Source organism: Dermochelys coriacea, chromosome 23, assembly GCF_009764565.3.
Source record: "Dermochelys coriacea isolate rDerCor1 chromosome 23, rDerCor1.pri.v4, whole genome shotgun sequence".
NCBI classification, from domain to species: domain Eukaryota; kingdom Metazoa; phylum Chordata; order Testudines; family Dermochelyidae; genus Dermochelys; species Dermochelys coriacea.
In genome coordinates, this window is record NC_050090.1 from 1,408,598 (window position 1) to 1,478,454 (window position 69,857).

At 52.3% G+C, this 69,857-nt stretch overlaps 3 protein-coding genes and 1 pseudogene across 3 annotated transcripts; 1 reads left to right on the forward strand and 3 right to left on the reverse strand.

Annotated features, from left to right (window-relative positions):
• Window positions 1–4,001: 4,001 nt before the first annotated feature.
• LOC119847154 (cytochrome P450 2F3-like) lies at window positions 4,002–23,134 on the forward strand. Its single transcript, XM_038381662.2, is given in 10 exon segments — window positions 4,002–4,181; window positions 6,122–6,254; window positions 6,257–6,283; window positions 7,073–7,207; window positions 7,760–7,920; window positions 8,944–9,120; window positions 10,670–10,811; window positions 11,331–11,518; window positions 22,448–22,589; window positions 22,882–23,134. Coding segments are annotated over 10 exon segments (1,467 nt in total). The 3' UTR covers window positions 23,064–23,134.
• Window positions 23,135–35,690: 12,556 nt separating this feature from the next.
• On the reverse strand, window positions 35,691–45,224 carry LOC119847020 (cytochrome P450 2A13-like). Its single transcript, XM_038381375.2, has 9 exons — window positions 44,839–45,224; window positions 44,233–44,395; window positions 41,656–41,805; window positions 40,864–41,024; window positions 40,079–40,255; window positions 39,418–39,559; window positions 38,844–39,031; window positions 37,742–37,883; window positions 35,691–36,012 (listed from the first exon to the last, which is right to left on the reverse strand). The coding sequence occupies exons 1-9, from the start codon at window positions 45,016–45,018 to the stop codon at window positions 35,831–35,833; spliced, it is 1,485 nt and encodes a 494-aa protein (XP_038237303.1). The 5' UTR covers window positions 45,019–45,224; the 3' UTR covers window positions 35,691–35,830.
• An 819-nt stretch (window positions 45,225–46,043) lies between these two features.
• Window positions 46,044–56,147, reverse strand: LOC119847021 (cytochrome P450 2A13-like). The gene is made up of 9 exons (XM_038381376.2): window positions 55,881–56,147; window positions 55,096–55,258; window positions 54,177–54,326; window positions 52,701–52,861; window positions 51,684–51,860; window positions 51,137–51,278; window positions 50,547–50,734; window positions 49,448–49,589; window positions 46,044–47,594 (listed from the first exon to the last, which is right to left on the reverse strand). Exons 1-9 carry the CDS (start codon window positions 56,058–56,060, stop codon window positions 47,413–47,415), a joined length of 1,485 nt encoding a protein of 494 aa, XP_038237304.1. The 5' UTR covers window positions 56,061–56,147; the 3' UTR covers window positions 46,044–47,412.
• A 13,047-nt stretch (window positions 56,148–69,194) lies between these two features.
• Window positions 69,195–69,857, reverse strand: part of LOC119847327 — a 14,535-nt pseudogene continuing 13,872 nt past the window's right edge.

Consider the following 69,857-nt stretch of genomic DNA (forward strand, 5'->3'; position numbering starts at 1 on the left):
CCCAGGGCCCTGGGGGAGTCTGATCTCGGGGGCAGGGGGCGCTTGTTGGAAGCAGGGCAGGGAATTTGCACCCCTGAGCATCTGGATTTCGCAGGTGGTGCAGGCAGGCAGAATGGAGGCCAGGCTGAGATTAGCAGCATGCGGTCGTGTGTGTGTGTGTGTGTGTGTGTGTGTGTGTGTGTTTGGGGGGGCAGAGTTAACCCCTCGGTAACTTGAGCTCCCCTGGAAAATCCAGCATGGGAATGACTCTCCATCACCTGCCACTGCCCCTTAGCACCAGGCCTCAGAACTGCAGGTTGATCCAGGGCAGATTAGCAGTTGTGGTCGGGGCGTTGGGCCCCTGACTGCACCTAATGGCCCTGGGCTGGGTAATGAAAGTGACAGATGCCTGCAGGTGGGGTGCCGGTGGAGGGTGAGTTGGATGCCCAAATTGCTGGGTTCTTTGGCTTCAGGATCCTGAGGAACAGGTAAGGCTGGGACATGTTTCGCAGGCCCACTGTTTGAGGTAGTGGGGATTCTCCCTTTTTATTAGCACTAGAGGGGCTATGAAACATACCACTGAATTTTAAAAAAATCAACCTCAGCATTGCTATGATGCCTCCGTTTCAGCAGTGACTAGTTACTAGGCTATGATCAAGGTCCTATAAACTCATGAGTGGTGCAGAGAAAGTGAATAAGGAAAAGTTATTTACTTGTTCCCATAAGATAAGAACTGGGGGCCACCAAATGAAATTAGTGGGCAGCAGGTTTAAAACAAATACAAGGAAGTTCCTCTTCACACAGTGCACAGTTAACCTGTGGAACTCCTTGCCTGAGGAGGTTGTGAAGGCCAAGACTATAACAGAGTTCATAAAAGAACTAGATAAGTTCATGGAGGTTAAGTCCATTCATGGCTATTAGCCGGGATGGGTAAGGAACAGTGTCCCTCGCCTCTGTTTGTCAGAGGGTGGAGATGGATGGCAGGAGAGAGATCAATGATCATTCCCGGTTCTGTTCACTCCCTCTGGGGCACCTGGTGTTGGCTACTGGGCTGGATGGACCTTTGGTCTGACCCGATCTGGTCTTCCTTATGTTCTTAACAGTTGTGTTAAGGAAAAGTTAGCATATGTGACTCCATTTTGGTTTGGGCCCACCATTGTCTAAAAGCAAGCACACCATGCACCAGGAGGAGTGTTCCTTAGATACTGCATTCCTGTGAAAACGCTCCCCCTTGTCTGTTGTCTGTTCCTACCTCCCTGCCTCCTGGCCTTTTGATGTGGGCCTCCCATCCTGATAAGAAAAGTTACTGGTGCATTGCTTCAGGGCCATGGTGTGTAGTTAAAGTAATAGTTTAGCAGGGGGAATGTACCTAGCAGGGATGGGTGGAAGGTAAGAAAGGGGTTTGTCTATTGCCTAAGGTTTCCAATGCACGAGGGCAACATGCTGTGCTAAAAGGTCTATAATCTTTGTAAAACCTGCATTCGGGGTCCCCTCCTGACTAGCAGGGGGACACCACGCTCGAGTGTAATAAACTTAGTATCTTTGGGAACTCTGCAATTGTGGACTTTGTTCGTGTGCCTCAGCCTAGACTCGAACTGTGCGTGACCTCGCAGGTATAATTCGCAACATTTGTCAATCCAGAGCATTTCTGCGACTCAAGCAATGGTTAATTATTAGCTACTTATGGCTTCACCACCCCGCGGATTAAGCCAAGTATTATCTCTGCAGCGCAGATACAGCCAGGGGCTGATCCCCGGACCCCACCTAGCAGGGCCGTTAGGATTTATGGGGCCCTACAGCAGTATTCGCAAAAAGAAAAGGAGGACTTGTGGCACCTTAGAGACTAACAAATTTATTTGAGCATAAACTTTCGTGAGCTACATTGCTCACAAAAGCTTATGCTCAAATAAATTTGTTAGTCTCTAAGGTGCCACAAGTCCTCCTTTTCTTTTTGCGAATACAGACTAACACGGCTGCTACTCTACAGCAGTATTATCCCCTGATCCCCTGGGAGTAGGAGTCACCAGGCTGCAGTAGCCAGCTGTGGGAGCCTGCAGGAAGGGTCCAAACAGGGGTAGGAAGAGCCGGGAGGGTGGACACTGAGATCCAGGGGTGCCCCAAATTTTCAGGTGCCCTACCCAGCCATATTCTGCGTATGCCTAGGGACGGCCCTGCCACCTACCTGCGTCCACCAGCCCCGTTGACTTTAGTGTGGTGGCATTATCCTGCTGGCTGCCTGGGCATCGGGAGGGGCGGTTAGAGGCTAGAAGTGAGTGAAAGTCTCTGGTTCTGTTCAATAACATCATCCATGGTGTGGATAATGGCACACAGAGTTCATAGTGACAGTTTGTGGATGTTACCAAGTTGGGAGGGGTTGCAAGTGCTTTGGAGGATCGGATTAAAATTCAAACGGATCTGGACAAACTGGAGAAACGGTCTGAAGTAAACAGGATGAAAATCAATAAGGACAAATGCAAAGTACTCCACTTAGGAAGGACCAATCAGTTGCACACACACAAACTGGGAAACGACTGCCTAGGAAGGAGTCCTGCGGAAAGGGATCTGGGGGTCAGAGTGGACCCCAAGCTAAATATGAGTCAACCGTGTAACGCTGTTGCAAAAAAAGCAAACATCCTTCTGGGCTGTCTTTGCAGGAGTGTTGCAAGCCAGACAGGAGAAGTAATTCTGCTCTACTCCACTCCGATTAGGCCTCAACTGGAGGATTGTGTCCAGTTCTGGGTGCTGCATTTCAAGAAGGATGTGGACAAATTGGAGAGAACCCAGAGAAGAGCAAGAAAATGATGAAAGGTCTGGAAAACCTGACCTGTGAGGGAAGATTGAAAAAACTGGGTGTGTTTAGCCTGGAGAAGACTGAGGGGGGGACACGAGAACAGTTCTCAAGTACATAAAAGGCTGGTACAAGGAGGAGGGAGGTAAATTGTTCTCGTTAACCTCCGAGGACAGGCCAAGAAGCACTGGGCTTAAACTGCAGCACTGGTGGCTTAGGTTGGACATTAGGAAAAGCTCCCTGTCTGCCAGGCTGGTTAAGACCTGGAATAAATTGCCCAGAGATTGTGGAATCTCCGTCACTGGCAGGTCAGACAAACACCTGTCAGAGATGGTCTAGGTCACCTGCTCTCAACCTTTTCAGACTCCTGTCCTCCTTTCCGGAGTCCGATTTGTCTTGCGTACCCCCAAGTTTACCTCTCCTAAAAACTACGTGCTTACAAAACCAGACGTGACAATGCACATAGTGTCCCAGCGCACTGTTACTGACACGGCCGACTTTCTCACTGTTCCCATGTCATTATAACTCCATTGGAGCACTGACATTTCCGTGGATAGCACATAGAGCAGTATAAACCAGTCATTGTCTGGATGACAGTTTAATGTGTACTGACTTTGCTAGTGTTTTGTATGTAGCCTGTTGTAAAAACAGGCCAATATCTAGCTAAGTGGATGTACCTGCTGGAAGACCTCTGTGTGCCCCAGGGGTACACGAACCGCTGGGCTAGGTAATACTGAGTCCTGCCTCCGCACAGGGGACTGGACTAGGTGACCCCTTGAGGGCCCTTCCAGTCCCTGGGCTCTACACCTGCCTCTGGGAGGAAGTGTGGCTGAGCGGCTAGCCCGAGGAGCCGGACTCCTGGGTTCTCCTCCTGGCTCTTAGAGGCGGGGGCGTACGTGTTGAAGAACTTACAAGCGGGTACCACACCCTGGGTTCAGCGTGGACCTGCAAAATCCCCATTCCACCATGTTCAGCCTCCTTGCCAGAGCGCACCTGGGAAAGAGACACTCACTCAGCTTGACCGCAGCTGGCACAAAGCCCTGGGCCCTGCCCGCCTGGGGAGTCAATTGGCTCCGAAACCTGCCCCTTTACCACCCAAAGAGTCAGTCATCAGGGCACCAGAAAAGTCATTCAGTACCAGTGCAGCCAGGAGCAGCCCTGCTCACCCGGCGCTTGGCTTTGCCTGGGTTCTCCGCTTCACTTCGCCCCGTGGTGCTGTGCCTGAGTGAGCGTCATGGAGATCAACACTGCCAGGCTGCTTTTGATGCTCATCGTCCTCTCCTGCCTGGCTGTCTACCTCCACGGGAAGGGCCCGCAGAAGAGGGGGTGTTTGCCCCCAGGCCCGCGCCCGCTGCCCCTGCTGGGGAACTTACTGCAGCTCGATACCAAGGACATGGTCAAGTCTCTTCTCACAGTAGGGAGGAGTTTGGGGGCTGGTGTGGGAACAGGCTGGGAATCCCTGCAGCAGGCTGGGGAATTTCTGGGTCCCTGTTGTTGTCGCTGGGGGGAGGGGGCAGGGGCGGGGCAGGAAGGCTAATTTGACCCAGGCAGGTCCCCGGCCCTGCTAGCAGAAGGGGGGACAGCGCAGCTAGTGAAGCCTCAGATTTAACGTATCCAGGGCCTTATCCCACATTGTTCACGCACTGTGATTTATGTACTTGTGCAAACACCAGCACTCAACACCCCGTGCAAACACCAGCACTAGTACTGGGCACTCAACCCCCGTCTCCCTTTGTATGTGTCTGACAGTAACACCTGGAGACCCCGGTCTGGATTGGGGCCCCCATGTGTTGGGTGCTGCAGCTTTCCCTCAGGTCACACAAGGAATCAGTGACAGGGACTGAAGAACCCAGGCGTCCTGACTCCCAGTCCTTGTTGTTCAAACTCATTCACTCCCCTGCTAGAGCTGGGGATAGAACCCAGGGGTCCTGGCTCCCAGCAGGTACTGAAGTGCAGGGTTGCCTAATGAAGAATGTGGAGCATCCAGCTACACTGGGCAGAGGCTGGACGAAAGCGAGAGGTCGAGCTGCTCCGCAGGAAGGTTTCAGTGAGGCCACCTAGGGCGCAGCTCCCTGCTGATGCCCTATTCATGTCCACGCTGACACACAGGGGGCAAATGACTCTCTGCAAAGTCCTTACCATTAATAGCTGGGTACACAGGAGAAAGTGGGGGGCAGCCCGGCTAGTGACTCGTCTTAGTGCCATGTTGGAGCCACTCAAGTTTATAAAACATTCCAAGGTAGCAGCTTGCCGCCACCTGGGATCAGAGCAGCTCAAAGCGCTTTTACAGATGGGGAAACTGAGGCACAGGTGCAGCAGTGACCTGCCCCAGGTCATGCAGGGGGCTGGTGGAAGAGTCCAGAATGGAACCCAGGAGTCCTGATGCCCAGTTATCCCCCCCACGACCCCCATGCTAACTAGAAATGGCCGAAACTTGGAATTTCTAGTTCATAGGAAGTTTTGATATTTTGGTTTTGTTCCAAATTTTAATTAAAAAAAAATGTCGGAGAAAGGGCAATTCCCAAAAACATTTGTTTTGGAAACACGGTTTTGGCTTGGTTTGGTTTATTTTGCTGCCCATTTAAAATCGAGATGGGCTGTTTCTGCTGAAAGTTCGTAGCCAGGACGCACTCTGGGGCCGTTCTGGGCATGTGCGAGCCAGGAGGGCAGACTAGATGGCCACTTCTTGCCTTAGCATCTCTAAAACGATGACACCCAACCTAGGACCGGCAGCTCATGAAGTGGACGTGATTTTTGTCAGTTTCAGCCTGACCCCACTGAATAGCAACGGTGAAACTGACGACAGCCATGTCCCTTTCACTGCGCAGGGCCAGGGCCTGCAGCTTCTCCGCCAGGGGGACTGCCCCAGGCCGGGGACCCCAGGGCTTCCAGGGTCTTGGGCCAGCTGGCTTCCTGGGCTGCTCGGCTGGTGGGGCAGCTGGCTCAGTGGGTTGCAGAGATGGGGCAGTCTGGGGGGGAGTCCTGCCCCAGAGCTGGGGAGCCTGGAAGCTCAGCCCTGGCCTCGCTGTCCGCTAGGAAACTGGGCGGATTTAGTCAGAAACATCTCACAGGTTGGCATTTTCCATTGAAACCCTGTTTGTTGGAAACTCCCTGAGAGGCTTGAGTGTTAACAGCCACTAGGTCACATGCAGTCCGGACTCCTGGGTTCTCTCCCCAGCTTTGATGGGGGCGTGGGGGCTGGTGGCTAGAGCAGGGAGAGCTGGGAGCCAGGACTCCTGGGTTCTCTCCCCGGCTCTGGAAGAGAAGTGGGGACTAGTGGCTGGAGTGAGGCGGTGTGATTATATTCGGCTCGGGGTCCCATATTTTGACCCTTGGGTCTCTCTGTGTTTGCAGCTGAGCGAATGCTACAGGCCCGTCTATACCCTCAACCTGGGCCCCCAGCCCTCCGTGGTGCTGTGTGGCTACCAGGCGGTGAAGGAGGCCCTGGTGGACCAGGCCGAGGAGTTTAGCGGGTGTGGAGATCTGCCGTGGTCTTCCGCTTCACCCAAGGAAATGGTAAGGAATCCCTCCCATTCCCCTTCCCGGCTTTCAGCCGCTCAACCCTCCTACAGACATGGGGAAGTGGGGCAGGACCCACAGAGGAGCCTAGCGGCTTAGGCACTGGACTGGGAGCCAAGACACCCGAGTTCTCCAATAACCTGCTGGGTGACTCCCCCCGGCGCCCCAGCCAGTCATTTCCCGGCTCTCTGCCTCAGTTTCCCCTCCCACCCTTTGTCTGTTTAAATTGTAAGAAGCTCTCATGGGATCTGGGTTAAATTCCCAGCTCTGCCACCCACCTCCTGTGCAGCTGTGGGCAAGTCCCTGCATCTTGCAGGGCCTCAGTTTTCCCACCTGTAAAATGGGGATAATCATCCACACCCCCCCCCCCGAGTGCTTTAGATCAAGAGTCAGTGTCACAGGCCATCTCTGGGTGTCCTGGATTCCTAGTTTCCCTCAGTGTGTGTGTGTGTGTGTGTGTGTGAGAGAGAGAGACACCAATTTAAGGGGGAGTAGGAGATAGTGGTTAAAACAGTGGGGGCTGGGAACCAGGACACCTGGGTTCTCTCCCTGGCTCTGGGAGGTGAGTGGGGGCTAGTGGTCAGAGCAGGGGATTGGGAGCCAGGATCCTGGGTTCTGTTCCTGGCCCTGAGAGGGCAGTGAGGGCAGGTCCCTTGGTTGCCGATGAGTGGGGGTCGGATCTTGTTAGTCGTTCCACGCGTGGGGCTGGTGTCGGTGGGGGGAGCCCAGCTGATTTCAGGGGAGCTGGGCTCTCTGGTGCCCTTCCTTCCCTGCCCCCTGCCCCAGGCGTCGCCCTGAGCAACGGGCAGAAGTGGAAAGTCCTGCGGAGATTCGCCCTGCGGACGCTGCGGAACTTCGGCATGGGGAAGCGGAGCCAGGAGGAGGCGCGGTGCCTGGGGCAGGAGCTCGCCCAAACGCAGTGTGGGCCGCCCGGGTGACACCAGGCTGCTGCCCTCAGCCGGGACGCAGCTTCCCCCAGCCGCAATTCCTGCAAAAGGTATTCGTGCAGCTCTGCAGCCTTCTGCAGCGAGGTCCCTGCTGAGGGCCCAGGGGGCAGCGCCCCCGAGCAGTGTGCTGGGGCTTCGGGGCCAGTGCCGACTGCCCGGGAGAGCGCCCCCTGCTGAGCTCCCCGCCCCGCTCCCTGCCCCACAGCGCCCCCTAGTGACCCCCTGGGGCCAGCCCTGCCTGCTGATTCCCCCGCCCCACTCCATGCCCCACAGCACCCCCCCAATGCCAGGCTGGGGCATTGGGGTCAGCACAGAGAGACGAGAGCGCCCCCTGCTGCGCAGCGACCCCTAGCGCTGTACTGACACCAAGGGGAACCCCTCCCCCTTCTACTGAGTCTCCCCCCTCCCCGCAGTTTCCCAGCCCAGCAATGACCGAGCCAGACACTGCTTAGCTTGGGCCCCCCGCTTGCCACCGTTCCTCGGGGTGACTTCCTGCTGCTCACAGCCAATTCCCTCCCCTCACTAGCCGCGCCCTTCGACCCCACCTTCCTCGTCAGCCGGGCCGTCTCCAGCATCATCTGCTCCATCGTCTTTGGGGACCGCTTCGACTACCAGGACGGGAGCTTTCTCACCTTGGTCGGCCTCATCAACCAGAACTTCCAGTTGCTCAGCTCCCCGTGGGGCCAGGTGGGTGCTGCCTGGGGGGGGGCTGCGCCTGGTGGGGTCTCCTTGCATCTGTGGGTGGGGTCGCCCTGAGTGTCCCCCTGGGTGGACATGGAGAGCAATTGGTCTCTGGCCCTTTGGTCCCCACTCAGCCGTCTCTTCGCTCGACCAAAGCCTCTGGCCGGCCGGAGGAGTGATGCACACCCCCCCGGTGCATGTCCTGTATGGGTCGTCATGGCAACGGATGCACGCCCATGCACGGTTGGTGTCGGCAACACACACGGACACGGTCGTGCCCTGCACAGCGCATCACAGTAACGTGCCGGGCATGGGCACAATTCATGATGGTGGCCTGGCTTGCGCCCGCGGTAATGGACTGAGCGACCTGCCCGCACTGCTTTGGTCGTTAGGGTGACGTGCATACGCGGCCCTGCTGGCCCGTTCATGACGGGAACGCACACAGCGCCAGGCCGGTCATTATGGTAATGAACGTATGGCATTCACTATGGTAGTGCACGTGCACTGCTGCCCTGTTTGTTACGGTAATGCACATGCACTGCTGCTCTGTTCACTAATTTTTTGCATGCACAGAGCTCACCATGGTAATGCATGCACACTGCTACTCTGTGCATTATGGTAACGTGCACAGAGCTCAGCTCACCATGGTAATGCACGTGCTTTGCTGTCCCGTGCGTTACAGTAATGTGCACAGAGCTCACTATGGTATTGCATGCACTGAGCTCACCACGGTAATGCACATGCTCTGCTTCCCTGTTTGTTATGGTAATGCACGCACAGAGCTCACCATGGTAATGCGCACACACTGCTGACCCATGCTTTATGGTAACACATGCACAGAGTTCACTACGGTAATGCATGCTCAGCGCTCACGATGGTAATGCACGTGCTCTGCACGCAGAGTTCATCATGGTAATGCACACCTAGAGCTCACGATGGTAATGTGTGTGCACTGCTGTCCTGTGTGTTATGGTAACACATGCACCAAGCTCACACGCTCCGTGGGGTGACTCGTGTCCCTTTCCCCAGATGTACAACCTCTTCCCCGGCCCCATGTCCTATCTGCGGGGCCCTCACAACAAGATCTTCGAGAACTTCGAGCAGCTGCGGCTCTTCATGCTGGAGCGGGTGAAGATGCACCAGGAATCCTTTGACCCCAACTGCCCCCATGACTTCATCGACTGCTTCCTCCTCAAGATGGAGCAGGTGAAAGGATTCTGGGCACGGGGTGGGGGGCAGGACATGGCGGTGGGCCGACTGACCCCTTTAAAACTGCGTCTGCTTCAATAAGAGAGGCAGTGTGTCCTAGTGGCTGGAGCACTGGGCCGAGCCCCAGGAGACCTGGGTTCTGTTCCTGGCTTGGCTATTGGGTGACTGCCCTGTGCCTCAGTTTCCCATCTGTGAAATGGGGATAGTGGGCCTTCTTAGGCCTGGACAGACGGTGAGCTCTTTGGGGCAGGGACTGTCCCTTGGCTTGGCATTGCCTGGCACAAGGGGGGGCCCTGATTTTGGTTGGAGAAGGGGATTCTGGGTGCCACAGGGATTCGTGGTCTTGTGTCCTTACAGTGCCTGGCCCGGGGCTGGGGTGGTGCTGCCATAATGCTCCTAATAGCTATAACAATGAACAGCACACAGCGCAGTGTGGGGCAAGCCCATGGCTGGGGTTCCTTGGTGTTCCTGTAATACAGGCATTGTTTGGGGGTTGGCTGAAACATTGTTGCTATGGGCTGGGTGTATCCTGTCCCCCCTCAGCCCTCCCGGCTCCTTCGCCTTTAAAGTGGCTTAAAAAAGCCTCAAGCACCTCGCCCAAAACCTGTCCCCTGCCTCTGACCTCGGCTGGCACTTTGCCTGCAGGAGCCGACTGGCTTTGTTGGGGGTTGATGTTCGAAGGGACAGGCTCCTGGCCTGGCTCCGCAGAGCCACATGCCACGCAGGCCAGTGGCCCGCGACCAGCCCCGAGTCGCTCCCCGCACTTGTAGGGAGGGGAGTTTGTCTGGAGACCCTCCCTGCTGCATCACCAGCTGTACAGGTTTCTGCCTGCTTGGAGATAATCTCCGGGGCCTCGTCTGAATCTGTCATGGGAGGCCGAGCTGTAACCCAAGCTCTGGTGAATCACATTCTCACAGCCCTGCCCTCGATGTGGGGCGTTGCTGGAGAATTGCGGTTTGAGGAGCGCTTTGCAAACATGAACAGCTTAATTCTCATGGCTCTCCACCCTGGGAGGCAGGACAGTTTAGAGTGGGGGAAACTGAGGCATGGGAGGGACAGGGAAGTGACTTGCCCAAAGTCAGTCAGCAGGTCAGGAATGGAACCCAGGAGTCCTGACTCCGTCCCCCTCCAGCACCCTAACCACTAGACCCCCTCCCAGGGCTGCAGATAGAACCCAGAAGTCCTGAAGGCCAGCTTTGTGCTTTAGCCACTAGGCCCCATCCTTTCCCCCAGCCCCCATGCAAATGAGAAGTGCCTCTGCCAAATATTTCAGGGGTCCTGAAAGTCCAGCATTACTGGGCCCCCTGGCTGTTCAGAGAGGCTGTCACCAGCCGGGGGTCTTTGAACCGGGGAGGTGCAGGGCTAGCGGCATCTGGCTCCGCTCCTTGAGCTAAGGGATTAGCCCCCTCGGCTGGCAGCAACAATAGACCCAGAAACTGAATCAGTGGAGCAGCCACTAAGGGGAGAGGGTGGGACATACCCGAGCGCTGTGGGTTCGAATTCTGGGCAGCCCCCACTGAGGAGGTGTGGATGCCTCCCCCTGTAGGAAAACCAGGACCCACTGAGCTACTTCCATATGGAGACCCTGGCGATGACCACACACAACCTGTTCTTCGGGGGTACAGAGACCGTCAGCACCACCCTGCACTACGGTTTCCTCCTCCTCATGAAGTACCCGGAGACACAGGGTGAGCAGTGGGGGCAGGGGGGACTCAGTTATTCCTAATGCAGGGCTCCCTCTGGGCCGGGCCCTCCAGCGACTGGAGGATGGTTAGCCCCCCATGCAGAGGGGGAACTGAGGTGGGGGGGGGTGTCGAGTGACTGTCCAAAGGTCACACAGGGAGCCTGTGTCCGAGTTGGGAACGGAAGCCAGGTTTCACCTCGATTCCATTGCAGTCAAGGGTGACTCTGGATTGGCCCCAGGGGAGCTGAGATCAGAATCTGGCCCCAACCTCACTGGAGTCAGGGGTGACGCTGGATTGACCCCGGGAGGCTGAGATCAGGATCCGGCCCTGCCCCCCTTGCAGTCAGGGATGATCCAAGCCACTGTCTATATTTTAAAAGGGCGGGTGTAGAAATCGCCAGCCAGGTCTCAGAAGTAACCAGCTCCAGACCGAGCGTGTCCATGCTGCCTGTGTGACCAGCCAGGATGTCAGGCTGCCCCACCCAACCAGAAACCGCTTCCCATCCCGCTTGTTTCTCCGCAGCCAAAGTCCACGCTGAGATTGACCAGGTGATCGGGCGGCACCGCAGCCCATCGGTAGACGACCGGGCGCGCATGCCCTACACTGACGCCATGATCCACGAGGTGCAGCGCTTCGACGACGTGATCCCCATGGGGCTCCTGCACATGGTGACCCGGGACACCCGGTTCAGGGGTTTCCTGCTGCCAGAGGTAATGGGATTTCCCTCCTCCTCACGTTCGAGCAAGAAAACATGGCTCTGTCCCCCCGGGCTGGAGTCTTCCCTCTTGTCAGCTTCCAAAGGGTGTGCGGAGAGGGAACGGCTGGAACCGTGGCTGGATAGACTGGCAGATGGGTGGGTTGATGGATGGACGGATGGCCAGAGAGAGGGGTGTGCGTTGGGATGGATAGATAGGATAGACAGGTGGGTAGATAGATAAGTAGACTAATAGATAGCATGGCTGGGTAGGTGAAGGGATGGAAAGAAAGATTTTTGGAGAGGCTGAGGGACACGTGAGTAGGTGGGTAGACAGACAAGAGATGGACAGACGGATGGATGGACAATCCAGCTGGATGGACAGGGTGGAAAGACAGAAAATGATCCAGGTGGCTAGAGGGTGGATCATTGGATAAATGGACAGACAGACTGAGAGGACGGATGGACAGACACTGGGAGCCGGTCCCCAGAATACAGGGAACATGAAAGGGGTCTTAAAGGCACCTGAACCACAAGTGCAGGGAGAGGGTAACCGAGACTTGAGGTGCGATGGATCCTGAAATGCCTCTCACCCCTGTGCACGGCCCGGACGCGTCACTGTGTTTCTTTCCCCAGGGAAGAGGATCTGCCTGGGCGAGGGCCTGGCCCGCATGGAGCTCTGCCTCTTCTTCACTGCCGTCCTGCAGCGCTTCGCCCTCACACCCCTCACCTGCCCAGAGGAAATCGACACCTCGCCCTTGATGAGCGGCCTGGGGAACGTGCCATGTCCCTACGAGTTCCGGGCTGTCCCTCGCTGAGTGAGCCGCTGCCCCATCCCACCTGGCTCCCCCTTTCACAGCCTCGTGTCTCGCAGCCTTTGAACGCGTGAGATGAGCTCACAGGCCTCATTGCTTGCAGTGTCTACTCAGGACGGTGGTCTTCTCTCTTTTTAAAGTCCTGAGCTCCGGATTTGTGAGTTTGGTTCAAGTTTTCATTAAACTCAAATACAAATAAAAATTGTCCAGCTCTGGGGGTGATAGAGAAAAGTTTAGAAACTTGACTCGAGTAAAGAAACCAGAAGCAAATAAAACGAACCCAAATCTTGGCCAATCCCGTGATTTTTTTTTTGAGTCTTGATGTGCTGAAGGCTTGGGGCTGGCCGGGTTGCTGCTATTAAAGTGAAGAGCCACCGGGCATTGGTGGGGCAGAGCTGGGAAAGCTACCTCCTGTTCTGTTGTCTGCATTTTGAGCGCAGAGAAAAGCTGCAACAACAATTGGCGGGTTGGAAAACAGCTTTGCTTGGAGAGGCTCACGTATCTCGCTCTGTTTAGTTCATCAGAATGATTGATCGGTGTCTTGCCACCAGCTTATAAATACTTTCACGGGGCCTAACAGACCCGTTACGCTAGAGGAGAAAGGCAGAACCAACTCCTGGAAGTTAAAGCCAGACAAATTCCAATTAGAAAAAAGGCACAAATTTAGGGCACAAACTCCCTGGGGAAGTGGTGGATTCTCCACGGTTGACAACTTTTACATCGAGATGGGATGTTTTTTCTGAAGGATCTGCTCTAGGAATTATTTTGGGGCCATTCTCTGACCAGATCATTTAATTAGACACAAGTTAGTGGGCTCCGTGAAGGTCAAATGAATTGATCATAATAGTCATTATTGGCCTTAAAATCTATGAAGCCAAGTTTTCCTGGGACAATCCCGGTTTTCCATAGGATGTCCTAAGAATTTCTTTCAGGCCACCTGAAAAGTCCAAGTTTTCCAATTCGTCCATCCACAATGTTTGGCCTTTTTAATAACTACAAAAAATTCCTCTTGCTGCATGGGGGAGAATTTGCAAATAGTTTTACCAGAAACGAAGGTGCATTCAGGGTAACGACCAGTGTTTGGAGCGAAGACAGAATCCAAGTGCATCTCTTAGAGGCTCATTTGGTGGTTGTTTCTGGCTATGTCTGAAATTCCCAAGCTTCATAGCGCATGGCCCAGGAGGGCAGCAAACCTCTCCAGTGTCTTTCACCACGAGACACGGCAGCCAGAAGGACGGTGGCAAAAACAAACATTTCTCCTGCTCTGGTTGTTCTCAAAAGGGCAGAATTTGGCCCAATGTAGCTATCGCAAAGCCAGGCTGTTTATATTTCCTCCGTGTCTTTATTTCTGCTTGAAAGGCCACCTGAGCAAACTCACCAGGCCTCCTTGGAAGGAAAAGGTTTAAATTCCTCCCACCCTGCCAACATGCCCACGGATAAGCTGATGAAAGGGATTGTGTCTTTAACACCTTCCCTCTTGCGGTGAATTAATCTCAGGAGCGCTTAGATTGTTGAAAGGCTGTTTTTGGGATGATGGACGTTTTCATCTCCCACTGAGCTACACAGCTGCCACGGAGAGCTGGTGCCAGATGGATTTTCATAGGGTGGACGTGCTGCACTTTCCAAAACGTCCCTTTTCTTGGGCGCTGGTGCTTCATTACTTACTCTGAAAAATGTAGACTTCAGAGGTTAAGGGTCCCTTCTTTGGGACTCTGGTTCACACCCGCTCAGTGTCGGCAATTCTGGGGGGTTTCATGGGGAGCTGTGTGCCGTCTTAATCCCCAGCCGCCTGAGTCATGGGATTCTGTGAGCTCAGCTTTTGTTTTGGTTTGGGTTTTTTTAAGCACGTTTCTAGTCTTCACGGTGGCAGAGAAAAATGTGACTGCAAAACCAGAAGCCAAAATATATTCTATACACAAAGCTCATAATTTCTGTTAAGCCAACCTTGCTGTGTGTTTGTTTGTTTGTGTGGTACCAGCGTCATGCTGTTTGGACCCTTTGCGTTCAGCACGACTGGAAAAAAAGTGAATGACAGGTGGGGCGTTGCTCCCAGGAGCTATCTGAGCCTGACCTCAACTCAACCTCTTTCCTAGGTTCTAGTTTTTTTAAGCTTCTTTGGGACCTGTATGACATTTCTGTTCATGCAGCACCTAGCGCAGCGGAGTCCGACTGGGTTGGCTTGTCGGTGTTTGCACACTATAAATGTTCAACAATAATCTACAGACCTAGCATTTATATAGTGCATTTGATCAACACACTTTACAATGGAGGTCAATAGCATTATCCCTGTTTAATAGATGGGGAAACAGAGGCAAAGAAGTGGGGGGAGAGAAGCGACTGCCCACAGTCACCCAGGAAGCCAGGGGAAGAACTGGGGCTAAAACCCAGGTCTCTTGAATCCCACGTCAATGCTTTATCCACTAGGCAATGCTGCCGCCCAGAACAAAACATGTGCTCCATGTGTAGGATATAAATAATTAGCTCCGATAGTGCAAAGAGACAATTATATAAGTGATCTTGTAATTACACACCGATGTGTCATTAAGCTGTTGCGTGACCCCTCTGACACAGCCAAAATACCGATGTACACCTGGCCCTTTTCAAATATTACTCAACGTCATGGCTGACTCCCTGTTAAAACCACTTGAGTCTATTTGCCTCTTTCACTCCTTTGTCCTGCTGGCTGGTTAGTGTGGGCTGTGGGTGAACGTTATGTAAGCTGTGTCCTGTGTTCCTAGTTAAATAAAACTAGTTTTATAATGTCAGGTAGTTTATTTTCTCCTTCCCCTGTGCTGCAGAATTGCAGGCTCATTGATTTAAGGGGTGGTGGTGGTGGGGAACAGGACAGGTCACCATGGGGGCAAATATAACCAGTCGGCTTCTGCAATGTGGTAGATTGAATCATGCACCTACTAGTGATGCTGGTAGAGTGGTCCCATGTTTTAAAAAACAGGGTTCATTCCCTGTAGAGTTAACCTAGTTGATTAATGAAGATGTGCTATGGGAGGAGAAGCCAGAGGATGTTACTGAGTCAGATAGGCTAATATTTGTGAATCACAATAGCAGACGAATGACATATTTCTTTATACTCATTGTAAAGTTAACTTGTGGAACTCATGGCCACAGGATAGTGTTGAGGTAAACAGGTGACATTATTGGACGCTGTGCTCTTCTAGACCATTGCTGGAATAATAATAATAATCTAGTTCTTTTCATCCATAGCTCTCAATGTCTTTTACAAAGGAGGCTGAAATCAGTAGCGCCATTGTCCATATGGGGGAACTGAGTCACAGAACAGTGAAACGATTTGTCCCAGACAGCAGAGCCAGGACTAGAATCCATGTCTGTAGAATAACATGGTACTTTTTAAAAAGGAAGGCTAATGACAGATGTTCTTGTTGACAGGACAGTCCAACTCCTCTATTAAAAACAAATCTGGCCGATCTCCTGGCCTCATTAATACCTGGTGGGGCTGAAGCTGGGATTGATGTGCCCAGACTATGTGGGGAGAATTGGGCAGGATGTAATTTTCTCCTCCACGAATATTTCTGTTTGAAATCTCCCTGTCTCTTTTTATCCCAGCTCCAGGAGCCTCATCAAAACCAGCCTGTGGGCTCAGCAGCAGATCAAGGCAAAACCATCCCAGCTAATCGCTTTGACATTGTCTCTTAACAGTTCTCAAGTGCTGTCTCTCTGGAGCCATGGTGCTGTATTGAGTTAACCCAATCCATGCATTCAGTGAGCAACCTAATCATCCGGCCAAGGGTCAGGGTTCATAAATTATTACACAGCAGCCCCAAATCTGCCACACCACACTGCGGGGCTCAGGGTGGAGTCTGGGTTCCTGAGACCCCTCCACATTGGGCCCAATATTGAATGCTGGAGTCAATTTTTGCTCAGCCATTATGTTGCTGAGGCAGAGCTTGGTGAAGTCAATGGGAAGTCTGTGGGGAGTCAAAAGGAAATCAATGAGGAGTCAACAAGAAGTCAAAGGGGCCAAGGGGAAGTCAATGGGGTGTCAACAGGAAGTCAATGTAGCCAATGGGAAGTCAATAAGGAGCCAAGAAGAAGTCAATGGGGAGTCAACAAGAAATCAATGAGGAGTCAACAGGAAGTGAATGGGACATCGGTGGGATATCAACAGGAAGTCAGTGTAGCCAATGGGAAGTCTATAAGGAGCCAACAAGAAGTTAATGGCCTAGGGAAGGACTCAGCGTGGGCTGATGGGTTTTTATATGGTGGGTGTCCATGGGCTGGGGCATTATTCACCAATAAGGAATTCCGCCACACGAGCAATGTATTCACTATGGGAGGACCAACTACCACCAACTCCTTCGGTGCATCACTGGTTTGGTCTGTGCCTTAGTTTCCCCAACCCTAAGCAATGGGAAGCCAATGGGGAGTCAACAAGAAGTCAATGGGGCATCAACAGGAAGTGAATGAGACATCAATGGGATGTCGACAGGAAGTGAATCAGGAAGCCAATGGGAAGTCCGCCTGGAACTCAGTGAGACCTAGGTTGGGTAATGGCCACAATATACAGCACAATGAGACCTCAGTCTTAGCTGGGTCCTCCAGGCACTACTGTAATACATATAATAGCAGTAATGTAATTAATACGGCTCTCATTCTTGAACAACGTTTCCCTACTGAATCACTGTCAGGGAGTGAATTGGCATTGCTGACACTGGCAGGAGACGCCTGCTCCAGCCGAGACAGTAATATAAAGGGATCCAGCGGGTGAAGCTGTAACCACAAGAGTCTGGGCGAGCGGCACAGCGGTTAATTATTACGTGTCCAGCCACTGTGCAGATCAGGCAGCTCAACTGGCCGGAGTGGCCGAGCCCCATTCCACCATGGAGCTCTCTGGAGTCCTCTCTCTGCTCCTGGGGGTCTGCGTCTAATGCCTCCTGTTTGTTGTTTTGTGGAGAAAGGCACTAGCAAGGAGAAAGCTCGCCCCGGGTCCCACACCGCTTCCCTTCATCGGGAACATCCTGCAGCTGGACCTCTCCCTGGCTCTGGGCGGGGAGTGGGGATCTAGAGGTTAGAGCCAAGAGTCAGAACTCTGATTTCAGTTGGGGTCTGGGCAGCGCCTGGCATGATGGATCCCCAGTCTGTGATGGGGCTGCTAGGTGCTACTGTAATACACCTAATAATAATGATTAATCTTTGGGCCATAAGCCAACTGGATAGTAACCATGGGGTTACTATGCATCCGATGAAGTGAGCTGTAGCTCACGAAAGCTTATGCTCTAATAAATTTGTTAGTCTCTAAGGTGCCACATGTACTCCTTTTCTTTTAACCATGGGGTGGAAGAAGAAACGTCTGCAAGTTATTCCTGAATTGCCCACGAGGGCACCTTCCACTCTTCCACCTTCCTCTAGCCCAGAGATGCTCGGACCTCCATGGCTCAGGAGTCAAATCAGCGATCAACTTACCTAAGAAGGTCACAGCCGTGTGAATTAAGTGCACTCTCGAATCAGATTTCAACAGCCTGACAGGCAAAAGGCTTCGTTTATAGCTCTATATATTATTCTTGCAGAAAATGAGTTAAGAACTTCATGCAAGTTCATCACATAATTGGTGACTAACATAGTAAAGGTCTCCTGATTGGTTAGTAACGTAGATCGGTTACTAATCCACTCACGCTGCGTGTTAATGTCACGGGCTGCAAAGAGACACATTATGGTGCCACTTGTGGCCTGCACACCTGGGTCGGGGTCTCGCAGCTCTACGGCAGCTGGTGAAGGCTGTGGGGGAGGAATTTCGGGGCTGGGTGGGCCCTGAGCTTCCCAGGCTAGTCCATTGCCCTGGCTCCTGGGGCTCCCCTGCCCTCTCCACGGTGCTGAAAGCCCCAGCACCATTTGCAGCATGAATCCGCTTTCCCTGGGCCCTGTGGAGCTCTCTCCCCTTCCCTCCAGGCTGGCCCTTTGACCCCACCTGCCTGCTGGGCTCCGCTGTCTCCAGCATCATCTGCTCTCTCGTCTTCGGCAGCCGCTTTGACTACAAGGACCGGGAGTTCCTCACCCTACTGAGCTCCGGCTGGGGCCAGATGCGGGCGCCGGGCTGGGACCGAATGAAAGTCACCCTCGTGATGGATGGACAGAGAGCTGGAGGGGTCTGGGCAGGGATAGATGGATGGACAGATAGAGGGGTGTGTAAGAGGGTGGATGGATGGATGGATGGATGGATGGATGGGGGGGAAGGCGGGAGGGGCAGATGGATGGAGGGGTGTGTGGGGGAAGGCGGGAGGGGCGGATGGATGGAGGGGTGGTGCGGGGAGGCGGGATGGATGAATAGACACACAGGCAGATTCTCTTTGTTCTGGACTTGGACACGTGACCTCCCGTTTCGGTGTCTGGACCCACTGAGATCCCGGCTGCTCCTGGCTATTTTGCTGGCCACCCCCTGGGTGCTGGGCGTGTGCAGTCACCAGCTCCCTTCATGCCCGTCTCTTGCAGCTCTACAACGCATTCCCGACCCTCCTGGCCACTCTGCCCGGGTGGCACAATGCCATGTTCCACAGCGCTGACGCCCTCAAGCGAAACGAAGCGGCACCAGGACTTGCTGGATCCCAGCTCTCCCGACAGCTACATCGACTGCTTCCTGCTCCAGATGGCCCAGGTAATGGAGCGGCCACCGGGATGGCCCTGGGCAAGGGGCAGGAGATCTGAGTTCTGTGCCCCACTCTCACAGGTCCCCCTGGGTGACCCCGGGGAAATCCCAGCACGACGGGGCCCTAATCTTGGCCGGAGTCTCTACAGCGCCTGGCATGACGGGGCCCTGATCTTTTCGTTGGATGATGCTGTTTTGTATTGTAAGCCCTGGTTCCTGTCAGTCCCTCTTGCTTCTGATGGAGCCTCTATTCTTCCTTAAATCAACCGTCTTGTGTTTTATTGTAAGTGCTCCCCATGTGGCCTGTTTTCCAGGTGCTTTAAGGGAAAAGTGGTGAACGGTTGCTGCTTTGGGGCTGCGATTTCCATGAGAAGCCGGTGTCAGGGGCTGGCTAGCACAGAGGCCTCGGGGCTTGGGGGCCACCTCTTGTTAACCTGCCTGGCAAAGGCAGGGCTGGCCCAGCCTAGAGGAGAGGCTTTGGATGGACCCCAGGCTGGTGCTGTTTGGGCGCTCATGCCTAACTGGCACCAGCAAGTTCCCCGTCACTCGAGTCTGGGGGGTCACAGTCCTGGGTACCCCAAGAACCGTCCCAGTCTCTGTTTAGCCCTGTGCTCCTCACTCACCGCCCCAGGAAAAGCAGAACCCCGACACTGAGTTCACCACCGAGAACTTGGTCATGACGACGCTGGAGTTGTTCTTCGCCGGGGGGACGGAGACGGTCAGCACCAGCCTGAGATATGGGATCCTGCTTCTCATGAAGTATCTTGAGATAAAAGGTAGGGCGGGGGGAGGTGCTAAGGTGCTGGCCTGGGACTTGGGGGCTCTGGGTTCAAGTCTTGGCCTTGCTCGGTGCCTCGGTTTCCCCATCTGTAACACAGAGATCACACTTCTCCCCCGTGCTGCGAAGGGGAAACCCATGGGTGTTACTGAAAGGGCTCAGGTATGACAAGAATACGGGGCATGGGCCCCAGCTGGTGTGATTCGGTGCTGCAGTAAGTGATGCCAGCTGAGAGCAGGCTGTGATGGGGTGACCTGTCCCTTTCAGGGTAGCGGTATCCAGGGGTTAGTTCTCTGTTGTGTGCTGGGGCTCTTTAAGAGTTCAGGGGGCTGTGATAGACAAAGGACGACAGGAGAAAGGCTCCCGTTGGGTCAGCGTATCCCAAGACAGGACTGGAGACAGAATCTGCAGGGTTGGCAACACACAGCTGCCCCATGACAGGAGGAGCAGGGCGCTTCCGCGGAGACCGAAAACGCCGGTGGGAGCCAGAGCAGCCCCGGGTGCCACTGGAGAAGACCCTGGTGCAAGTTGTCTGGAGAGCGGGAGCTGCCCTGGGGGAGAGCAGAGATGTGCCCCTGGGAGCAGAGTGCTCGGTGCCGCTCCAGAACCCAGGGCAAGGTGAAGAGCAAGAGACGCATGACGACACGGCGGCCCTAGGGATGAGCTGGAGAGGAGGCAGCTAGGTTACTGGGGCCACGGCTCGGCGGGACACCTGAGGCACGGGGGCCGGCTGAGGCCAAGGGATGTTGTGACGGTGGTTGCAGAAGCACCTGGTCCCCGAGAACCAGTGGGTGGAAAAGTGAGGGGAACAGGACCGCTGTCGCTGAGCGCAGAGCCAGCCGGGACTGCGGCCACAATGGAGAGGACGGGGTCTCCTGCCATGAAGAAGAGAAACGAGACTCTCCCATTCAGAGAGCAGGAGCAGCACAAACAGGACAAACCTGGGGGTCACGGTGAGCTAGGATGACCAGACAGCAAGTGTGAGAAATTGGGACAGGGGGTGGAGGGTACATGTACGTACTGGGGTGGGGTGCGGGGGGCAGCCCTAATGAATCTTAAACAGGGTCCCAGGCCTGTTTCAACAGGGTGAAAGGGCCAGACTGTCTAGTGGCCCCACAGATTTCTGGCCCCATGGAGGCCAGTGGAGCAATGCCAGATTACACCCCCTGGGAACTTGGACCAACGGTACCCATCCGAACCTGCAATGCTACCTGCACAAATACAGTGGAGATAGGTTGGGTGTGTTTCCCTCTCCCTCACACCAGTTTGAATCTGGAGTCCATTTGCTGGTAGCAATAGTAGGCTGTTATCTTCTACGTCACTGGGGTTTTGTCAGTGTGGGAGCTTGTGCGAGTGGAGGATCCAGGCCGTCGTTCCCACCACCCCCGCCTTTGGGCTCAGTCTTGTTCCTCTCAGTGCAGAGAAAGTTCACAAGGAGATTGACCGGGTGATCGGGCGGTCCCGCCTGCTGGTGACTCAGGACCGGAGCCGCATGCCCTACATCGACGCCGTGATCCACAAGGTGCACAGATTCGCTGACGTCATCCCCATGAGCCTCCCGCACGTCACGACCCAGGACATCCCGTTCAGAGGATACGTGATCCCCAAGGTCGGGCTCCCTGTGCCAGGGCAAGGGCAGGACCAAGGTGCTGGGGAATGCTGAGATCTCTTGCTGTCTCAGGACCAACTCTGCCCCCTCCAGGTCCTGGTCCATTGAAGTCTGTGGAAAGACCCTCCGTGGGATTTGGATGACTCTGCCAGATCATTTCACCCAGGCTTTCTCGGTCACCCACCGTGCGATGCACTGGATTGGCATCAAGTGGTCCCTTCAAGCCATGTGCTGAGTCCAGCCAGCTGCCCACTCCCCCCGAACCTCGGACATGGGGGGCAGGCACGTCAGGCGTGAGGTAGGGAGGGGTCTGGCCAGAGGTAAAGCAGAACTAATTGAAATGGGGGTGGGGGGACTGGGTTTTTTTGTTTGTGTGGAAAATTTTGATGAAAACTGGGGAACATTTCAATTTTGGGGCAAAAATTTGAAACCTGAAAATTTTGGGCTGAGAACTGAAACTTTTCAATCCCAAAAGGCTGCTGCAAATCTTCATGGGAGATGTAGTTCGAGTGCTGCATGTCCCATTCTCCTCTACAGGCCAGGCTTCCCGATCAGACTACACCTCCCATGGTGCACCACAGCATCCCCTCTTGGACAAGGAGAGGCACTGCCTCATGGGAGTCCCTGGCCATGGTGCACCATGGGAGATGTAGTTCGGGTTCCTTATGCTCCCTTTCTCCTTTATAAAGCTGGGCTTGCTGGTCAGACTACATCTCCCATGTTGCACCACAGTGTCCCCGCTTGGATGAGGAGAGCTGGTGCATCCTGGGTGTCCCAAGCCATGGTGCATCATGGGAGATGTAGTCCGTCTGGAAAGCCTGGCCCACAGGGGAGAATGGGGGACATGAAACAGCCAAACTACAATTCCCATGGCTGGCGACCCACAGGATGCTCTGGCTGTCCCCAGCTGGTGTCCATCCTCTGCTCAGGCAGGTGGTTGCTCTGCTTCACCGGAGGTGCGCAGGGTGAAGGCCAACCACTAAGCAAAAGGGGATGGGCCATGGGATGGAAATGACTGGAAGATGTCCCTGGGCTTGGCTGGTGCCTCCCCTGCCCACGTCAAGGGGTAGGATGTGTTGGCACTGTCTGCGTCCCGTCATCTCCCAGGTGTTTTTCTCTGTTACCAGGGCACCACCGTCATCCCCTTGCTGAGCTCAGTCCTCCGGGATACAAGTCAGTTCAAAAACGCGGATGTCTTTGACCCTGGGCATTTCCTGGATGGGAGCGGGCACTTCCAGAAGAGGAATGCCTTCATGCCATTCTCTGCAGGTAAGAGGCATGTATCCACATTCAAGAGTGGGTGAGGCCTAGTGGTTAGAGCAGGGGGGCTGGGAGCCAGGACTCCTGGGTTCTCTCCTGGCTCTGGGAGGAGACTGGGGTTCAGTGGTTAGAGCAGGAGGGCCGGAGCACAGACATCCTGTTTCCCTGCTCTGACTGTGCCCTGGTCTCGCTCAGAGTTGGGGCTGGAACCTGGTGCTCTGGCCCAGCTACGCAGCATCCGTCAGTACTTACTTCTCGGGTTTCCCTCTAACCCTGCTTGCCATCCTGTCTCCTCTCCGAGGCAAGCGGGTGTGCGTGGGCGAGAGCCTGGCACGCATGGAAGTCTTCCTCTTCCTCACCGCCATCCTACAGCGCTACACCTTGCAGCCGCTCGGCGACCCGGGTGCCCTCGACACCAGCCCTGTGGAGAGCGGGCTGGGGAATATCCCCCACCTCTACGAACTCAGGCTGCTCCCGCGCTAGAGTGCGCCCCGCGTCAAAAGCCCCCCATAAGCTGAGGACCATGTGCGGTGCAGTCACCCCTACTTCAGAGAGGCAGAGAGGCCCCCCCTTCCACCCGAGGCTCCACCCCTTCTGCCTAAGGCCTCACCCCATACCGCCCCTTCTGCCTCCCCACTCTCGCTGGCCAGCCTGCCAGTGCAGCCCTGAACCCCAGCCAGCCTGTCGCAGTCCAGAGGAGTCTCAAGTCCCGGCCAGCCAGCCGGGGTTGAACTCTGAGCCCGGGCCACCCAGAGGAGCTCTGAGCCCCGCCGATGAGCCCCACACACGTTCCTTCCTTGGGGTTCTCTGGAGGAAAAGGACGAGGAAGTTGAATTTGATGTTTGCAGAGTTCTAGGAACCAACCTCAACAACCCCGACTAGCAGCATAAGCAAGACAAAGGGGCAGCATGGTGAGATTTTTATTGGCACGTGTCGTTAAACGTCCATTTCACTGCCCACGCAAACTGATGAAAAAACCTGTACGTCCAAATTCCCAGGTAGGCCAAGTCAGCAAGAGGCTGCGTGAGAATGTCTCGGAGCGTGAGCTGGGCCCAGGTATCCGCAGGGCTCTAGTTATAAAACCTTAGAGCTTTGAATCTCATCATCCATTGTCATTAAGTAATCATTGTCTGCTTCCCCCACTCTCTGACCTCCTCGCCCCCTTATTTCCCATAACTGTGAAAATTTAAATTGATACAACTAGGGGAAAATGCTTAAAACCCTGCATTTTGAGCAACTGGGAACATTTACATTAAAAAAATGCTTAAAAAGAAACACCAATATAATTCATCAGAAGTCTAAGAAAAATTCTGCTAAGCCTAGATCTAAGAAGGCAAACATAGCATTGGGGGTTGGGGGTTTGGCGAACGTAAACGGGCAAATTGGTCAATACAACGACCAGCTGGGTTTTTGAAAGCCAGTAACATGAGCTCAATAGGAAATAACAACATCTCCTCGCCCACTAGCCTGGGAAAGTGACTTTGTTTAGGGTTTTGACTGAGTCCCTCACAACCGGGCCTCATGTAGCCTAATTGGTTCTTGGCTCCGGCTTTTGCTAACATCACAGAGGAAAAAGCACCTGAAGCTAAAGTGTTAAGACAATTTTGTCACTGGCTTAGGCAAGGGCTCCTTCTCCAGGCAGCTACTGTTTCTAACCTACCTCTCCATCAGCCCAGGTGCCAGGAGGTTGGTACCTGGGTCAGTGGTTAGACACTGAATAACCTGGACTTTGGATTGATCTATTACCCAGTGCAGTGACATATTAACCCAGGGCTTGCTAGCCTGGCCACCCCTGTCAGCTGGATCGTATCACCGCTTGGAAGCTGGAGGGAGTAGGGCAAAGATCTGGGAGCTGGATGGAAGGGGGAGACTGAGGCAAACCCGGGGGAGGTGGTGTGAGAGGAGGGTCTTCAGAACTGCAGGAGACATGGGAACAGGCTGGAGCTTGGGGCACGGCAGCAACCCGAGTGTGTATCAGGTCTCTGGGCAGAGACACCCCAGTTCTCAGCCACGCTCACCCCATGCCAGGATTGGTGCCCTGAGAATCTGAGTCCTTCTGCAGGTGCCTCCCCAAACTGTGTGGAGCTGGTATAAGGACCCTGCTCCCAGTCTATGTGTGTGTGGGAGAGATTGGGGGTGTATTTGGAACACACTGTGCCGTGGCTATTTGCCCCACAGGGGGTGGATTGGGGGTGTGGCCAAAGCACACTGTGCTCTGGCTATTCCCTGCCCCCCAGGGCCAATAGGGGGCACAGCATGAGTTAGAGCAGCCCTGAGGCTGGTGTCGACTGGTCGCAGCTCCATTGGCGGATACCTATGGGAAAGGGCTGGAGGGAGGGATGAATGGCCAGCCATCTGCGTAGCAGGAGAGATGGGTGGGAGGGAAGCATGGAGGGAGGGAGGGATGGATGGATGGAGGGAGGGAGGGAGGGAGGGAGGGATGGATGGATTGCTAGGTGTGTAGCAGGAGAGATGGGTGGGAGGGAGGGATGGTGGGAGGGATGAATGGATAGATGGAGCGAAGGATGGAAGGAGGGATGGATAGCCAGCAGGGTGTGTAGCAGGAGAGATGGTGGGAGGAATGAATGGATGGAGGGATGGAGGGAAGGATGGATGGCCAGCAGGATGTGTAGCAGGAGGGATGGATGGATAGAGGGATGGAAGGCGGGATGGATGGAGGGATGGTGAGAGGGATGGAAGGCCAGCAGGGTGCGTAACAGGAGAGATAGGTGGGAGGGATTCATAGATTCATAGATACTAAGGTCAGAAGGGACCATTCTGATCATCTAGTCCGACCTCCTGCACAGCGCAGGCCACAGAATCTCACCCACCCACTCCTATGAAAAACCTCACCTATGTCTGAGCTATTGAAGTCCTTAAATCATGATTTAAAGACTTCAAGGAGCAGAGAAGCCTCCCTCAAGTCAACCATGCCCCATGCTACAGAGGAAGGCGAAAAACCTCCAGGGCCTCTCCAATCTGCCCTGGAGGAAAATTCCTTCCTGACCCCAAATATGGCGATCAGCTAAACCCTGAGCATATGGGCAAGATTCACCAGCCAGATACTACAGAAAATTCTTTCCTGGGTAACTCAGATCCCATCCATCTAATATCCCATCTCAGGGGATTAGTCCTATTTACCCTGAATATTTAAAGATCAATTACTTACCAAAATCCCATTATCCCATCATACCATCTCCTCCATAAACTTATCAAGTAGAATCTTAAAACCAGATAGATCTTTTGCCCCCACTGCTTCCCTTGGAAGGCTATTCCAAAACTTCACTCCTCTGATGGTTAAAAACCTTCGTCTGATTTCAAGTCTAAACTTCCTGGTGGCCAGTTTATACCCATTTGTTCTTGTGTCCACATTGGTGCCGAGCTTAAATAATTCCTCTCCCTCTCCTGTATTTATCCCTCTGATATATTTATATAGAGCAATCATATCTCCCGTCAACCTTCTTTTAGTTAGGCTAAACAAGCCAAGCTCCTTAAGTCTCCTTTCATAAGACAAGTTTTCCATTCCTCGGATCATCCTAGTAGCCCTTCTCTGTACCTGCTCCAGTTTGAATTCATCCTTTTTAAACATGAGAGACCAGAACTGCACACAGTATTCTAGGTGAGGTCTCACCAGTGCCTTGTATAATGGTACTAAAACCTCCTTATCCCTACTGGAAATGCCTCTCCTGATGCATCCCAAAACCGCATTAGCTTTTTTCACAGCCATATCACATTGGCAGCTCATAGTCATCCTATGATCAACCAATACTCCAAGGTCCTTCTCCTCTTCTGTTACTTCTAATTGATGCGTCCCCAACTTATAACTAAAATTCTTGTTATTAATCCCTAAATGCATAACCTTACACTTCTCACTATTAAATTTCATCCTATTACTATTACTCCAGTTTACAAGGTCATCCAGATCCTCCTGTATAATATCCCGATCCTTCTCTGAATTGGCAATACCTCCCAGCTTTGTATCATCTGCAAACTTTATTAGCAAACTCCCACTTTTTTTGCCAAGGACAGTAATAAAAAGATTAAATAAGATTGGTCCCAAAACCGATCCCTGAGGAACTCCACTGGTAACCTCCCTCCAACCTGACAGTTCGCCTTTCAGTAGGACCCGTTGCAGTCTCCCCTTTAACCAATTCCTTATCCACCTTTTGATGTTCATATTGATCCCCATCTTCTCCAATTTAACTAATAATTCCCCATGTGGCTCGGTATCAAATGCCTTACTGAAATCTAGGTAAATTAGATCCACTGCATTTTCTTTATCTAAAAAATCTGTTACTTTTTCAAAAAAGGAGATCAGGTTGGTTTGGCACGATCTACCTTTTGTAAAACCATGTTGTATTTTGTCCCATTTACCATTGACTTCAATGTCCTTAACTAATTTCTCCTTCAAAATTTTTTCCAGGACCTTGCATACTACAGATGTCAAACTAACTGGCCTGTAGTTACCCGGATCACTTTTTTTTCCTTTCTTAAAATAGGAACTATATTAGCAATTCTCCAATCATTCGGTACTATTCCTGAGTTTACAGATTCATTAAAAATTCTTGCTAATGGGCTTGCAATTTCAGGTGCCAATTCCTTTAATATTCTTGGATGAAGATTATCTGGGCCCCCCGATTTAGTCCCATTAAGCTGTTTCAGTTCGCTTCTACCTCTGATATGGTAATATCTACCTCTATATCCTCCTTCCCATTTGTCATGCTACCATTATCCCTAAGATCCTCTTTAGCCTTATTAAAGACTGAGGCAAAGTATTTGTTTAGATATTGGGCCATGCCTAGATTATCTTTAACCTCCACTCCATCCTCAGTGTTAAGCGGCCCCACTTCTTCCTTCTTAGTTTTCTTCTTATTTATATGGCTATAGAACCTTTTACTATTGGTTTTAATTCCCTTTGCAAGGTCCAACTCTACTCGACTTTTAGCCTGTCTCACTTGATCCCTACATGTTCTGACCTCAATTAGGTAGCTTTCCTTGCTGATCCCTCCCATCTTCCACTCCCTGTATGCTTTCTGCTTCTTCTTAATCACCTCTCTAAGATGCTTGCTCATCCAGCTTGGTCTACAACTCCTTCCTATGAATGTTTTCCCCTTTCTTGGGATACAGGCTTCCGATAGCTTCTGCAGTTTTGATTTAAAGTAATCCCAGGCCTCCTCTACCTTTAGATCCATAAGTTCTTCAGTCCAATCCACTTCCCTAACTAATTTCCTTAATTTTTGAAAGTCAGCCCTTTTGAAATCAAAAACCCTAGTTGCAGATTTATTTTTGTTAATCCTTCCATTTAGTTTGAACTGAATTAACTCATGATCACTTGAGCCAAGATTGTCCCCTACAACCATTTCTTCTATGAGGTCCTCGCTACTCACCAAAATGAAATCTAAAATGGCATCCCCTCTAGTCGGTTCAGCAACTACTTGATGAAGGAATCCATCAGCTATCGCATCTAGGAAAATCTGAGCCCTATTATTATTACTAGCACTGGTCCTCCAGTCTATATCTGGGAAGTTAAAGTCTCCCATGATCACGCAGTTTCCATTAGTATTTACTTTATTAAAAACATTAAAAAGGGCTCTATCCATATCCAAATTAGATCCCGGAGGTCTATAGCACACCCCAAGCACTATCGTAGGAGAGGCTCTACTAGTTTTCTTCCCCAATGTAATTTTTGCCCAGACGGACTCTGTCTTATCCATTGCATCGCTTCTTATTTCTTTACATGCTACCTCATCATTGATATACAATGCTACTCCACCACCTTTACCTTTGTTTCTGTCTTTCCTAAACAGCACATACCCTTCAATACCTGTAGTCCAGTCATGACTACTTTTCCACCATGTTTCTGTTATCCCTATAATATCTGGTTTCACTTCCTGCACCAGTAGCTCTAGTTCCTCCATTTTGTTACCTAGGCTCCTCGCATTGGTGTACAAACATCTTAATTTTTGCTGTTTGGCCTCGCTCACATTTTGTACCCTATTAGGCACAGTCATTCTACAGCCAGTAGAACCTATTAGACTAGTATCCACACCGCCCTCGCTCCTTATATACATTCTCCTACCCACGGCTGTATCCTTTCTTACTTCGTCTTCTTCCCTCTCAATGCTAAAATCTGGCATGGAGATTACCTGGACATCTCCCAACCATCTCCAGGGATGGATGGAGGGAGGGAGGAAAGGATGGAAGGAGGGATGGATGGCCAGCTGGGTGCGTAGCAGGTGAGATGGGTGGGATGGAGGGATGGATGGCCAGCAGGACACGTAGCAGGAGAGATGGGTGGGTGGGCCCATGTATCTCTAGCGTATGGAGGTTTAGACATAGTTCCATGCTCCGGTCCAGCGGGGAAGGTGATGGAGCCAAGCCCACCATGGCCAAGCCCCCCTCCACTGACGGATGCTCAGAAACTCGCCCCCTTGCCCCCATGCCCCTCTGTGCAGATGCGGAATAAGTACGGCCCGGTGTTCATGGTGCACCTGAGCCCCCGGCGGGTGGTGGTGCTGTGGGGCTACCAGGCGGTGAAGGAGGCCCTGGTGGACCAGGCTGAGGAGTTCAGTGGGCGCGGGGAGATCCTGGTGTTCTCTAACGATTTCAATGGGCATGGTGAGCACTCTCCTTCCGGGTCCCCGCTCGACGTCTCTGACAGCGTCCTGTGCTCAGGGGTGAAGGCAGCAGGGCGGTGTAGCGGGCAGTATCCCGGACACCTGGGTTCTGTTCCCCTCTCAGCCGCTTGATGCGGGCAAGTCACTTTATCTCTCTGTTCATTGTGGCTCTAGGTGGGGTCCTGGCACTGTATAAACACAGAACTGACCCAAAGCGCCTGCTATCTCCATAGAAACTGTGTATTGGCTTTGCACTGGTCCATCTGCTGGGGTGTGCGGTCACAGAGTCCCGGGACCGCCGGGATCATCCGGTCTGACCTCCAGCCTCGCACTGGCCTAGACTTAATTCCTGTTTGAGCCAGAGCAGAGCTGTTAGAAAAAATAGCCAGTCTTGATTGAAGCATCTTCAGTGACGGAGAAGCCATGCCCCCTCCCCCCCCCAACACACACCTTGGTTAATTGCTGTCACTGTTAAATAAGGTACACCTTATTTCTAATCTGAATTTGTCTAGCTTCAACTTCCAGCTCCTGGATCATAAGAACGGCCACCCTGGAGCAGACCCATAGTCCATGCAGCCCAGGACAGTGGCTGGTGCCAGGTGCCCCAGAGGGAATGAACATCAAGTGATCCATCCCCCGTCGTTCAGCCCCAGCTTCCGGCTGTCAGAGGCGAGGGGCACCAGGAGCCTGGGGTTGTGTCCTGACCATCTTGGCTAATAGCCAAGGACTCGTCCTCCAGGAACTTATCCAGTTCTTTGTTGAACCCTGTTGTACTTTTGGCCTTTACAACATCCCCTGGCCATGAGTTCTGCAGGCTGACTGAGAGTTGGGGGAAGAAGATCTTGTGAGCGGTTCGTGACTGTAAGCCAATTAAAAGTGTGGGGCTGGTCAAAAATTCCCTGTTGAAATTGTGATTCAGTGGCAAACAGGTTTTTCTTAATTAAACATAATGTTTTGTGTCTGTTTTCTGCAGAAAACTTATTTTGTTTTTTGGGGGTTTTTTTTGTCCAAACCCTGAATGCCTAAAAACCAAAATATTCAGATCCCCAAATGCTGCTGGGGTGCTTCCTGGGTGTCGAATACAGGTTCCTCATGCTCCAGTTCTCAACTACAGGCCAGGCTCCCTAGCTGGACTACATCTCCCATGATGCACCTTGGTAAAGCAACTGCCATGAGGTGCCACCTCCCCCTCACCAAGACCGAGGTGCATCCTGGGAGATGTAGTGTGGGCGTTTCCTGTGCTCATGGGACGGGCTCCCTCGCTGTACTACATCTCCCATGAGGCACCAAGTGGCTTGAAGAATCGAAGCTGTTAGGATTGCGGCTTTCTGCCAAAACCTTGAAATTTTTGACAAAAGCGAAATTGTGTGTGTGTGTGAAGAGCCTGATTTTCTGTGTGTGTGTGTGTGTGTGTGTGTGTGTGTGTGTGTGTGTGTGTGTGTGTGTGTGTGAGTGAACAGCCCGATTTTCTCTCTGTATGTGTGATGTTCTGTGTGTGTGTGTGTGTGTGTGTGTGTGTGTGTGTGTGTGTGTGTGTGTGTGAAGAGCCCGATTTTCTCTCTGTATCTGTGATGTTCTGTGTGTGTGTGTGTGTGTGTGAACAGCCCGATTTTCTCTCTGTATGTGTCATGTTCTGTGCATAGGAGCGGCCAGGCAGGTCTGCGCACTGCCCCTATCCGGAAGCGCTGCCCCTGCAGCTCCCATTGACTAGCGCTCGGGGTTGGGGCAGCGTGTGGAGACCCTTGGCTGCCCCTATGCCTAGGAGCTGGACACGCCGGCCACTTCCAGGAGCTGCATGGAGCCAGGGCAGGCAGGGAGCCTGCCTTAGCCCCGCTGCGCCACCAAACGGACCTTTAATGGGCCACTGAGCGGTGCTGACTGGAGCAGCCAGGATCCCTTTTCGACCAGGCATTCCAGTCAAAAACCAGATGCCTGGCAACCCTAGACAGTGGCGGGGGGTCCTCGCAGCTGCCCCTCAGCCTGTGGGGATTGTTCCATCTCAGATTCACCTCTGAAAGGGTTTCTGGCCTCCCCCAGCCACTCTGTGTAAAACAGATTTCAGTCGTAGTCTTGTGTACGCTGTGCTCCAGTGGACCCAGCCTCGCATGGGTGACAGGACTCCTGGGTTCCTTCCCCAGCTCGGGGAGGGGAGTGGGGTCTAGTGGGTTAGAGCAGCGGGGGCTGGGAGCCAAGACTCCTGGGTTCTATTCCTGGCTCTGGGAGGGCAGCAGAATCTAGTGTGTTAGAGCAAGGAGGGAGGGGGAGGGAAGTTGGGAGTCAGGACTCCGGGGTTCTTTCTATGAAAGGGAGAATTGTCTGGTAGTTAGAGTGGGAGGTGGGATTCCTGGGTTCTGGGTCTAATATTTAGAGCAGGGGGCTAGGAACCAGGACTCCAGGGTTCTAGCCTCAGCTTGGCCAGTGACCTGCTGCATCACCTTGGGCATGTCACTGCCTGCTTCCTCAGTTTCCCCCTCTGTAACATGGCCAGTCATGATTAGATCGTCTGGGGACTCCAGCTTCTGCATGGTGTCATTGGCAGGGGGTTGAGGTCTGGCAGCTCGGATCCTGGGCTTGGTCCTAGAGTTGGTTCCAAAGAACTTCTTTTGGGACCCTGGTTTCTACTGTTAAACTTGAGTCTTGCTTTGCTAGACTGTAGCCAAGCGTTTTACTAAACTGTTCCAAAATAATTCTGTGACCAATCCTAACAGATGGCAAAACAATTCTTCAGCCAATCCCACCCCACCCACCTAGTGGATCTAAACCTTCCAAAAGGAGACAGGAACAATCTCCCCAGCTACAACACTACAACAGCTAGAAACAATCACAGAACCAGCCAGAAACCATACAGAGAAACAAGAGGGAAGTGGGGACCGTAAAGGCAAAACAATATAGATTTCACAATCACAGCAGTTCCTTGCCAGACAAATGCTCTCAACCAAAGTTTTCTGCACTTGGCAAGAGAAGCAGGACAAATGCCCAGTTTTGCCCCCAAAAAGGCTTAAAAGCACTTATGAAGGGGACTGTCCTGGCCACCTACTATCTGTAGAACTCGTTAATAAAGAGCCTCATAGAGCCTGACTGGCTCTGTGGCTCCCTGCTCCAGCTCGTGTTTGACTTTATGCCCGAGGCTATAGCCCACGGACTGAAGTTAACGCCAATCCAGTGCTGGGTGGAATAGGGAGGAGGCTAGGCCCCGGCGGGACCAGGGCCTGGGCTGAGCTCCCAGCCAGCTGTGGGGGAGAAACCCTTTCCCTGTACCTTGTGGAGTGGTTTGGACCCGTCCCTAGCCTTCAGCTGCAGCAAATTCCCTATGGTGGGGAGCGGAGCAGGCTGGCTGGGCCGGTCCCACTCCGGTGCGTTCCCCTCTGTGCAGACAAGATGAGCAGGTGGTAGATGCAGATGTCCAGGAAAACCCTCCTGGTCCCTAGCTCCCTTGTGGGGGTTCCTGTACTAATCGGGGCTGTGCCAGGAATGCATGTGGCCCCACAGGGTAAACAAGCATGGACGGGGCTTTAAACACAGCGCTGCTGGTGCTCCTATAACTCACGCCCTGCACCATCCACATGCACAACCCCCCCCTTGCTGCGAGACGGGAACAACGGATCAGCCCATCTCACTCACCTCCCGGGCTTACTGGAGGTTCTTCGGGGACCCAGGTGCCGACGAGGCCCTTAGACGTGTTGTCTGGAATGTTTTCCAAAGGTCTGATCCAGGAAAGATCTCTATTTCAGAGCACTGAATGGGCCCCCCATGGGACTTGAACACAAAGGGTTGTTACAAGGAGGAGGGAGGTAAATTGTTCTCATTAACCTCTGAGGCTAGGACAAGAAGCCATGGGCTTAAATTGCAGCAAGGGCGATTTAGGTTGGACATTAGGAAAAACTTCCTGACTGTCAGGGTGGTTAAGCACTGGAATAAATTGCCTAGGGAGGTTGTGGAATCTTCATTATTGGGATTTTTAAGAGCAGGTTGGACAAACCCCTGTCAGGGATGGTCTAGATAATCCTGAGTCCTGCCTTGAGTGGAGGGGACTGGACTAGATGACCGCTCAAGGTCCCTGCCTGTCCTACGATTCTCTGATTCTATGTGCTCAAGGGCTGTCCTGAGTAGCGATGGGTTCAAGCACATGCTTAAATGCTTTCCTGAATGGGGACCTAAGGCTTGTGACCTGCTCATGCCCCACATAAGCTTTCAACATGGAGTTTAACTGGTGCCCCTAGAACTGATCCCACTGCACTGGGTTAATTCTGCCCTTCTGATCACCTGCTGATGGTGCCACATGGAATGAGGGTTAATGATTGATGAAGGCGCACAGATAAGAAAGACAATGGCCCTTGGGTCGTTCCCCAGACAGAGATCAGGGCCCGTCGGGGCCGGATGCTGCCCAGACCCCAACCGAGATCTGGGCCCCATTGTGCCCGGAGCTGCCCAGACCCAAAGTAAGAGACAGTCCTTGTGCCAAAGAGCTCCCAATCTAACCAGACAAAGGATTCTCTTATGACATTTTCACTTTCTTCCTGGGTTGGAATTGCTCCTACATGGTAATTCAGGTCACAGTCTGAGCCAATGGGCCTGATTCTCAGTCACCCTGGGGCCCCTCAGGGCCAGTGTAAAGGGGGCGTGAAGTGGAGGAAATAGCCCCTGAGAATTCCCCCTGCACATAGGAGCTGTTTTAAGGGCCCTGCTCCCAACCCTTGGCAGTGGGGTCAGCTCAGGGGTGTGGCCAGAGCACATGGCGCTGTGGCTATTCTCTGCTCCCCAGGGCCCATAGGGGGCAGGACATGAGTTAGGGTAGCCCTGAGGTTGCTCTAACTAACACAAAGAGCCGCAAAGGGGAGCTTAAAGCCACTTTGACACCCTGCTCCTGCCCCAGCTGCAGGGATGGGGTAAGTGTGAATGAGGCCATGGCCTTTAGGGGGGTTTCATTGTGATCCAGCAGCAGCAACGCCTGACCTTTTGCCCTACGTCAGTGGTTTTCAACCTGTGGGCTGCAACCCCCTGGGGGTCCACAGCCTATGTCTGAGATTTAATGGGCTCCGCACCTCCCTTCAAAATTTTTCAGGGATCTGCAAACGAAAAAAGGTTGAAAACTCCTGGCCTAGGGCCATGTGAAAAGCGCATGATTTCGGCATCACAAATCCTCATGATTTTCTGGGTCTCCACTTGCTCATACCAACTATCCGTCCAGGCTGGCCAAAGGCTGGGGCCATCTGCTGCCAACACGTGCTGGGAGAGTAGCCTGTCCCTGGGAGTTGGTTTCCGGGAATGTTCGTTGCCTCTCAACTGCTTGACCCTTTGCTAATGTGTCCGTGGAGCGGCCAGAGGCACCAGTTCAACGTGTGTTCCTTGTTTGTGACCGGATCCATGGGAGACTTTCTGGTGCTGATTTCCCCTGCTTTGTGCCTGGGGTTGGCTCGAGAGCTGGGGGATATTTTTGCAGCGAATAGTGAATTTGCCCCAGAAATGGGGGAAGCCAAACTGACCATGAATTTGGGTCAAATTCAGTAAATAGTTTGGTCTGGAAAAGAAATTGACCCCCTCCCCCCGACAAAACAGCTGTTGAGCCTTGCAAAACAGAGTTTTGCCTTTTCATTCTGTTTGGAAGTTGAGCTCTAGATGTTTAAAGGAAGCTGACAAATCAAAAGGGTAAAGGCGACCAAAAGTGGAAAAGTTGAAAACATTCATTTTAGATCGAAAGGCACCTCGAAAAAATAAATGACACCCACCCATTTCATTTCATTTTTTTTTTTTTCATTTTGGGTGGTTTTTTTCTTGTTTTTTCATTCTGGTGAAAACAGTTCACTTTCAGATTGAAACGACCTGATATTCCCCCCTCAGCTCTCCGCACCAGGGACAAAGTGAGTGCAAAGTTGGCCCCATCTGTAGCGTGTTACATTCCACTTTGCTCTGCTGAAAGCGACCACACCCCCCGACTGGGATCAGGGCCCTTTGCGCCAGGCGCACCATAGGTACAGGGTGAGAGCCTGTCCCTGCCCCAAAGAGCTCCTGGTCTGAAGAGATACATGCACAAGGCCACTGAGCAGGTCGGTAGCAGAACCAGGATTAAACCCCAGGTCTCTGGACGCTCAAGACAGCGTTCTAGCCTCTAGGCCACGCTGCCACCGTTTCTAGATGGTGAATTTAAACAGAGAGCTGGGCAAAGAGCGATGCATGCGCTGAGCCCTCGCTGCAGAAGGCAATGAAGAGCGACATTGTGATGAAGTGAGCTGTAGCCCACGAAAGCTTATGCCCAAATAAATGTGTTAGTCTCTAAGGTGCCACAAGTCCTCCTTTTCTTTTTGTGGATACAGACTAACGGCTGCTATTCTGAAACCTGTCATTGTGATGGTGCACTCCACATGATGGTATGAAAATATGCTAATGAGGGTGAATATAATGTACCTGGAATATGCTTCATGCAAAAGGTTTCAGAGTAGCAGCCGTGTTAGTCTGTATTCGCAAAAAGAAAAGGAGTACTTGTGGCACCTTAGAGACTAACAAATTTATTCACACAGCCAGATCCCCCACTGGCTCCTTTTTCGGATAGGGACAGTTTTCCATCTAATCTGGTTCCTTTGTGTTTCTCCCTCCCGCAGGCTGCCCCAAGAAGTCCCGTCTGTTTCCAGGGGGCGGCTAGCGTGGGACCAGGCAGATCTCGTAGCTGCGGGGCAGGGTGGCGAACCCGACCAGCTTCGGGGAGATGTCGATGTCTCTGGGCTCCATGGGAGAGCGGAAGCGGAAGTTCTGCAGGATGCTGGTGAGGAAGAGGAAGAGTTCCATGCGCGCCAGCATCTCCCCGAAACAATACCTTTTCCCTAGGAGAGAAGACAGAGGAGGCATCATGGCTCGGCCGGAGCAGGGTTCCAGGGGCAGGTGAGAATCTGGGAGGGGGTCTCACCCCTTGTCCAAACTCTGCCCCAGTCTGGAGCAGTGGGGATTGTTGGGGAAATGGGGCACTGTTCGCTTGAAGATCTGTAGAGGGGAGGCCGCATTACTTTGCTGTGCTGGGAGGGGTTAATGACGCAGATCTTTGAGCTATAGACAATCACTGACTTCAGGAAAGTGGCCCGACGCTCTGAGCACTGCAGCTGGGCAAATAACAGGGGAGAAAAGTCCCCCTGCTCTGTTCAAAAAGAAAAGGAGTACCGGTGGCACCTTAGAGACTAACAAATTTATTAGAGCATAAGCTTTCGTGAGCTACAGCTCACTTCATCGGATGCATTTGGTGGAAAAAACAGAGGAGAGATTTATATACACACACACAGAGAACATGAAACAATGCCACCGGTACTCCTTTTCTTTTTGCGAATACAGACTAACACGGCTGCTACTCTGAAACCTGCTCTGTTCAGTGATCCTGACCTGGGACGGACTGCAAGGATCCAGGAGGATGGAGAAATAGCACACTTGGGATGGAGATATTACCGTCTGAAGGGATCACTGCGATCATCTAGCCTGACCTCAGCAAAGCACATGCAGGAGAATCTCACACAGTTACTTCCGCTACTGAGCCCAGTAATCTGTGTTCAGCTAAAGCGTCTCTTCCGGAAAGGCAGCCAGCCTGGATCTGCAGCATTCAAGCGATAGAGAACGCCCCCCCCCCCAACTCCTGGGAAGCTGTTCCAGGGGCTAATTCCCTCCAGGGTTAAAAATTTGCACTTTAATTCTAGTTGGAATTTACCACCAAGCTTCAGCTTTCGGCCTTTGGCTCCCATTCTGCCTTTGCTAGATTAGGGACCCCGCTGCTGTCAGAACCCAATTCTCCTCCCAGGCGGTGCTGATAGACCGGGATCAAACCACCCCTTAACCTTCTCTCCACTGAGCTCCTGGATTCTTTCTGTTCGGTGGCTTTTCCGGACCTCCAATGCAGCCTGCTGCTCTCCTCTGAACCCTTTCCAGTTTGTCAGCACCTTGTGTGCGGCATGGACACCAGAACTGGACATGGTGTCCCAGTCCTGCTCTCACTAACACTGCATTCAGAGGTAACGTCACTGGTCTACTCCTAGGCCATGTTCTCCATGGCGCCCTGGGCAGGAACATGCCCGATCGCACCATTGGGAGACTTGTATTCACTGGTGTGACGAGCAAACGATTGAGCCAAAACGTTTGGAGAAAAGGAACCAGGCTACTCTGTGGGATGGCCCACAGATGATAATGACCCCAGGTGTGTCTGTCGGCCTCACCCGAGTTCAGGGAACCATTGAGCTAGGCTCTGGACAGACCCACAGGGAGAGACAGTCCCTGCCCCAAAGAGCTCACAAGGCCCTGCTTCCCCACGGGACTTCAGTGCACTCTTATCCCTGTGTGTGTGTGAACAGCCCCCTTGACCACAATGGAGTGACATTGATTTACAGCAGCTGAGGATCTGGCCCCACTGACTCCAGTGGAGTGACACTGATTTATACCGGCTGAGGATCTGGCCTCATAATTCTCCGTACACAAATTCAGCTCAGCCGGGTGAGCTCCAGCAGATGGGGGGCTGGGCCAGGCCTAGATCTCACTGCTTGGGACACTCGGAACCGAGCTCTGCGGACGGATTCATACCTATTGAGAAGGGCACGAAGGCGTCACTCTTCTTAAACTGGCCGTTCCCATCCAGGAAATGGCTGGGATCAAAGGTGTCGGGGCTGCTGAATTGCGTGGGGTCATAGAGCACGGATCCCAGCACCGGGTACACCTCCGTCCCCTGGGGGAAGAGACGGTGACAAACAGCAACAACTAAACGCTGATAACCCAGAGCACTGGATGCTGGGGCACAATTCAGGGTCATTCTAACCATGGGAGGAATTTGAAATACAAGCAAATATCAAAATTCAAGTGGCCAGGAGAGGCCAGCATCCAAGGTTCATATCTTATGTCTCCGACGCCTTCTGCTCTGGGGACTGCCCTCTGCTCCTCCCAGAGTGGGGAAGGGAACCCAGGAGTCTGGATACCTCATTCTCACCACTGAACCAGGCTGCCTCTGAATACAGCTGTTGTCCAATACTTCGACTATAAGCTCTGTGGGGCAGCGTCTTTGCATTCTGTGCATGTACAGCCCCAAGCGCAGTGGGGTCTGGTCCGTGACTGGGGCTCCTAGACACTCTGGAAATACCAACAGTAAATGCAAGACACACTGGGCCAGATCCCCAGCTGATGAACCTATATTGGTTAGCACTAGCTGCACAGACCACAACCAAGATTAGGGCCCCGTCATGCTGGGTACTGCACCGACATAGTGAGAGATGCTCCCTGCCCCAAAGAGCTCCCAGTGTAAATAGACAAACAAAAGCTCATTAACTGCATGTATGTTAATTTAACAGATGGGGGAAACTGAGGCACAAAGTGATGTCCAAGGTCACATAATGAGTCAGTGGCAGAGCTGGGAATTGGACCCAGACAAAGGGTGGGAGGGAAAGCGAGTCGCCCAAGACCCTGTAGCAGAGCTGGGAACAGAAACCAGGTCTCATAAGCCCCAGTCCGGTGCCCAGCCCACTAGACCACCCTACTTCCCAGAGGCTGGCAGAGAACCCAGGCATCCTGAGCTCCAGACCACCACGCTGCCTGACGCACCACCCTGCTTCTGTGCGGAAAGCAGACACTGGGGCAATGCTGAGCCCGACACAGCCATGGGGTGGGGCGGGGGATAGACGCCCCAGGGGCCTACCTTGGGAATAGTGTATCCCCGGAACTGGGTGTGCCTGGTCACCCGGCGTGCCAGGCCCATGGGGATGACGTCACAGAACCTCTGGAACTCGTGGATGATGGCGTTGGTGTAGGGCATCTGGCTCCAGTCCTCCATGTTCGGGGCGCGGTTCCGCCCAATCACCCGGTCAATCTCCTCGTGGATCCTTTCTGCAGAGACAGCAGTGCAGCTCAAAGGGGGGCCCGGTGCGAATCCAGATTGACCCCCAGGGAACCAAGATCAGAATCTGGCCCTGCCCCCATTGGGGGATCAGCCCCAGGGAAACCGAGATCTGAATCCAGCCCCTGGAATTGGAATCTGAAATAGCCACACTGACCCGGCGTTCCCTGACCGTCGGCTTCCTTTCAATCACAATGGAGAGACGCACACAGGACCCTGCTCCCATGTCAAACTCGCTGCCGAGCTGTGACTGTCCGGCCCCATCCGGAGCTGGTGTCGATGGAGGAACCACCGCTGCCCTCAGCAGAGCCCGGCTGATTTGCATCGGCTGAGGATCCGGCCCTTTGTGTTTCCTTTGTCCCCCCTTTCCAGTTACCTTCAATCTCCGGGTGTTTCAGCAGGAGGAGGAAACCGTAGCGCAGAGTGGTGCTGACGGTCTCTGTCCCAGCGAAGAAGACGTTGAGCACCGTCAGAACAATGTTCTTCAGGAAAAACTCAGAGGAAGGATTTTGCTTTTCCTTTGAAAGAACAAGAAAAAAATGCCAGGATGCTTGTGAGACTTCTGGGGATGTGGCTGGGAACAGAATCTGGCCAGGACTCCCTTATTCTGCACAGACGCCAGGTCAGCACCCATGAGTGCGGGGAGCTGCACGGATCCCAGCTGAAATCTGGGCCCCCGCTGGGGCGGGAGATAGAGTGAGGGACAATCCCTACTCCAAGGAGCTTACAGTCTCAGAAGATGGCTCTCCATCCCCATTGTATAGGTGGGGAAACCGAGGCACAACACAATGCTGTGATTCGACTACGGCCGAATCGGGGGTCAGTGGCAGAGCCCTGATTTCCTGAGTTCCAGCCCAGTGCTTTCACCAAAGCCCGTTGTTCCTAGCCATCTATGGGGCTCGATTTCTCTGCCCCAGAGGGTTTGAGGCCTGAACCGACCCCGTTACAAGTTGAACCCCTGGTTACAGTCAGGCCATTTGGTCTCTCAGGCCTGATGCTGACTCCACTGAGCCGTCCCCTCCGGCTACTGCCGGTACCTGCTGCATTTTGACCAGGAAGCAGTCGATGAAATCCCGAGGAGCGCTGGGGTCCAGGGTCTCCTGGTTCGCCTTCACCTTCCTCTCGATGAATTTTTTCAGCCCCGCCAGCTGCTTGAACGCTTCGCGCTGGGGGCCGGGCAGGTAGCGCATGATGTCCGAGAACATCTCGTAGAGCTGGGGGGCACGGAGAGCAAAGACCCCACTGAACATGGGGTGGGTTGAGAGCCAATCTGTCTGTCTATATCCATCCCCATCCCCATCCCACCAACCTATCTATCTCTCTATCTATCCCCAAACACCTCCTCTATCTCTCTGTCCCCATCCACCCCCTCTACTATCTAATCTAATCTAATCTATCTATCTATCTATCTATCTATCTATCTTTAATACCATTATAAATGCTGGGGGCAAAGCGGGGTTTGGGGGAGAGGCTGGCAGCTCACAACACCCCCCCCCATGAAATAACCTCATGACCCCCTGAGGGGTCCCAACCTCCAGTTTGAGAACCCCTGTTCTATCCCCACCCCACCCCTCTATCTATCTACCCATATGTACATGCCCCCCCTCTTTCCCCATTCACACTGTCCATCCCCCGACATTCCCCTTTATTTATTTCACACCCATCACTGCAGATCCCAGGTTTTCCTCTTCGCTGCGCCCCCCAGCATTCTTGCATCCCCCTCCGCTCCCCTAGCTAACCAGCGCTCCCCCTGCTCCCCGCAGCCCGGGGCAGGCAGGTCTCAGAGCTGTGGGACATGGCCTGGTCCCCACCCCCAGCGTACCTGCCCCCAGGCCGTGGCGGTGAAGCGGAAGCTCTCGGTGATCATGTAGAGCAGGGAGAGGAACTCCTTGTCCTCGTAGTCGAACCGGTCCCCGAAGACCACGGAGCTGATGACGTTGGAAACTGTGCGGCTCAGGAAGTAGGTGGGGTCAAAGGGCAAAGCTAGGGGGTACAGCCAGTGTTGGGTGGGGCATATGTGAGCCGGGGGGCTGTGCCACAGACCTGTCTGCTGTCATAGCCCCTGTGGCCTCCAGGGACCCCCCCCTCCATGATCTCGCAGCCGCCACCTGCCATGTGGACACATGACTGTAAGCGCTGCCCTGGGCAAAGGGGCCACGAAGCCTAGAGGTGAACACCGGACAAGTGACCCCGAGCCAGCAATGCCATTGGTGGCTCTGCCATGCTCTGGTTCCCAGGACCATGGCATCTCAGCACTGCACCATCTTCACCCTATTCCCGTCCCCCATCTCGGCAGGACTGGGGGTCTGTCCTAATTGAACAGAGATCTCCTGAACGCTTTGCTCGAGCCCTGCTGGGATGACCTGTGCCTCAGTTTCCCCACCCGCCTAATGGGATAATGCTCCCAACCTCCTTTGTAAGCCACTTTGGGAGTGACAGACAAACCCTTGTCTGAGGTTAATTGGTGTGGGGTGGAGACATGGCTGATTAACTGCCGCTGGGGGGCTGGCCTCATTGAGCCCAGTGGAGCTGTGGCCAGTTCACACCAGCTGGGGATCTGGATTCCCCCCGACTCACGTGGCCCTGGCACCGGAGGAACAGGACACTGACCAACCTTTCGTGCCCCGCAAGGCTTCCAGCAGGAAACGAGTCTCCTCCAGGATCCGCTCCTCGATGCCTCGCTTCCCCACCCCGAAGTTCCTCAGCGTGGTGATGGAGAATCGGCGCAGCTGCTTCGCTCTCTCCCCGTTGCTGAAGGCCACTCCTGGGGTGGGTGAAAGAGCAGAAGGAACCAAATGACTGGAGGGTACCTAGCGTGATGCCAGTTTTTTAAAAGGGCTCCAGAGGTGATCCTGGCAATTACAGGCCAGTGAGACTAACTTCAGTACCGGGCAAACTGAACAAAATCATCAGACACATAGATGAGCATAAAGAAAAGGAGGACTTGTGGCACCTTAGAGACTAACAAATTTATTTGAGCATAAGCTTTCGTGAGTTACAGCTCACTTCATCGGATGTGTAATGACCCATCCACTCCCAGTCTCTATAGATGAACATAATTTATTGGGGAAAAGTCAACATGGTTTTAGTAAAGGGAAATCATGCCTCACCAATCTACCAGAATTCTTTGTGGGATCAACAAGCATGTGGACCAAGGGGATCCAGTGGAGATAATGTACTTAGATTTTCAGAAAGCCTTTGACAAGGTCCCTCACCAAAGACTCTTAGGCAAAGTAAGCTGCCATGGGATAAGAGGGGAGGTGCTCTCATGGATCAGTAATTGGTTGAAAGATAGGAAACAAAGGGTAGGAATAAATGGTCAGTTTTCAGAATGGAGAGAGGTAAATAGCGGTGTTCCCCAGGGGTCTGTTCTGGGCCCAGTCCTGTTCAACATATTCATAAATGATCTAGAAAAAGGGGTAAACAGTGAGGTGGCAAAATTTGCAGATGATACAAAACTACTCAAGATAGTTAAGTCCAAAGCAGGCTGTGAAGAGCTACAAAAGGATCTCACAAAACTGGGGGACTGGGCAACAAAATGCCAGATGAAATTCAGCGTTGATAAATGTAAAGTCATGCACATTGGAAAACATAATCCCAACTATACATATAAAATGATGGGTCTGAATTATCTGTTACCACTCAAGAGAGCGATCTTAGAGTCACTGCAGAGAGTTCTCTGAAAACATCCACTCAATGTGCAGCGGCAGCCAAAAAAACAAACAGGATGCTGGGAATAGTCGAAGAAAGGGATGGATAATAGGACAAAAAATATCATGTTGCCTCTATATCAATCCCTGGGATGCCCACAGCTTGAACACTGCGTGTGGATGTGGTCACCCCATCTCAAAAAAGATAGATTGGAATTGGAAAAGGTTCAGAAAAGGGCAACAAAAATGATGAGGGGGATGGAACAGTTTCCGTATGAGGTGAGATTTATGACACTGGGACTTTTCAGCTTGGAAAAGAGACGACTCGGGGGGGGATACGATAGAGGTCTATAAAATCATGAGTGGTGTGGAGAAAGTAGATAAGGAAGTGTTGTTTACTCCTCCTCATAACACACAAACTAGGGGTCATCAAATTAAATGAACAGGCAGCAGGTTTAAAACAAACCAAAGGAAGTATTTTTTCACATAATGCACAGTCAACCTGTGGAACTCCTTGCCAGAGGATGTTGTGAAGGACAAGACTATAACAGGGTTCAAAAAAGAAGTAGATAAGTTCATGGAGGACAGGTCCATCAATAGCTATTAGCCAGGATGGGCAGGGAGGGTATTCCTAGCCTCTGTTTGCCAGGAGCTGGGAATGAGCAACAGGGGATGGATCACCTGGTGATTCCCTGTTCTGTTCATTCCCTCTGGGGCACCTGGCACTGGGCACTGTGGGAAGACAGGACACTGGGCTGGATGGACCTTTGGTCTGACCTGGTCTGGCTGTTCTTATGTTCTTATGAGAACTCAAAAGTTGGCCACCCCTGAGTTTTGAAAGTTTATTGAGGTTTTTTCCTTTGCGGGGCTGGGGGTGGGTGGAGAGAGAAAGCAAGTGCAAAAGGCCAAATGAAAAGTGGGGAGGAGGATTTTTAAAAATGATTTCCCCACCCCACCTGAATGAGAATCCCTCCCCACATTGCAAAAAGAACAGGAGGACTTGTGGCTCCTTAGAGACTAACAAATTTATTTGAGCATAAATATATTGATTTCAAAGTGCCACAAGTACTCCTTTTCTTAAATATATTGAGCATCCAATGAAATGAGCTGTAGCTCACGAAAGCTTATGCTCAACTAAATCTGTTAGTTTCTAAGGTGCCACAAGTCCTCCTGTTCTTTTTGCGGATACAGACTAACATGGCTGCTGCTCTGAAACCTCCCCACATTGAATTTGGACCCGCTCCCCGGATTGACGACTGAGCTGAGACGCTCCCTATCCGCAGCCTGGCGGAGCTGAGCGGTGGATCCATCTCCCAGGATCTAACAGGTGTGAGGCTGCTCCCTGCTTCGATCGGTGGTCGCATAAAGCCAGATATTGCCAGGATTGCTGGGAACAGCCCCGCCAGCCCCACTTCCGCTCTGCCCCAAGCTATTGGGCACGTCCCCAGATGCAGCAGGTCGGGACTGAGCGACTCTGCTCCGGCCGGGAGCTGCCCCCTCTGCGCCCCCCGGCTCGCTCCCCTCCTGCGCACGCGACTGACCGTAGCCCTGGGCGATCCAGTCGAAGGTGGCTTGTTCCCCGCGGCCGCTGAACTCCTCGGCCTGGTCCAGCAGGGCCTCCTTCACCGCCAGGTAGCCCCACAGCACCACCACCCGCCGGGGGCCCAGGTGGATGGTGTAGACGGGGCCGTAGCGCTCGCTCAGCTGAGATGGAGACGCCGTGTGGGACGGGGGTATGGAGCGTCGGGGACACCCAGACATGCGCCCTGCCCCTCCGCGCCCCACGCAGACGCCTGCCTGTCCCCCACTCCCCACCTCTCCCCTCCCTGCCACCCATCCCCCCACCCCATGATCCTCCCCTCCCAGCACAGCCTGCCCCTCCCCCCGCTTCGACCCCCGGACACACCAATCCTTGCACCTCTGCTCTCACACAGCAAAGCCTAGCCCCCACTCCCCTCCAGCCCTAGTGCCCCTCCCCCAACACACCAGCCCCTGCCCCAGAGATACCCGGGGTCGCGCTCCTCACAGAACTTAATAAAGCTCCTGCAGGCTGAGCAGGTCGGCGGCTCTGAGGGGGCATCGGTGGGCGCTGGAGAGCCCCTCGTGGGGTCAGGCCACCTGGGACGTCCCAGGAAAAGCCCACCTACCATCATGAGCGACTTGCGCATGTTGCTGAGGTTGACCTGCAGCAGGTTCCCGAGGAGGGGCAGCGGGGTGGGCCCCGGGGGCATTTCCCCCCGGCCCTGCATTTGCCGCCAGGTGGAGAGGAGCAGGAGGCAGGAAAGGCAGATGACTAAGAACAGGCTGACGGCTCCCAGGGGATCCATGGCTGGCTGGGAGCCTCCCAGCTCCGCTGCCCTTTTCCCGCAATCCAGCGCTGCAGGTGGATATATAGCCGGCCAGCAGGGACCCTGGCATCGGTGCCTCTCTTGCGTAACCCACTTGTGCAACTGAGGCCTGGCTTCCCTCCAACCCCTGGGGAGGGCCAGTAGAACGAGGGATTCAGGATTCCCAGGGCACAAAGGCTGGAGCAGGGTCAGTTTGTTTGTCTGTCTCCCGTCGGGCCATCCCCATCTTGACCAAACACCAGTGCTCGGTTGGGGGGCAGATGAGGGCAGGGGGGGGTTGATATTGGACACCAGAGTCTGGAAATGCTTCAGACAAAGACATTGAGCTGGAAGGAGCAACCAGTCCCCCTGGAGCCTTCCATTTTCCTGGGCTAAACTGGTCAAGCTCTTGGAGGCCTTGTCTGCACCAGGAGCTATGCGGGCTTTGCTTTGCGGCTGAGCTCTGTGCTGCGGGAGGCGTAGGGGAAGCTGGTGGAATTCGATCCAAGAAGGCAAAGAGCAGACAGGCAAGATAGACTGTGAAGTTATTCCCCAAGATGGGCCCTGAGTCATCTCTAGAGCTGGGCAAAATGTTTTCAGCCCATCGTAAATTTGCCCTAAAGGGCCTTTTTCAGGGCACCAAAACTAGTCACGACTTTGGATCCCATTCAGCAAATAGTTCCAGCCACAAAAAGCTGATAAATGCCTCGAATTTTCCTTTCAATAGGATACTTTGGAGTTACTTCAGACTTGCACGGACATAACGGAGAGCAGAATTTTCCCGAGGAACATATTCCTTCAGGCTGTCAGCAACGACTGCTGGGAATACGATGTGCACCCCATGAAGTGAGCTGTAGCTCACGAAAGCTTATGCTCAAATAAATTTGTTAGTCTCTAAGGTGCCACAAGTCCTCCTGTTCTTTTTGCGGATACAGACTAACGCGGCTGCTACTCTGAAACCTGCTGTGAATACAGGGCAACAAAGGGGAAAGAGGGAGTTGCATTGCAGGCTTTATTTCAAAGGATGACCAGTGGAAGTTGCCCTGACAGTGACTGAGTGATGGACGCACACTCCAGTGAGAGACAGCAGCATGGTCAGATTCATCCCGGTGCAGAGAGCAAGCCCAAGTCCTGTCACCCGCACGTGAATGATCGTTGCCCCATCTGAAGCCATATGCCAATCGGATGATACAGCTCTGGGAAAAGGTTTCTGTTTAAAAGGGAAGCTGTCGAGTTTGGGGCCTAGCACAAAGATTCACCTCCAAATTCACCATAAAAGCTGTGGGACTTCAACACAACTCATTTCCCCCATCCCTCCTGAAAGAGCCTGAAATGATAAGCCCCAAAATTGGACTTTGGAAAGATACTGTGAATTTTGAAATTTGGCTGGCAACAGATTTGTTTGCCCTGAAATTCCACCTGTTTGTAAATACATCCCCCCCACCCAATCTTCACAAAATCGAAAGATCCCCGAAGTTTCACACAATCTGCAAGATGCTTGGAATGGAATTGTAATCACAAGAGAGTGTGTGTGTGTGTGTGTGTGTGTGAGAGAGACTGAGCCCTGGTCTACCCCACACCGTTAGGTCAACATAAGGCAGCTTATGTCGATCTCATTATGTCAGTGTCCACACTACAGCCTGGTCCCACAGATGTAAGTGCCCTCCTACGCCCACAGACACCGCATCCCTTACATCAGCTGTCTTGTCAAGTTCATGGCAGGAGCAGTGAAATTGACAAGAAGGTCCCTCCCCTCCAACCACGCTCCTCTGCAGAGCTGGGTGCTGGACGCTGCTTCCAGCTGGGAGCCGGGGTGAGCAGCCTGAGCGGCCCCTGCGGGAGCCGGGCAGCTTGTGAGCTGTGAAATGGACAAGGCTGCCTGGCTCCCGGCGGGGAGTGGGCTGGGGGAGGCCGAGAAGCCCTGGGAGGCTTGCTCCTGCTCCCGACGGGGCATGGGGAGCAGAGCAGGGGAACAGCCCATGGGGAGCCTGTGGGGAAGCTGGGCTCCTGGCAGGGAGCTGCCAGCAGAGCGGAGAGACCGGGCTCTCAGCCCCCCCACCCACTGCCCCTCTTAGGCAGGGGGAAGCGTCCCTGGTGAGGGTAGGGTGGACATGACCATGGCTGTAAGTCGGCCTACTATAGGTTGAGTTAGGAGTATTGTGTAGATGTACCCTCCTAGACAGTGTCTCGTTAGGGGAGATCTCATTCCCTTGTGCAGTTGGAAAAGAGCAGCCAGATTCCCCCAGGAGATTCATCCTCTTGGCTCCTTCTCCTGATGGGCCCAGTTCTCAACATGATACATGGCTGGGTCTTTCCTTCCTCATCCCCAGATTTGGCCCTTTCCCTCCCTCCCCCAGGCTGCCCCGAGAAGTCCCGTCTGTTTCCAGGGGGCGGCTAGCGCGGGACCAGGCAGATCTCGTAGCTGCGGGGCAGGGTGGCGAACCCGACCAGCTTCGGAGAGATGTCGATGTCTCTGGGCTCCACGGGAGAGCGGAAGCGGAAGTTCTGCAGGATGCTGGTGAGGAAGAGGAAGAGTTCCATGCGCGCCAGCATCTCCCCGAAACAATACCTTTTCCCTAGGAGAGAAGACAGAGGAGGCATCATGGCTCGGCCGGAGCAGGGTTCCAGGGGCAGGTGAGAATCTGGGAGGGGGTCTCACCCCTTGTCCAAACTCTGCCCCAGTCTGGAGCAGTGGGGATTGTTGGGGAAATGGGGCACTGTTCGTTTGAAGATCTGTAGAGGGAGCAGCTGCAAGGGGTTAATGGCTTTCATCAGGCCCGACTTTGATGGCTAGACACTCACAGGCCTGGTTCAAACTGGTGGGTGCTCTCAGCACTGCAGCTGGGCGAATAATGGATTTTTCAGAAAAACTGGAAAAAATGTTGTTTTGGTTCAAACTGAAATGAAATTGTTCGATATTTTCGTCACTGCGAATGGTTGGAAAAAATATCATCTCGGTTCAACGGAAACATTTCGTTTGGACTAAGTCCAAGTTTCAATTGCATCAAACTGAAACATTTCAGTCGAGCTGAGATGAAATTTTTATCAACCTTTGGTTTCGATTTCCATTGTTTGAAACACTTTTGACTTAAAAAAGTGAGAGGAAATTTTGAAACTCTAACTAGTTTCTCACTGAAAAATGGAAACGTCTGGTTTTGGAAGTGTTGCAAAATTTTGACTTGTTCAGAGTTTTGGCTCGTTTCTTTCCGACACAAACAATTTAGCAACATCGTGGTCACATTTCATTGATAAAGGTGCCAGTGAAGAATTACCCCTTCCGCTCTGTTTAATGATACTGAGCTCAGATGGACTGCGAGGACCCAAGAGAACAGAGAAATAACATGTTCGGGACCCAGATCCTCTGGCCAGAAGGGCCTATTGGGATCATCTAGCCTGACCTCTGCCCAGCACACGCCATTCAGTTTCACCCAGTTACTCATGAAGTTTGCCTAGCAACTTGCGTTTAATTAAAGCGTCTCTTCTGGAAAGGCAGCCAGCCTGGATCTGCAGCGTCCAAGCGACGGAGAACGGCCCCCCGGCCCTTGGGAAGCTATTCCAGGGGCTAATTCCCTCCAGGGTTAAAAATTTGCACTTTAATTCTAGTTGGAATTTACCACCAAGCTTCAGCTTTTGGTCTTTGGCTCCCATTCTGCCTTTGCTAGATTAGGGACCCCGCTGCTGTCAGAACCCAGTTCTCCTTCTAGGCGGTGCTGATAGACCGGGGTCAAACCACCCCTTAACCTCCTTTCCACTGAGCTCCTGGATACTTTCTGTTTGGCTGATTTTCCGGACCTCCAATGCAGCCTGCTGCTCTCCTCTGAACCCTTTCCAGTTTGTCAGCACCTTGTGTGAGGTGTGGACACCAGAACTGGACACGGTGTCCCAGTCCTGGTCTCACCAACGCTGCATTCAGAGGTAACGTCACCGGTCTACTCCTAGGCCATGTTCCCCATGGCGCCCTGGGCAGGAACATGCCCGATCGCACCATTGGGAGACTTGTATTCACTGATGTGAGGAGCAAACGATCGAGCCAAAACGTTTGGAGAATAGGAATCAGGCTACTCCTGTGGGATGGCCCACAGATGATAATGACCCCAGGTGCGTCTGTTTTCACCCAAGTTCAGGGCATCATTGTGCTTGGCTCTGGACAGACTCACGGGGAGAGACGGTCCCTGCCCCAAAGAGCTCAAGACCCCAGTTCAGCAAGGTGCTTCAGTGCACACCTACCCCTGAGTGTGTGTGAACAGCCCCACTAGCTGGGGCTCTGGCCCCACTGACTCCAGTGGAGTGACACTGATTTACACCAAGAGGCGATCTGGCCTCACAATTCTGTGTCTGCAGGATGAGCTCTAGCAGCTGGGGGCCTGGGCCAGGCCTAGATCTCGCTGCTTGGGACGCTCAGAACCGACCTCTGTGGAGGGATTCGTACCTATTGAGAAGGGCACGAAGGCGTCACTCTTCTTAAACTGGCCGTTCCCATCCAGGAAATGGCTGGGATCGAAGGTGTCGGGGCTGCTGAATTGCGTGGGGTCATAGAGCACGGATCCCAGCACCGGGTACACCTCCGTCTCCTGGGGGAAGAGACGGTGACAAACAGCAACTATTAAACTCTGATAACCCACAGCACAATTCAGGATTGTTTTTAGCCACGGGAGGAATTTGCAGCAAAAGCAAATATTAAATCGCAGAAGCCTGGTCAGGCCACAATCCGACGCTCACGTCTTGGCACGTGTCTCCCAACGCCCTCTGCTCCTCCCGGAGCTGGGAAGGGAACCCAGGAGTCCGGACTCCTCGTTCTCACCACTGAACCAGGCTGCCCCTGCAGATTAATACTTAAAATTTAAGCTCTGTGGGCTGGTGTCTTTTGTGGGTATTTGTACAGCACCGAGCGCAGTGGGGTCCTGGTCCGTGACTGGGGCTCCTCAGCATGATGGGAATACAAGATGTAAATGAGAATAATACTGGGCCAGGTCTTCAGTGGCTGTTCCTACACTGATGCACACCTGCCGTGGTGCTGGCCCATGCACTATGCACAGGGTGAACCTCCTGGCTTTCCGCACCCACAGTGTGTCTTTTAAGATGGCACTAGAAGTCAGGCTCAGAGTATTTATCCACATCTATGAATGTTATTATTAGGTGTATTATGGTATTGCCCCAGACTCCCCAGTTGCGATCAGGGCCCCGTCGTGCTGGGTGCTGGACAAAGGGAGCGATATTCCCTGTACCAAAACTTCGGTGTAAATAGAAAAACGGTGGGGAATCATTAACACCCTTTGTTAATTTAACATGTGGGGGAAACTGAGGCACAGGGTGATACCCTAGATCACATGCCGAGCTAGTAGTAGAGCTGGGAATAGAAACAAGGTCTCCGGTGCCGTGCCCACTAGATCACACGACTTCCTAGAGGCAGCATCGAGCCCAGTCCACCGCCCTGTCTGTGGCACTGCGCCGGAATCCACAGAAAGCGACAATGCTGCGCCCGACACAGCCATGGGGTGGGGCAGGGGATAGACGCCCCAGGGGCCTACCTTGGGAATAGTGTATCCCCGGAACTGGGTGTCCCTGGTCACCCGGCGTGCCAGGCCCATGGGGATGATGTCACAGAACCTCTGGAACTCGTGGATGACGGCGTTGGTGTAGGGCATCTGGCTCCGGTCCTCCATGTTCGGGGCGCGGTTCCGCCCAATCACCCGGTCAATCTCCTCGTGGATCCTTTCTGCAGAGACAGCAGTGCAGCTCAAAGGGGGGCCCGGTGCGAATCCAGATTGACCCCCAGGGAACCGAGATCAGAATCTGGCCCTGCCCCCACTGCAGTTAGGGAGTGACTCTGGATTGACACCGGGTGAACAGAGCCCAGAATACAATCCCGGGCATTTCAGTTTGCCGTAGCCACGCTGACCCGGCGTTCCCTGACCATCGGCTTCCTTTCAATCACGATGGAGCAACGCACACAGGACCCTGCTCCCATGTCAAACTCGCTGCCGAGCTGTGACTGTCCGGCCCCATCCGGAGCTGGTGTCGATGGAGGAACCACCGCTGCCCTCAGCAGAGCCCGGCTGATTTGCACCGGCTGAGGATCCGGCCCTTTGTGTTTCCATTGTCCCCCCTTTCCAGTTACCTTCGATCTCCGGGTGTTTCAGCAGGAGGAGGAAACCGTAGCGCAGAGTGGTGCTGACGGTCTCTGTCCCAGCAAAGAACACAGAGAGCGCCGTCAGAACAATGTTCTTGAGGGAAAACTCAGAGGAAGGATTTTGCTTTTCCTTTAAAAGACCAAAGGGGAAGAAAGGGACGTTTGAGAGAACTCTGGGGATGTGACTGAGGGTGCAGCACAAAAATGGAGCAAAAGACAATCCCTGCTCCTACGGTCTCAGAGGATGGCTCTCCATCCCCATTGTATAGGTGGGGAAAGTGAGGCACAGCACAATGCTGTGATTCAACTAAGGCCACACGGTGGATCAGAGCCCAGATCTCCTGAGTTCCAGCCTGGTTCCTTCTCCCAAGCCTGTTGTTCCTAGCTATTTATGGGGCTCCATTTCTCTGCCCCAGAAAGTTTGAGGCCTGAACTGACCCTGTTACAAGTTGAACCCCTCGTTATAATCAGGCCGTTTATCTTTCAGGCCTGATGCTGACCCCACTGAGCCGTCCCCTCCGGCTACTGCCGGTACCTGCTGCATTTTGACCAGGAAGCAGTCGATGAAATCCCGAGGAGCGCTGGGGTCCAGGGTCTCCTGGTTCGCCTTCACCTTCCTCTCGATGAATTTTTTCAGCCCTGCCAGCTGCTTGAACGCTTCGTGCTGGGGGCCGGGCAGGTAGCGCATGGTGTCCGAGAACATCTCATAGAGCTGGGGGGCACAGAGAGCAAAGACCCCACTGAATACGAGGTGGGTTGAGAGCTGATCTATCCATCCCCGTATTGGGGACACCGGGCATGGCCACTAGGTAACTCAAGGGGATGGAAGACCACGAGTGTCGATGAAGCCCCCTCGCTCTAGGCCCAGATGGCCCCCCCTCCTTCCCTTTTCTGCCTGGAGACACTCACAGTGGTCACGCGGAGAAATTTGCAACAGTGTATTGCAGGCACAGAGTGGCTGGAGCAAGATTAGGCCAAGCAGGACAGGAATGTTAGATAGTGCTGAACAAACAACTCCAGATATGGGGGAATAGATGATAAGAGGAAAAAGGGGAACAGGCCGGTATACCGATTGGCTATATGGATACTCAGGGCAGCTTGCTATTGGATAAGCAGGCTAAAGAATGAATGTATAAAATACGTGCAACTGCTTGCACTGGTGTGCAGGATTTGAGATTGTTGTCTCCCTGTACTGCTTGAAGCTTCAAATAAACTTTTCTACTTCTCCACCCCGTTGTGATTATTGGGCGACGCACACCGGGCAGCGAATCCAGCTGTTGCCTGCCTCGGGCATTTTGTGCCAGCAACACCCGGACACACCCCTCTGTCTGTTCAACTCTCCCCATTCACACTGTCCATCCCCCGACATTCCCCTTTATCTATTTCACACCCATCACTGCAGATCCCAGGTTTTCCTCTTCGCTGCGCCCCCCAGCATTCTCGCATCCCCCTCCTCTCCCCTAGCTAACCAGCGCTCCCCCCGCTCCCCGCAGCCCGGGGCAGGCAAGTCTCAGAGCTGTGGGACATGGCCTGACCCCCACCCCCAGCGTACCTGCCCCCAGGCCGTGGCGGTGAAGCGGAAGCTCTCGGTGATCATGTAGAGCAGGGAGAGGAACTCCTTGTCCTCGTAGTCGAACCGGTCCCCGAAGACCACGGAGCTGATGACGTTGGACACCGTGCGGCTCAGGAAGTAGGTGGGGTCAAAGGGCAAAGCTAGGGGGTACAGCCAGTGGTGGGTGGGGCACATGTGAGCCGGGGGGCTGTGCCATGGACCGTCTCCCTCCATGGATCTCACAGCCCCCCGAGTCACTCCTGTCCCGCCACCTGCCTCTTCACACGTGTCAGTGGGGGAACGATCCTGCTATGATGGGGAACTTTTCTGGCACACGTGCTGCCCTGGGGGAATGGGATGGCCACAGGATCCAAGTCCTCGCTCCCACTTCTTTCACCCTCCCACGTGGCAGAGTCCTCGTAACCCTGACAGGGCTGGGCCCCAGATTCTGGGGGGCTGCACCCTGACTCTGATCATGGTCACTTCGGAGAGGGGCCAGGGTGTCCCCTCTGCAGGGTCCTTACTCCACGCCAGCTGCTTCCCCAACCCACGGAACCGTGCATTACGTTCAAACCAAATACAAACCGAATTCAACACCTGGAAAGAGCTCATGCATTGGCCGGCTCTGGGATGTGAGACCAGTTCACTGCCTTTTCCTCACCTGTCCCAGGCCCTGGCTCTGCTGTTGAGACACTGGGTTGGACCCGTGCTCTGGCGGTGCCCACCTGCCCAGAGGCCAGGTGGCGGGACTCTTCTCCCCAGCGTCGCCCCCCCCAAATTTGGGTCACGGCCCCCCTCTGAGTCCGGCCTGCAAGATCTCCAGTCTGGCAACATCTCTCTGCCTGGGGCCCCGCTGGCTCTCCTCAGCCGGCGCCTCCTATCCCGGCTCTGGCCCCGTGGCTCCCCCTCGGCATGGCTGCTCTGCGCTGTCCCGGCTCCTGGCTGCTCCAGCTCCCCAGCTCTGCCTCCAGCCCAGCCGCTTTCCCCTTAGCTCTGTCCTCCTCTGGTTCAGACACTGAGATTCGTTTGCTGGCCCAGCTGCTTACCTGGGTGTTCCCCTTCCCTGCCAGACACGCAGGCAGCTTTACACATGTCCTGACACCTCAAATACACAGTCTACATATTACATCCTATAGTGGAGTCCTGTGAATCGGGGCAGAGCAGGGATTTGAGCCCATGCCTCCTAGGCGAGAACCCCACTCACTGGCCTGCGGGGTGAGCACTTCCCCGCTCTGTGACTCAGTTTCCCCACCTGCACAATGGGCGTTATGACACTGACCTTTACAAAGGTCCACAGGTAAGAACCTCGGCTGGTGTAAACTGGTGTCAACGTCAACGGAGTGATGACAAATCACAGCAGCTGGAGGTTTGGCCCCACTGACTGTCACAGAGCTATGGGGGGTTCACAGCAGCTGGGGATCTGGAGCCTCCTGACTCACATGGCCCCGGCACCGGAGGAACAGGACACTGACCAACCTTTCGTGCCCCGCAAGGCTTCCAGCAGGAAACGAGTCTCCTCCAGGATCCGCTCCTCGATGCCTCGCTTCCCCACCCCGAAGTTCCTCAGCGTGGTGATGGAGAATCGGCGCAGCTGCTTCGCTCTCTCCCCGTTGCTGAAGGCCACTCCTGGGGGGGAAGGAAGCAGACCATGATGCAGGGGGCCCAGGTGGGGTACTGCCAACAGCGGCACAACGCAATCAACCACGAGGGGACGCTAACGAGAATGCCGGTCCTACCCCGAGTTGGCCTGCAGATTTATTTTATTCGCTGTATCGTGGGGGCAGCTGGCGGCCGGAACCCCATGGCATTAGATGCTGAACATAGAACACCAACAGCCAGTTCGCGCCCTGGGGGGGGGATGGTGCAGAATTTCCTGGAAAACCCCATGTCCCTTGCTCCCCCCCCCCGCACTTTCACATGTCTCTGAGGTTTCCACATTTTCATCTTTTATCCCCTCATTCCTTAACTTCCAGGCAGTTTTCACCGGAAACAAATGGAAATGACACCAAATGAAATGGAGAAGGGGAGGGAATTTTATTGACTCCCCCCCGTCTAAAGGAGAGCTTTTGCCCTAAAAAATTGCCTTTGGACCCGCCCTACAGTTGGGCAACGGAGCTGAGACTGGGCAACTGGGCAATTGGGCAACTGAGCCTGGCGGAGCTAAGCAGTGGATCCGTCTCCCATGAGCTAACAGGAGGGAGGCTCTCCCTGCTTCGATCAGTGGTTGCATAAAGACAGCAACTATTTCCGGGATTGCTGGGAATGGCCCAGCCAGCCCCCTGCTCTGCCCTGCCCCAGGGCACGTCCCCAGACGGAGCAGGTCCGGACTAAGTGACTCTGCCCCGGCTGGGAGCTGCCCTCTCTGTGTCCCCCGGCTTGCTCCCCTCCCGCGGACCGTAGCCACGGAAGATCCAGTCGAAGGTGGCTTGTTTCCCGCGCCCGCCGAAGTCCTCGGCCTGGTCCAGCAGGGCCTCCTTCACCACCTGGTAGCCACAGAGCACCACCACCCGCCGGGGGCCCAGGTGGAGGGTGTAGACGGGGCCATAGCGCTCGCTGATCTGCCAAGGAGACGGAGATACCATGAGACATAGGGACAGAGCGTTGGGGACACACAGAGATGCTCCCTGCCGCTTCTTGCCCCCCACAGAGCTCCCCCAAGCCCCTGGCCTCACCTCTCCCCCCTCCTATACACCAACCCCTCCCCATCCATCCACCCACCATCCCCTCCCGTTCTACAACCCCGTCCCATCCCATCACCTTTCCCTTCCCACGCCCCCCAACCCCATGATCCCCCTCTCCTCACACCCCTAATCCTTGCCCCTCCCCCCCACAGCCTGCCCTTCCTCCATGCCCCACCTCTTCCCCCCCACTACCTCCTGCGCTTCTCCCCTGCACCGGTCCCCCTCTCCACCCAGCGATACCCGGGGTCAAGCTCGTCAGCGAGAATTAATAAAAGCTCCTAAAGACTGAGCAGGTTGGAGGCTCTGAGGTAGGGTTGCCAGTTTCACTGGATGCATTCCTACAGATTTCATCACAGGGCATAATCTTTAGTGAAAGATTAATCTTTAATTCCTGGAGACTCTGGGCCAATCATGGGGGGTTGGTCACATTATCTATGGCACTGTCGAGGGCTCAGGGCGCCAGAACACCCCGGGGACATCCCAGGAAAAGCCCACCTACCATCATGAGCGACTTGCGCATGTTGCTGAAGTTGACCTGCAGCAGGTTCCCGAGGAGGGGCAGCGGGGTGGGCCCCGGGGGCATTTCCCCCCGGCCCTGCATTTGCCGCCAGGTGGAGAGGAGCAGGAGGCAGGAAAGGCAGATGACTAAGAACAGGCTGACGGCTCCCAGGGGATCCATGGCTGGCTGGGAGCCTCCCCAGCTCCGCTGCCCTTTTCCCGCAATCCAGCGCTGCAGGTGGATATATAGCCGGCCAGCAGGGACCCTGGCATCGGTGCCTCTCTTGCGTAACCCACTTGTGCAACTGAGGCCTGGCTTCCCTCCAACCCCTGGGGAGGGCCAGTAGAACGAGGGATTCAGGATTTCTGGGGCACAAAGGCTGGAGCAGGGTCAGTTTGTTTGTCTGTCCTCCCATTGGGCCACCCCCAGTTTACAGCAGGGAAGTTTTTCCAGTTGTTACCAGATGTGCCCGTTACTTTGGGGTATGCTGTGGAGGCAAGATTCTGTAATTCTATTAACATACTGCTTGTGTCATTTGTGTGTTCATATGGAGCTCTACTCCTTCCTTCTGCAAGTCCCCTCCCAATGGAGCTATCCTGCAGGACCTCGGTTCCCCTGGGCTGGGTTCCTCCAGTCCTAGAACCAGATGAACACACACACACACACACACACACACACACACACACACACACACACACACACACACTAACAGAGCAAGTCTGAGTGGACCACGTCAATCAGCACTCTCAAGCTGACCCCCTTATATGTCCCTGTACTCAATGGGCTGGATCAAGCAGCACTTTCAAGCTGTCACCCTTATGTGCCCCTGGTCTTAATAGGCTGGGCCAAGCAGCACTTTCAGCTGCCCCCCTCCCTTATATGCCACAGGTTTAACACATCCCTATCCTCACTTTCACGTCACAATTGTACTGGTAGTAACCCACCTGATGAGCAAACCCCACAGGATTTTTGGGCACTACAGGGATCTTTAGCTTAGGTAAAAGAAGAGTTGCTGCAGAGTAAATGGAGAAAGCTAAAAACCCAAAAAAATAAAGTTCAGAGAGAGAGAGAGAGAGAGAGAGAGAGAGAGAGAGAGAGAGAGAGAGAGAGAGAGAGGGAAGCAACCAGCTTAACCATAAAAATTATTTATTGAATAATAGTGATAACTACACAAGGAGGTCTAAACAAACATAACAGTTACATTATTAAAGGTTAATACCTGAGGTAGAAAAGAAAACAGAGAGAGAGAAGAGAGAGGGGGATCTCACCCACTCCATGGAGCTTGAACAGGTTGGGGTTCCCAGTTGATGGTGGTAGCTCAGGATCCTGAGTGCTGGAGACAGGCAGAGCCCCCACCATGATCAGTCAGGAGATGAAGTCCCAGTGAAACTGATACAGAGTTTGGGTCCATGCATCAGAACACTTACAGGAACATAGGTCGAGGTTTTTGTAGAGAAACAACAATGGTTCAAGGAGAACACTAGATTTGTATATAGGTAAACAGATGACTCAAGGGTTTTCTTTAGGCTAGACAATAGGAGCTGATCACTCTTGGCTCTGGGTGGTGTTTTCTTCCAGGGAGCTCACAATGAAACTGGGCTGCTTCAGTATTTTGGATACCGATAAAGGATTTATTACTAGAATTGGTTTGATAACTGCTGAGCTGGGTGTATGCAGGTGTGGGTTCATTAACATCTGGAGCAGAGATCCCCCAGGATGCAGTGCTTTCCAGCTTTTCTGGTCCCAGAGTTCAGTGCAGTTCTCTGTTCTCCATTCTGTATGCTAATGGAAATGTCTTAATCTTGTCACCCTTGTCAGGAGGGGTCTAGGTGTGTCTCCCATCCACCCTTCTTTGCTCTCTGCAAGTTTTTTCTCTGATGGGTTTTGGTTTAAGCAGAGGCTGGTGGGGGGAGAAGGGGTGTCTTTCATGAGTCAGACAGGCTGGATACTGTGCCCTGATTCCCCAAGAACACAGAGCTGACTGGTATCACAGTTGACTAAATATCAGTGCAGTGGGAGGGGAGGTGATATTGGATACCTGAGGCTGGAAAAGTTTCAGCCAAAGACATTGGACTGGAATGAGCCTCCTGGCCCAGTCTCCAGTGTAAGGGGTTAAGAAGCTCAAGTAACCTGATTGGCACCTGACCAAAGGAACCAATGGAGACAAAAGATACTTTCAAATCTAGGAGGGGGGAGAGGCTTTGTTTGGGTTCTTTGTTTCTGTGTTAGTTCGCTCTTAGGACTAAGAGGGACTGGACATCAATCCACATTCTCCAAATCTTTCTAAACAAGTCTCTCATGTTTCAAACTTGTAAGTAACAGCTAGGCAAGGTGGATTAGTTTATCTTTGTTTTCTCAACTTGTGAATTTTCCCTTTGCTAGAGGGAGGTTTATCCCTGTTTTGTTGTAACTTTGAAACTAAAGCTAGAGGGGGTTCCCCTGTGCTCTTTGAATTTTCTACCACTCTGTAAGGTTAACTACCAGCCTAAGTTTACAAAGGTGATTCTTTTACCTTTTTCTCTTTAAATAAAATCCTTCTTTTTAAGAACCTGACTGATTTTTCCATTGTTCCAAGACCCAGGGGTTTGGGTCTTTGATCATTTTGTAACCAATTGGTTAGGATATTTTTCTCAAGCCTCCCCAGTAAAGGGGGTGTAAGGGCTTGGGGAAATATTTTGGGGGAATAGGACACCGAGTGGTCCTTTCCCTGAGTGTTGGTTAAATCACTTGGTGGTGGCAGCGATCCCAAGGCAAGAAAGAAATCTGTGCCTTGGGGATGTTTTAACCTAAGCTAGTAAGAATAAGCTCAGGGGGTCTTTCATGCAGGTCCCCACATCTCTACCCTAGAGTTCAGAGTGGGAATGGAACCCTGACATGCCCTAAATCACAAACAACAATTTAAACCTTAAAAACTACTTTTTAAAGACCCATTTTTTTTAAAAACTCCCACACGTTTAAAATTGCAGAAAGTTACCTTCCACCACAGGGAAAAGGGAGGCTGGCACATGGTTATTCTATCTCCTCCCCATGTGTATTTGGGCCTTTGGGTTAAAGAACAAGCAACATTTTAGTTAATATTATTCCCTAAATACATCAAACCCCTGTACAACCTGGATAATACCAGTTTTTTGTTGCTGCTGTTGTTTTTAAACATATTAAGCAATACTATACTTAACATGGGGTTTTACCTGCCCCTGGGGGAAAACAGCCAGGCTAAACAGATCACACGGCAATAAAGACATCTCTCATTATTTGAAAGGGTGGCACGGACAAAGAGTGACATTATCGATTTTCAGAGTTCAAAAAGGAAGAAACACAGCTCGTCTTGCAGTCCTGCAGCAGCCATTCTGGTCAAGATAGTTTCTGTAATAAGGAGACAGTCTCCCCCTCCCAAAAAAACCCTCTGGTTTTCATACCATCCTAACTCTTTGTTTCAAACCAACGTAACGTCCAAGTCTGTAGCCAGCAGGCTGATTTGATCACTACAACTCGGCATTAATAGCTACATGAGAAATTTATGCAGCCTCTCCCCAAACATTTCCTTTTGTGATCTGCGGGTGAAAATTAAATTGTCTGCACAACTGGGATGCTTTGGGCTAACTTTTAGTGAAAAGACATTTCCCTCTTTCCAGTGACAAAGCTGAGCACTGCAGGGCCTTCTCACAGGAACGAATGACTTAGGGTGTTTTTTTTCATTTTAAACTTGTTTCTTTCCTGCTCAAAGTTCAGGCTTGTTTTTAAATAAAAATGGAGCTGGCGCAATCATAGTAAACACCTTACAAATCCTCATCGCTCATCAATGTCTGAGCATTCATGCGGCACGTTCTGATTGGATACAAGGATGGGGGAACCCCTGCAGCCTGACCCTTGTTTAGTTTTGAAGCTATCTTATTTTTAAACTTTTAAGGACTTTGAGTTGCTAGGAAGCCTGAAACCTAGTGGTTTATTTCATTTAATACATTAATCAGAGCTCACCATCCCCACCCACCCCTTACTGTGGGCGAACACCCAGCAAACCTCATCACTGACAACTAATGTCATTAACCTTGGTGGACATAATGACATCTAGATTGAGATCTATGGACTCACTGAGGGCAATAGTCACCTGGCTATTTCAGTAGGAGGTACTTAAATCAAATCAGCTCAAAAGGGTTGAGTCAGCTCCATTGTATTTAAACACACATCAAACATCCTGGATTCATACTGAATCTAGGAGCCCTTTTCCCCCTTTATTTTAAACATGTTTTGTATCCCGCACCCCCCGCCCCAGGATTCCACTACCCACATTTCAGCTCCTTGCTGTAAATCACTCTCTTTTCTCCAAGGCTCAACCAGTGTTTTCCCCAGGAATTGAAATAAGGGGTGTGTTGGAATATTCGGGGTGGGGTGGGGTGAGGGCTGACGAGAGTTGAGACCGTGAGGGCGAACATGGGCTGTGTGGCACCATAGTAAAAACTGAAAAATATTTCACGACCATTTTATTAGATTTAACTCATGTTTTAAAACCATCACAAAAATTAAAGTTGGCTACTCAAGCCTACTATGAAGCATGACATCTACATCCGTCTTGGTTTCTTGTTGTAATTTTGCACTCTTTGGTGTGTCCGTTACTTCCAGTCCTTCATGATTTGCTCATGATCAGGCAGACGGCAACTTCTTTCAGAACACAAAATTCTATTCAATGAGGGAAAAATATGCTCAACTGTAGCTGTTGTGACTGGGAGGAGCAAGAGATGAATTCCTACTTTCATACCAGGAAACAGCACAAAGATCGGGTCGAACCACTAGTGATGATAAAGAAGCTGAAGTTAAATCTTCATTCAATCGTCGTATGATCTTCCACTTTGTGTTTAAATTCTCTATTCTGCCCTGAGCACATGGCAGCCCCATTGCTGGTAGCGCCTCATTCCACTCACCTGTCGGTGTTTTATAAGAGAGGCATCTGTAAAAGCTATATGGAGGTTGAATAGAATCCAGAAATCTCTATTATAGATTTGTAAGAATCAAGTCTTTGTACTTTTTTAGCTGGTTTAACAAACACTTCTTGTCCTCTTCACTTATGGAGTCAATATAAGTTCCTTCATTAGTCAGCTTCTGGACTGAAGTCTTTGCTTCTTCTATTACTTTTTCAATGGATATCTCTGATTGATCCAAATGTAGCTTCTATTTCTGGACAAAGATTTACTACTGTTGTAGCAGATGCCTGGATTACATTGTTTAATGACCCAAGTGGTTTCAACAGTAGACTTACAAGAGTGAGAATGGTGATAGTCTTCTCTGAACTTAGTAACAAAAGTAATCCACCAGCCTCACTACTTACTTTCTAAAGCCAGTAATAACGGTTGCAGTAATTTTAAGACAACTGCCAAGAATCACTCATGAAAAAGCCAGCAGGTTTTCCCAGGTTGAACTCATTTGAACTTCAGTCCCAGTGTATCTTCTATTTGTTTCCAAAATGTTCAGTCCTTTTGGACTCTTGCTGAAAAAGAGTATAAAAAAAGCCATTAAATTTGTGGCTTTTTTAATGTCTTTTGAAGATTCTGCAGCTTGTACTAGAGCTAGCTGGAGTAGAGGCCTCTGCAGTGTGTATACGAGAGACGAGGGTTACACTTTTCTCTGAGCAAAGCTTGTGCTCCACTGTGTCTTTCAGAGAAGTTTGCACCTCCATCAAATGCACAAGCAGCCATCTGTTTGGGGTCCAATTGACAAGCATTTAACTCTTCTAAGATGTCACAGATGCAGCTGATGTGTCTTCTGTAACCTGAATATCTAGAGTGCATCTACTGGCCTACCACGAACATCAAGATAACATACGTAATGACTTAATACTTGATGCCTATTTGCATTGGTGCATTTGTCAGCCATGTATGCACATAGTTTGAATGTAGTGAGAGAATTCTTCACTTTTTCAACTCCTGAGTCTTTCACTGTTGCACCATGTTTCAAGAGAGGCAGCTGAGTTTTTTGCAGAAAGATAGTGAGCATTTGCTAGACTTGTTTGGAACCAGTGTCCAACTTCAGGATTAACAAGGACAATGCATTTAACATTGGCCTCTAGTTTGTAGTGTGTGGTATCTCTTGCTTAAATAGAAAGTATGATGCCACAGCCATGTTGGTTCACATAAACTGAGTTGTGTCTCCATCATTCTTAACAACCTCATTAAGTTCTTCTAAAATTGGCTTTGACAGTGACTGGCATGTAGTTCTGGTTACCCCATCTCATAAAAGGTCTATTGGAATTGAAAAAGGTACAGAGAAGGGCAACAAAAATGATTAGGGGTCTGGAACAGATTCCATATGCGGAGAGAAGACTGGACCTTTTCAGCTTGGAAAAGAGACGACTAAGAGTGGATATGATAGAGTCTTATAAAATCTTGATTGGTGAGGAGACAATGAATCAGGACGTGTTATTTATCCCTTCACTTAACACAAGAACCAGGGGTCACCCAATGAAATTAATAGGCAGTAAGTTTAAAACAAACAAAAGGAAGTATTTCTTCACACAACACACAGTCAGGGGGAGGGGGAGATCCTGAGGGGATGGGGGGTTGGGGTGCCCAGGGGGAGGGAGGATGCTGAGGGAATGGGGGAAGGGGTGCCCGGAGAAGGGGGGATGCTGAGGGGATGGGGGTGTCAAGGTTCCTTCCCCACTCTGAACTCTAGGGTACAGATGTGGGGACCTGCACAAAAAAACCCCTAAGCTTATTTTTACCAGCTTAGGTTAAAACTTCTCCAAGGTACAAACTATTTTACCTTTTGTCCCTGGACCTTATTGCTGCCACCACCAAGCGTCTAACAAAAATAACAGGGAAACAGCCCACTTGGAAATGTCTTTTTCCCCCAAATCCCCCCAAGCCCTACACCCCCTTTCCTGGGGAAGGCTTGATAAAAATCCTCACCAATTTGCATAGGTGAACACAGACCCAAGCCCTTGGATCTTAAGAACAATGAAAAAGCAATCAGGTTCTTAGAAGAATTTTAATTAAAGAAAAAGTTAGAGAATCACTCTGTAAAATCAGGATGGTAAATACCTTAGAGGGTAATCAGATTCAAAACATAGAGAATCCCTCTAGGCAAAACCTTAAGTTACAAAAAGACACAAAAACAGGAATATACCTTCCATTCAGCACAGCTTATTTTATCAGCCATTTAAACAAAACAGAATCTAACGCATCTCTAGCTCGATGGCTTATTAACCCTTTACAGGAGTTCTGACCTGCATTCCTGCTCTGGTCCCAGGAAAGGCAACACACAGACAGAGAGACCCTTTGTCCCTGCCCAGCTTTGAAAGTATTTTGTCTCCTCATTGGTCATTTTGATCAGGTGCCACCGAGGTTATCTTAGCTTCTTAACCCTTTACAGGTGAAAGGGTTTTTCCTCTGGCCAGGAGGGATTTAAAGGTGTTTACCCTTCCCTTTATATTTATGACATGCCCCCCAAATCACAGATAGAGTGAAACGCTGGCTGTGATTTCTTCCTGGAGCTCTAGGAGAAAACAGAGTTAATAAGACACATGCACCTCTACATATACTACCAAGTATATAAAGACTAACAATATTTTCACATCTCGAGGATGATTTTAACCAGTTGATTCTGGGAAACTTTCACAGGAGAGTGCATCAGCCACTTTGTTAGAAGCTCCTGAGATGTGTTGGATGTCAAAATCAAAATCTTGGAGAGCTAAACTCCACCGAATAAGTTTTTTGTTATTTCCCGTGGCGGTATGAAGCCACTGTAGCGCAGCATGGTCGGTTTACAGGGATGCCCAGGGGGAGGGGGGATGCCGAAGGAGGGAGGGTGCTGGAGACTGGAAAGGCACCCAGCTTGCATCCACCCATAATGGCTGCGGCCGCAGGGCACCCGGAACAGAAATCAGCATGGCACCAAAAATCAAAGCAGCCTGCCCCAGGTGAGAACATCCAGTGCCGATTTTTCATCCTCCCCACCCCCCTTTGCTCTGTGTTGTCTCTAGAGTTAGGTGCCATTTTCCACCCAATAGTAAATTTGCCAAAAAGTGCATTTTTCAGGGCACCAAAACTAGTCACAAATTGGGATCAAATTCAGCAAATAATTTTGTCCCCAATTTTTTTCTTTAAAGTTTCAAAAAAGTTTGTTTTGGTTATTTCAAAATGAAATGCATTGACTTTTCATTTCAAAACGACAGTTTGTTTTGAAATTCAGCTATACTCGTTCAAACAAACCAAAAAAGGGTAAAAAAAAAAACCCCCAGCCCCTGAAAACGAAACAAAACACTGGACAAATTTTATTGTGGATTGAAAGCCACCCCTCAGAAATATACAAAAAATTTCCCAAATTTTATGTTGTTTTTTTTGTTTCGGATGTTTTCTATCCAAGACAATTTGTTGTTGTTTTGTTCCGGTGAGAAATTGAAAAAAAAAATTTAGTTTCAAAACAAACCAAGCTTGGATTTTTTGGTTTGGTCCCCGACCCGAGATGTCAATTATTCACTTGGCTTCTTGCTAGCAAGTTAAAGAAGTCTGGATTGGATGAATGGAATACTGTGCAGTTCTGGTCTCCCATGTTTAAGAAGGATGAATTCAAACTGGAACAGGTACCGAGAAGGGCTACTAGGATGATCCGAGGAATGGAAAACCTGTCTTATGAAAGGAGATTCAAGGAGCTTGACTTGTTTAGCCTAACCAAAAGAAGGCTGAGGGGAGATATGATTGCTCTATATAAATATACCAGAGGGATAAATACCGGAGAGGGAGAGGAATTATTTAAGCTCAATACCCATGGGGACACAAGAACAAATGGATATAAACTGACCATCAGGAAGTTTAGACTTGAAATTAGAGGAAGGTTTCTAACCATCAGAGGAGTGAAGTTCTGGAACAGCCTTCCAAGGGAAGCAGTGGGGGCAAACGACCTATCTGGCTTCAAGATTAAACTCGATAAGTTTATGGAGGAGATGGTATGATGGGATAACATGATTTTGGCAATTCATTGATCTTTAACTATTCATAGTAAATAGGCCCAATGGCCTGTCATGGGATGTTAGATGGGGTAGGATCTGAGTTACTACAGAGAATTCTTTCCTGGGTATCTGGCTGGTGAATCTTGCCCATATGCTCAGGGTTCAGCTGATCGCCATATTTGGGGTCGGGAAGGAATTTTCCTCCAGGACAGGTTGGAAGAGGCCCTGGGGGGTTTTCGCCTTTCTCTGCAGTGTGGGGCACAGGTCACTTGCTGAAGGATTCTCTGCACCTTGAAGTCTTTAAACCATGATTTGAGGACTTCAATAGCTCAGACATAGGTGAGAGGTTTTTAGCAGAAGTGGGTGGGTGAGATTCTGTGGCCTGCATTGGGCAGGAGGTTAGACTAGATGATCATAATGGTCCCTTCTGACCTTAATATCGATGAATCTATGAATCAGGTGGATAGAAAGCTGGCTAGATCGTCAGGCTCAATGGGTAGTGATCAACAGCTCGATGTCTAGTTGGTAGCTGGTATCAAGCGGAGTGCCCCAAGGGTTGGTCCTGAGGCCGGTTTTGTTCAACATCTTTATTAATGATCTGGATGATGGGATGAATTGCACCCTCAGCAGGTTCGCAGAAGACATTAAGCTGGGGGGAGAGGTAGATATGCTGGAGGGTAGGGATAGGGTCCAGAGTGACCTAGACAAATTGAAGAATTGGGCCAAAAGAAATCTGATGAGGTTCAACAAGGACAAGTGCAGAGTCCTGCACTTAGGATGGAAGAATCCCATGCACCGCTACTGGCTGGGGACCGACTGGCTAAGCAGCAGTTCTGCAGAAAAGGACCTGGGGATTACAGTGGACGAGAAGCTGGATATGAGTCAGCAGCGTGCCCTTGTTGCCAAGAAGGCCAATGCATATCGGGCTGCATTAGTAGGAGCATTGCCAGCAGATCGAGGGAAGTGATTATTCCCCTCTATTCGGCACTGGAGTATTGCATCCAGTTTTCGTCCCCCCACTACAGAAGGGGTGTGGACAAATTGGAGAGAGTCCAGTGGAGGGCAACAAAAATGATTAGGGGGCTGGGGCACATGATTTACAAGGAGAGGCTGAGGGAATTGGGCTTGTTTAGTCTGCAGAAGAGAAGAGTGAGGGGGGATTTGACAGCAGCCTTCAACTACCTGAAGGGGGTTCCAAAGAGGATGGAGCTCGGCTGTTCTCAGTGGTAGCAGATGACAGAACAAGGAGCAATGGTCTCATGTTGCCATTGGGGAGGTCTAGGTTGGATATTAGGAAACACTATTTCACTAGGAGGGTGGTGAAGCACTGGAATGGGTTACCTAGGAAGGTGGTGGAATCTCCATCCTTATAGGTTTTAAAGGCCTGGCTTGACAAAGCCCTGGCTGGGATGATTTAGTTGGGGTTGGTCCTCCTTTGAGCAGGGGGTTGGACTAGATGATCTCCTGAGGTCCCTTCCAACTCTAATTTCTATGATTGTATGATTCTAATTGTGGCACCTTAGAGACTAACAAATTTATTAGAGCATATGCTCTAATAAATTTGTTAGTCTCTAAGGTGCCACAAGTACTCCTTTTCTTTTTGCGAATACAGACTAACACGGCTGCTATTATGAAACCTATGATTCTAATTGTCTCTTTCATCCAGGGTTACTTGGATGCACCTTCTGTTACTTTCCCCTTTGCACTGGCCATGCAAGAGGCTGGTCAGCGGAGAATCAGACTCATTCTTCCCATGGCAAAATGGAGCTTGACTTCCTCGTTGGTTTTTAGCCATCCTCTTCTCCTGCTTGACCCAGCTTTGTCCATCACATACCCAGATGCTGCCAAAGTCTCTGAGATCCTCAGCTGCAGCCCAAATGGCAATACCGGCTCCTCCAGGGCCCTCTCTGTTCCTAGTCCTCTTGAGAATCTTCCAATCCAACTGTCCCTGTCCTAGCACAAATTAAGTCACATCCTCTGCTAGGCTAAATCAGCATGATCCCATTGCCTTCCGTGGAGCTAAATCAGGAAAAACTACACTGACCTCAATGGCGTCGCACCCTGGTACAGATGGCGTACGTGAGAGAAGAATCGACTCCTAGACTGCCGTACGATAGCCATCCATTTATTGTTTGTGTTGTGATAGTGCTCAGGAGCCCCCAGCATGGGCCAGGGCCCCATAGTGCAAGGTGCTGTACAAACATGGAACAAAAGAACAGTGCCTGCCCCAAATGGCTTACAAGCCAAATATAAGGCACAAGACAACAGACAGCTAGAGACAGTGCAAGGAAGGAAGGAGACATTACCGCTCAGTGTGCTAGGCCGTGGGGTAGCACACCAGCCGCTGGATTTGGTAGGCATGATGGAAAAAGGTGAGTGAGGGTTATATTCCATCCAGAACCACACCTGTTTGCCAAAATATGGGTCAAGTTCTGCTCTCAAGGAAATCAGTGTAAACCCAAAGAGTTCCACCCAGGCCAGTGGAATTACTCCAGATTCAGACCAACATAACGTGGAGCAGAATTTTTCCCAGGAGCATATTCCTCCAAGCTGCCAGAAAAGGCTTCTGTAAATACCGCATAACCAAAGCGAAAGAAAAAGTTTCATTGTACAGTATATTTTAAAAGGTGCCAGGAGGAAAACCCCACCCCCATGGGCGACATAGTCACACCAACCTAGCTCCTGGTGTGGGCAGCGCTAGTTTGGCAGGAAAGTGTCTCATGTCAACATCGTTAGTCCACCCCGATGAGAAGCAGCAGCTAAGCCAACAGGAGAAGTTCTCCTGTCAGTACAGTAGTGCTACAGGTTTTGAAGTGTAGACCAGCCCTCGGGCTCCACCAAAAGTGGACTGAGCCCTTTTCGGCAGTCAAAGCAGCTGCGGAGAAAGGTGGCGGCTGCCTGGCAGGGCAGAGCTGACCTAGGGAGTTGAACAGAGGGTTCCCGATGGCAAAGGCAGGGCTTAGGAGCTGGGTGGCGTGTGCCGTAGGAGGAAGTTATGAGACGCCGCCATGGAGGGGAGGAAGACGAGCGACAGGCTTCTTGGGCACAGAGCTCGCTGGAGTGGCAAGGGATAGATCAGACCCCACACACTGAATGCCTGAGTGGGACCTGGGCTCTGTTGGAAATTGGGCTCATGAGGCTTCATGGCACACCTCATGAGGGATCTCCACCCCTCACAAACCCACAGGCCTCAGTGTTGCCCTCTGATGATCTAGCTGTGTGAAAAGGTTTCTATTCAAAAGGGGAGCGCTCACGCCCCAACCCCTCCATGCAATTGGGAAACCTAAGTCCCCCTCTAGCCCCAAATGGCCATTTCAAACAGCCAGAGGGACCCTATTGGCTCCATCTTCCATTGGGTCCTGTTCACAACATGGTAAAGGGTTGGGTCTTTCACTCCTGTCACAGAGTGCGGGGGAGTCCGGGGCCTGCACCCCTCTTCCTGGGATTCACCATGACTCTCAGCCAGCCAGTAAAGCAGGTTTATTGGACAATAGGAATACAGTCTAAAACAGAGCTTATGGGTACAAGCAGGACCCCTCAATCAAGTCTTTCTGGGGGGCAGGGAGCTTAGACCCCAGACCTGGGGCTCCCCCACCCAGCACAAAACTGAAACCAAAACCCCCCCCAGCAGGCTCCCTCCTGCAGCCTTTGTCCAGTTTCCCAGGCAGAGGTGTTACCTCCCCCTCCCGCTCCTGGCTCAGGTCTCCCATGCCCAATGAAATTCCCCTGCCACATCTCCAGGTCAACACTCCCCCCTCCCTGCGGCGTCACACCACCCCACTCCCTACTGTGTCACAACTCCCCATCCCCGGTTGCCCAGCTGGCCGTGGGCGGTCCGGCCGTGTGGTGAAGGGGAGAGTTGGGCCTACCGGTTAGAGCTGGGTGCAAAATGGGCAGACTCCAGGAACCGAGCCAAGGGTCAGTCGAACCGGAGGAACAGAAGCCAAAGGCCAGCGCCGGCGGGGTGTCAGCAGCAGTCGTAAGCCAGGAATCAGGAGTGGAGAGTCAGAAACCAAGTGCTGGAACTGGAGGCTCATCCAGAGTCCAAAGGGTGGAGCCGGGCGTTGAAGCCAGAAGTCTGAAGGCAGAAGGAGCAGAAGGTGCAGTGGAAATGAAGCAGCTGGAGCAGGGGCTGGAGCAGGGACAGGAACAAGGGCAAGCGCAGCTGCGGGCCCGGCATGCCTTGGATGGCCATTGATCTGCTGCGGGGGGCCAGGCTTATAAGCCGAACTGCTAAACCAGCAGCCAGTCAGCGCCTGTGGCCACTCAAAGTTTTCATGCTCTGCAGCAGGGCTCGTGGGTTGCTGAGCAGTGTGGTAAGTCAAGGAGCAGGCCAGCAGCTGTCCCCGGCGGCTCTGGCCCCTGACATCCCCAGGTTTCCCCCTTCCCTTCCCTCCCCCAGGCTGCCCCGAGAAGTCCTGTCTGTTTCCACGGGGCGGCTAGCGCGGGACCAGGCAGATCTCGTAGCTGCGGGGCAGGGTGGCGAACCCGACCAGCTTCGGGGAGATGTCGATGTCTTTGGGCTCCATGGGGGAGCGGAAGTGGAAGTTCTGCAGGATGCTGGTGAGGAAGAGGAAGAGTTCCATGCGCGCCAGCATCTCCCCGAAACAATACCTTTTCCCTAGGAGAGAAGACAGAGGAGACATCATGGCTCGGCCGGAGCAGGGTTCCAGGGGCAGGTGAGAATCTGGGAGGGGGTCTCCCCCCTTGTCCAAATTCTGCCGCAGAGGAGCAGAGGGCGGTGGCGATTGATGGGGAAATTGGGCACCGTTCGTTTGAAGATCTGAAGAGGGGAGGCCGCATTACTTTGCTGTGCTGGGAGGGGTTAAAGGTGTTCATCAGGTGGATCTTTGATCTATAGACAATCCCTGACCTGATGGGCACTCTAAGCCAGTGGCTTTCAACCTTTTTTCATTAGCAAACCCCTAACCATTTTCAAATGGAGGTGCGGACGCCTTTGGAAACGTTAGACCAAGTCTGCGGCTCCCCAGGGGCCCATGGACCACAGGTTGGAAACCACTGCCCCAAGCACGGCAGCT

Excerpts from the sequence above, each read along its gene's own strand:
- LOC119847020 (XM_038381375.2), bottom strand. The coding sequence starts at position 45,018 with ATGGATCCCCTGGGAGCCGTCAGCCTGTTCTTAGTCATCTGCCTTTCC. Across the intron at positions 44,396-44,838 it reads TGCGCAAGTCGCTCATGATG|CTGAGCGAGCGCTACGGCCC; the intron begins GTAGGTGGGCTT and ends TCTCCATCTCAG. Across the intron at positions 41,806-44,232 it reads CTGGATCGCCCAGGGCTACG|GAGTGGCCTTCAGCAACGGG; the intron begins GTCAGTCGCGTG and ends CACCCACCCCAG.
- LOC119847021 (XM_038381376.2), bottom strand. The coding sequence starts at position 56,060 with ATGGATCCCCTGGGAGCCGTCAGCCTGTTCTTAGTCATCTGCCTTTCC. Across the intron at positions 54,327-55,095 it reads CTGGATCTTCCGTGGCTACG|GAGTGGCCTTCAGCAACGGG; the intron begins GTCCGCGGGAGG and ends CTTCCCCCCCAG. Across the intron at positions 51,861-52,700 it reads CCGCCACGGCCTGGGGGCAG|CTCTATGAGATGTTCTCGGA; the intron begins GTACGCTGGGGG and ends TGTGCCCCCCAG.